The following is a 72,089-nucleotide window of genomic DNA, read 5'->3' as shown; positions in this document are numbered from 1 at the left end:
AAATCTATATGTAGACACCTATCTGTACACATCACACACACACACACACACACACACACACACACACACACACACACACACACACACTCTTAAGTGGGGGGGGCTCAGATGTGAAAAGTTTGGCCTTTATGTACAATATAATTAGAATATACACCCAAATAACTGCAATGAACAGGGGAATTTAACTCTAACAAATATTATCGCAATCTCAAAAATGCTTTCTTATAGTGTAACTAAACAAAAGTGGAAATTCGTATTTCCCTATAAATGATGGTTTAAATTTCAGTTTCTTGCTACTTGCAGAGTTTATGCACACCCATCATTATCCAAAGTACAAATCACTTAAAACTGGAAAAATGATTTATGAAATGCAGCAAGTTTTGATTAATTTGTACTTGGTTTCAACATAGTATCTGGCTTCCCCAAAATTTTGATCGGCAACAAGTGATCAGGCCACATTGGGACCTTCCTTCACTCCCATACATTCCATATAAGTGAGGTGTCATGAGAATTTGATACACAGCATGCACGTGCATTGCTCGACTGACTTTTCAGATGAAGGGTTAATTTGTAGACCCCTTAGTACAGTGCATTAAGATTTCAGCACAATAAGGTGTTACTGTTTATCTAAAATCCAGACATCTTTTGTCCAGGAATTAAGCTAAAACAATGGAATTAATAAATTTATTCAGATTACCTATATATAAACTTTAATTCCGCTAATCCTTTGGTACTGGATGGTTTAGAGGCTTTTACAGAAATGCAAATTGCATTTCTGCATTTGGAAGCACATCGAAAGTTTTTAAATAGACCTCATTCCTGGGGAAAGGGCAGTCTTTTCAAAATTCCTAGTTATCTGAAATGACGTAGAAAACTCTGCAGTGGTTACAACTAAACACAATGGAGAAAATTAAGGCAGGATTCTAAACTGTCCGTTTTGTTGGTTTAAGAAAAAAACTACCTAATTCCATGTAGGCTCCCATCCACCCTACCCCACCCCACCAATGCTTGTCTTCTGAGCCCCCAGAGATCCCTAACATCATTACATCATTGGGTTGCTGTGCTGTGAGACGTCCAGAGGCAAAGTTCAACAAAAAAAGAGTAGAACACTACTCCATAGGGATATTTTGAATGTGTCTACTCTTCAGCCAGAGAAGGTTACTCAAGAGTGATGCTAGCTGCTTTATCCCTCCCAAAACCTGTGTGTTGCTCCTGTCTCCTGCTGGCTTATGGGCTAGGGATAATTCTTCTGATAGAAACATATAATGCAGCCACTAGGCTATCTGGTACCTTATTTACATCCCCAAACCCTTAATATCCCAAATGCCCTTTAGGAAGAGAGCACAATATGACCCAGTTGCATTCACCATGTTTACAGGAAATCCTCTGTAGGACAACTGGAATTGATTTCTTCATAGTAAGAGCTATTCAGGAGCTTTGACTGGTAACAAGTGATAAAAGACTTCTCTTTTTTTCCTTCTTTCTTTTTGTCTGTGTATGTCCATGCATGTGTGTTTTCTGTGAAGTCTTTAAGAATTGTTATGAAAATATAATCTCCCCTGAAAGTGAGAGAATCTGGACAGAACTGAAGAAGTGCAAATACCTTTTCAAATGAAGTGATTGACTTTAACTACTCTATTAATTCTATGAAGTCTTATTTAAGTCAGTTATTACAACTGACCTTGTAATCCATACGTAATACACATTTCCCCTAACAGTAGCTCAAGATTTATGATGTATCATGTAAATACATCATAAAACTCTATTGCAAAGCATGTAATATTAACCAAATAGACCATGACACTTTTAGATCCACCACAGTCAACCAAATAAAATCAATATTCAGTGACACTGAGGAGCAGATTTTTGATCTGAGACACAATAATGGCTGGCTGCTTATTTGTGTTTAAATCACTAAATAGCACTAGTGAGAAGTTGCTTTTTTAATATGAAATAACATTGCTTCCTGCAGCCCCCACTGGCCTGGAGAGGCGAACGGCAGCCACTGGAAGCTGTGATTGGCCAAACCTATGGACGCAGGAGGTAACAAACTGCCCAGCCTGCCAGGGGCTCTCCCTGAAAAAGCGGCGGCCCTAGTTTGAGAACCACTGCTGTAGTGCACTCTCTTTACTGTGAAAGTGCAACTTACAAATGTATTTTTTTTGTTACATAACTGCACTCAAAAACAAAACAATGCAACACTTTAGAGCCTACAAGTCCACTCAGTCCTACCTCTTTTTCAGCTAAGACAAACAAGTCTGTTTACACCTACGGGAGATACTACTACCCATTTCTTATTTACAATGTCACCAGAAAGTGAGAACAGGCATTCACATAGTCCTTTTGTAGCTGGCATTGCAAGGTATTTACGTGCCAGATATGCTAAACCTGTCATCAGCATGGACCCATGTCCCCTGGAATGGTGGTTGAAGCATGAAGGGACTTACGAAACTTTAGCACATCTGGCACATAAATATCTTGTGACGCTGGCTACAACAGTGCCATGCAAACACCTGTTCTCACATTCTGGTGACATTGTAAGCAAGAAAAGGGCAGCATTATCTCCTGCAAATGTAAACAAACTTATTTGTCTGAGCAATTGGCTGAACAATAAGTAGGACTGAGTGGACTTGCAGGCTCTAAAGTTTTACATTGTTTTGTTTTTGAATACAGTAATTGTTTGTACCTAATTCTACATTTGTAAGTTCTGTTTATCATGAACATTGACTGCACTACTGTACTTGTATTCAGTGAATTGAAAAATACTATTTCTTTTGTTTTTTTACAAAGTAAATGTTTGTAATAAATATAAAGTGAGCACTATATACTATGAATTTGTTATAACTCAAATCAATATATTTGAAAATGTAGAAAATATCCAATATATTTAAATAAATGGTATTCTATTATTGTTTAACAGTGCGATTAAGCATGTGATTAATCTTTTTTTAATCATGCAATTAATTGTGATTACCTTTTTTAATTGTTTGAAAGCCCTAATTGGAATCCATGGGAGTTTATCTTCAGAGGGAGAAGAGTTAGGCAAATGTGGAGAGTTTTTGAAAATCTGCCCAAAGAATTTAACTTATCATAAATATTGATCTGATTATGAGAATCTGGGATATTCACCCATTCCTAATGTGGGATATTATGGTGAGGCAACATTAATGCCGATGGATAAATGTTATCTTTCTAGTATCAGCTGATTTAAGGGACTAATCCTGTCATCCATACTCAAGCAAGAACTCCCTAGGGACCGTAATGGGAGATACATTTGATCCAGGAGAGAAAGCACATGGACTTCAATGTGAATTGTGCTTGAGTAGCAATGATGGCTGGAACTGACCTTATTTATGTACAAACATAACAACCAAAACATTATTTTCTGCAGTCTCATTCCTGGAAAGCATACATGTTGGTGCTGTTTGGCTGTTGGATAGACTGAAGATCCAATTGTCCTCCATTCCTATTGCAATGTCAGAGGCAGCAAATCTTGAAACCACTTCTCTGTACTCTGTATTGTGTTGTGATGTCATTAACAAGACAGTAATTTGTTGCAGGATTAACTGGCATTTTTTTGTTTGGTGTGTTAGCTAGATCTAAACTTCACAATCACAATTGGAGATTTTTAAAAAGAAAAAGAAAAGAAAAAAATCTGGATTTAACAAGGTGTGTGTCATGAAACAACATTACCGCTGACTCTCTAAACCAGATTTCTATAATGCTTTGGAGAGGTAGACCTCATGAGCAGGAGCTTTAACACCTGATCTGCCCCAAATTAGAGTGTCAGCTGAATTTCCTTTTCCAGCTGGAGGTCTAATGAACCCAGATTCATGGGACTAGTTCTATATCAGCTGTGTCAATCATTTCCAAAGAATTAGCTTTCCACATTTAAGAATGCTTTAGAGCCAGAGGCAGATTATGGGTGTGTGGGGCCCTGGGCCAAAGCAAGTGGAGGCCCCTCCCCACCCCTTCCACCTACAGTCCTTCCCCCCACCCCCGGCACTCCTGATGAGGAATGAGATTGGGGCATGTGGCTTCCCCCGCTCACCGGCAGGAGCACTGGGTGGGAGGAACAGGTCAGGGCATGGGAGTGCCCATTTTTATGGAGATTCCTCAATCGGCTGGGACCACTGGGCATGAGTAGCTAATCTGCCACTCTTCAGAGCAGAGACAAACTAAAGATTCCAAGATATCTGGAGATAACTCCAACAGGAATCAGTCTTTAAGTAAATGTTTGCAGAGTCTTAGACTATGTATTCAGTCCTGTCATACATAACAAAGCGCTGATATTCTAGAATAATTTAGCTAAATCTAGGCTACACCTTTGATGGACATTTGAGAAATCTACAAAGCTACTGCAAGACATTTCACACCCTTACTCTTATATCTCACCACCCTCAGTGTAAGAGGCAGGTCGGATAGTTGTGCTTCAATATTTACTGCAGTACTCCCTTCAGTCCAACCACAAAAGTTTGTTACTGCAAGATGGTCTCCTGAGTGGGAGGGGGAGGATCTGCAATGGTGTTCTCACTGAATGAAAGAAAAGTATTGACCTCTAACTAGAATTCTCAACATATAGTGCCTTGCTGACTGGTAGGACCCACAGGGCCAACGCACACATCCCTGAGACCATGCCTCTGTAAAGGCAGAATCTTAGCAAGATTTAAAATACATTTGAATACCCCTTTTATTTCAAATTTTATTTTTTAATTTAAAATTACTTATGAGCCAAGATTTCATAATCCAAGTTTTAGTTGGGAGCAAATATGTACTGAAGAGTTGTGAACCCCTGAATAGGAAGCACAGACATATACTTAATTTGAGTTTTACAGTAGCTTTAATAATATCACAGAATGAGTTTTCATAGCACAATTCTGTTTTGTAATACCTAGACAATTGCCAAAGTACCGAATTATTTGAATTTTCCAGACAAGAACTCTGTTTACTTCTTAAAACAAGCTATCACAGAAAGTTAATTGAGTGTAATACAGAGAGTTTGGGAAGGTGTTTAAATATAATATATAAAATAAGGTTAGAAGGATAAACTGACTTTTTTGAAACTAGCAGATTTTTTCCATATTTTAGTATTTCAACATGTGCTTACTTCAAAATTAAAGATCAGCTTTAAAAGTCTACCCCATCCTAATATATGAATCCTTCCCACCCACATACCTGTACTGCAACTCAGGAAAATGTACTGTGAAAGTATGATATAGTGATAATGGCTAAGAAATGAGCCAAAAATCTTTCATATGCCAAATCTGGGCCCTATTTCTGCAAACACTTATGCTCATGCTTAACTCTACTATTTCTAGGGCTTCTTACAATAGGAAAGTTACACCCATGTTTAAGAGTTTGCAGAATCAGGCCCTACTTGGCAGACACCCTGTCTTAAAAAAAAGTAAGGCTACCACTTATAACTCATGGTTATTTATTGTATGTATTGTGGTATCACCTGTAGGCTCATTTAAGGATTAGGGATCCATTGTGGTAGGCACTGTAAAAACATAAAAAGATGGCCTCAGAGAACTCACTCAGCAGCACTATACCCTTAAAGAATTCCTAACTGTTCTTTTTTGCCACACAAAACAATGGCTTCTGCGCCAACACTTTTCTTGTGATAAAGGCCTGATTATGCAGCTTGACTGATAATTTTTAAATGATTAATGTTTTTGAATATTACCTTAAAGTGTTTTATTAACTAGATAGGGCCAAATTCATTTTGGTGTAAACAGGTGCCATTTAAAGTCACATATACTCTGGGCTGAATTTACCAATTTAGGACCACGCTGCGCAGCACAGAAAGGAAGTTCCTTGACAGATTAACAATTTTTAAGTACTGTAGATACATCTTGGGTCCTAAACAGGTTGACAATGTCACTCTGTGATAAAGCAAAATTATGAATTCACCGTTCAAGTGTTTAACCTGGTATATTTCATTTTAAACAACATCCTTCTTTTTTGTCACCAGCTGTAGATGTTAATAGACTATGAATCATAAAGTCCCAGTGCAATAACTCAATCAAAACCATAAGAAGAAAACATCAAACTATATCCCACCTTCTTCCCAGTTGTTCTTTACTACGTATTTAAAGTTGGATCCCTAAGGACTTCTGTCCCATCTTTTCATTCTCTCCCCAGATATCGCTTGCCTTTTGAATTAAGCAATTGCATTTGCTGTTCTCATAGGTTTAAGTATTTGGAGCATATCCAGAGACCCTCTGGATTCCCTTGTCTTTATTACAATTCGTGTAGTGAATGTTTCTTCAGAAGATTACAAGTTCATAGACTGAGTTATTTTAAAAGAGCTGATTAGTATGGGATTTGGATGGCTTGGTGGCCGATAAGAACTGGAAACGCTTTTGCATCTGAGCCTCCAATTACACTATCTTAAGGTAGTGAGACCCACAAATTTGGTGGTTACAGTTTAGTCTCAAGATGACTATGTACAAGTCAATACAACTTAGCAAAAATGTCACTTTTTTCCACATGAGTGTCCAGGAGGAATCAGGCACTTATTAATCACCAAAAACCAGCAGATCTTTCAGGTAATCATCAGTGTATTAGTGTAGTATATCTTCTCCTCTTTACATGTTTCACCTATAACTAAATTAATAAATGTTTCTCCTTCATTTTCATTTGCACTGTTATCCCTTATTACACAGACAAAAGAATGAAATCCTTGGGGCAGCCAGGGGAGCAGTGTGGACTGGTGAACAAGGCCCTGGACTATGATTCAATAGACCTTGGTTTTTAGTCCCAGCTTTTTCACTGATTTGTTGCATGAGCTTTGACATTTCACCTCACTGTACTTCAGTTCCTCCATCTTTAACATGTTGGTAAAGATACTACCTATTGTTTGTAAAGTCCGTTGAGATCTGAGGATAAAAGTTATTATAAGAGCTATATTATTTTTATATTATTGATAAATTGTATCTTTGCTACAGTTCATTTTACAGAATCAATGCTTACTTGATCTTTAGTTGTGCTATGGAAACACATTTGCTGGCAATTAAGCAAGTAGATTAGATGGGAGAAAGAAGAATTTATCTAGGGAGATATTTAATCAAGACTTATTGTAGGCTAACCTATAGCAGTAAAACTAGTCTAAATCAGCTCCTTTTTCATAAGGATTTTCTATAAGATATAACACTCATTAAAACAAATTGCTAGATATACTTATAGTGTAAAACCATATCTTAATGAAAAGTTAATTGATAGTTGTCATTAATTTCAGTAGCGGACAAATTTGATCAGAGTGAATTCCCACACAGAAACATGAGCACCTCAGGTGATGTAAATTGGCCTGGGTTAATTAAATTGATTTAACTGGAGCTACACAAATTTACACCACCTGTGAATTAGATTTCTACATTTTCACAGTAATTGGTATTTACATTTTCACAAACTATCAAAGTGTAACAACGGATAATGTTACACATTTTCATTAAAAATTCTCTGCATTTATCACTACTTTGTGGTGGAACTTTGTTCTAAAATGGACACAGAATTATTCTATAAACCAAAACAACAATATCTCAAAAAGAAATATATATATTTTTAAGATTTCAGACTTGCCAAAGAATGAAGTTTTCCATGAAGACAAGTCTTTTTCAACTATTTGAAGAAATATGGTTTAAATACAAGCTTTAAATACAGCAGCAAGCTTTTCTCAATTGGAATGGCAAGGGGAACAATACAAGAGTCAGCCAATGGGCCAGCCATTTCCTGTGAACTCTGAATCACACCATATGGCCCTGAGAAGAAATCCTTGGTTAGCTTGCTGACTTGAGGATAGTCTGTTTGAATAGAGGGAGCTAAATAAGAATTGGTCATTATCCATGCTTCCTCAACCTGCTAGGAAGATTTTCTGCTCAGACAGTAAAGGGATTGTTACTTAGAAATACTGGACCAAATTGTCAATCAACATAACTCCATGGAAGTCAACAGACATATGAGCAGAGAACTTAGCCCAATGTTTTTGAAATGTCACTGTTTTGTTTCCACAATGGGTAGGATTTTCAAAACTACTCAGTGATGGCCTAACAATGATTCCATTGCAGTTGAGGGGAATTTTACCATTGATGTTAATGGAAACTAAATTGGACTAATGTACACTTTTGAAAATCCTACCTTGTATGTTTATTACTAACAACCAAGCTTCCCCGCTCATCCTCTGCCCCCAATCAAGAATAGAGAACTATCACCTAGTTCCAAGTATTAATTTTTTCAAGTTGTTATAGGTATGAACTGGCTATCACATTTATTTACTGAGTGAAGAGAGGAAAGTAGATAGTCATTACTGGTGGGCCAAATTATTATACACATTTAGGCTACAATTGTGGAATGGTGGCATGTGTTGACTTGTCTGATGGGGAGATGAAAAAATTATTTCAAGTATCAGTTTACTTGCAGAACTCACCAGTAGAAACTGCCAGGATGTAAGTGTACTTCTCTCACCAGGAAGAGAATGCTATCTCACTCATGGAATGTATCAGGCATCCAGAATCAGGAAACGGATGTCCTAACAGTCTTTGGGTGTACAGAGAAGGGTCATCATATTTCCAGTTAATTAGGTTTAAAAGATTTTTCCTGGTTGATGGAATGACCTTGCTTTCTTCTCAGTTCATGGACTCCTCTCACTTACGGTGGGCAACAAGATGTGCTTAAGACATCTGCAGCTTTAGGTACGCACATGGTAATTACGTTTACAGCATATGAACTCACTCAACACCTACTGCTTGCATGGTGTTCTTAGTCCTTACAAGCAAACTGGAATTATTCAAATTTGCCCCTCCCCCAAAAAAAAGAAAGAAAGAAAAAGAAAAAGAGGGTCATGGTTTGGATAATGCCTCATTTACTAAATCAGTCACTCTGCCTGGAATTGCCAGTCTCCATGGATGTGAAAACACCCTTTGGTGAAAGTGATGATCTTTTTTCCTGTTCAGCCTGCTCCAAAGAGACAGTGTAGGAAAAAAACAAACATACTATTCAAAGTGCAATACAATATTGTATTTATATCCATTCCTTTGTTGCTGATTTCCAAATCAGATTACACCACTGGAATAATGCATGACAAATTCTTAACATTTTAAAGCTACATTTCCCTTAATATGATTTTAGTTTTTCATTAACAATGGTCAGTTCATATTATGTCTTTTTGAATAATAAAATAATCTAACTCACAGAGTCATTCTCACCCTTAAGCAAAATTTTATCAGCTTAATCTCTTCAACCCTTACCGTCCTCCGACTTAATTGGAAGTTACTCTCTTTTCTGCTCACGGATACTCTATAAAAACTGAAATAAAATGACTGGCCTTTGTGCAGATTTCTCCTGCCCTTTTCTCAACTGAATGTTTTAGGGACCATCCACAAATTTCAGACACCCTATCAAGAGGTTCATTCATCTCTGGGATGCTGTCATAAACAGATAGTTAAGTGTTAATAGAACAGGAGTACTTCATATCTCTTTTGCCTGTAAAGGGTTAACAAATTCAGGGAGCCTGGCTGTCACCTGACCAGAGGACCAATCAGGGGACAGGATACTTTCAAATCTTGAGGGAGGGAAGTTTTTGTGTGTGCTGTTAGTGTTTGGTGGTTGTTTTCTCTGGGTTCTGAGAGTGACCAGACATGCAACCAGGTTTCTCTCCAATCTCTCTGATACAGCCTCTTATATGTCCAGAATAGTAAGTACTAGGTAGTTAAGGCGAGTTAGGCTTATGTTTGTTTTATTTGCAAATGTGTATTTGGCTGGAAGGAGTTCAAATTTGCATTTTGCTGAAAGGATTTTAATTTGTACTTGTATACTTAGGCTGGGAGGGTATTCCCAGTGTCTATAGCTGAAAGACCCTGTAATATATTCCATCTTAAATTTACAAAGATAATTTTTACTGTTTTTCTTTCTTTAATTAAAAGCCTTTCTTGTTTAAGAACCTGATTGTTTTTTTATTCTGGTGAGACCCCGGGACTGGGTCTGGATCCACCAGGGAATTGGTGGGGAGAAAGGAGGGAAGGGGGAGAGAAAGGTTATTTTCTCTCTGTGTTAGGATTACTTTCTCAGGGAGAGTCTGGGAGGGGGAGAGAGAGGAGGAGGGAAGGTGGATTTTCCTCTCTGTTTCAAGATTCAAGGAGTTTGAATCACAGTGATCTTCCAGGGTAACCCAGGGAGTGGAAGCCTGGGAGAGGCAACGGTGAGGGAAAGGGTTTACTTTCCTTGTGTTAAGATCCAGAGTGTCTGGGTCTTGGGGGTCCTTGGTTTTGGGGGGGACCAGAGTGTACCAGGCACTGGAATTCCTGGTTGGTGGCAGCGCTACAAGTACTAAGCTGGTAATTAAGCTTAGAGGAATTCATGCTGGTACCCCATCTTTTGGACGCTAAGGTTCAGAGTGGGGAATTATACCATGACAGATGCCTCCTCCTGGCTGCTCTGGCGAGCCCCCTTTTGTCACTCACTCACATGCCCTGACCCCTCTCTCTCTCTCTGTACATCAGGGTGCTCTGTCTTCAGAGACTGGCAGCTCCCTCTTCATGACTTGGTCCTCCAGCCAGGTCACTATGTTTTCCCTCTTCTGTGATATCAAAGTGTCTCCATGGAACTGTCTCCAGCAGTCTTCCCATTCACTGTGCCTCTTCCCCAGTGGCTGGTAAGGGAAACTGGCCCCAACTCTACTCCAGGTTTCAGGTCAGCGACAACACTAATCAGCAGCCAAGATCACAACATCCCACCTTTCTGCCATTTCTCTGAGTCTTCTTCTACTCAGCCTGTCTCAAGCCTTTGCTCTTCACTCCAGGGCAGGATCCCTTGGGGTTTCTACTCTCCTCCTAGGTTCCCTTCCTTCCTTCCCTCATGGACACCCACACAGTAGCTGCAGGCCCCTCTTTTCTGCTGTCAACTTCCTGGCTTCATACTAGCTCCACCTATTCCTTCTCAAGTGATCTCGATCCATCCATGATAGGTTTCAGAGTAGCAGCCGTGTTAGTCTGTATCCGCAAAAAGAACAGGAGTACTTGTGGCACCTTAGAGACTAACAAATTTATTTCAGCATAAGCTTTCGTGGGCTACAACTCATCCGAAGAAGTGAGCTGTAGCCCATGAAAGCTTATGCTGAAATAAATTTTCTTAGTCACTAAGGTGCCACAAGTACTCCAGTTCTTTCTTCGATCCATCCATGTTTACTTAGGACACCTAATTCCCCTCAGGTGTGCCTATCCACTTAATTGGCACCTTCTCAGCCTTATTAACCCTTCTTAGGCTAGTGTGGGGTGAATACCCCATCACTAACCCCACTTAGGAATCATCTTAAAGTGGGAAATTCTTTCAGGGTTTGCATACAGTACTATTTATTATACAAGGAGCAAACTAATTACTATGCTCATGAAATAATGCAGACCAGAGGACAATTTACTCACATTCTAGCTAAACATCCTTGAATATCGCAGGAAGCCATGTTTTGTTTTTAGTGGCTTGTGTCATTATGTGGAATTCTCTCCTGCATGGTATTTGACAGCAATTCACTAATCATTGTCTCTATTTGCTTTCTCAGTGAGGTATGAATATCTCAGTTACTTTCGCCTGTGTTCCTTCTTGTCTTTATGCGGAGAAGTTAACTTCTGAACATTTCTGAATTTCTGGTGTGAGGAAAATGAGTACATTTTCCTGTCATTTAAAGAGAGACATATGGGCATCAGGTTAACTTACACAGAAGATGTCAAGTGAATTTCTGACAGTCTAGAATGATATAACATCTGAGATTCAGTCATGTTCATCTTGGTATTCCCAACTTTTAATATTTTGCTTTGCTCTGTTCATGTTTGCAATCTGTGTATGTAGAGAGGCACATAATTTAACTGCCTATGGTTCCTGCAGATGTGAAAATAGTTGAACAGCTACTTGATCAAATGGACAACAGCTCATTTCTGTGTAATTCACTATTTAGTTTCACAAATGTTGAAATAATAAAATCTGTGTTATGCAGATAAAAAAATTAACATCATTTTATAATTAGACTGTGTCTCCTTTTGAATATCCACTTGTGCTAACATGGAAACAATGTCACCAGAAAAATCCCTATTTAGATCTTGAGAAGCTACATTTTAGTTTAGCTCATATCTGCTGTGTGGCTTCCATGGGAGATTGTGACCCTAAATGCTCTGTGTATCTCCTATACCTTCATGTCAAGGGAAGCTGTTCTATTGGTAGCTTCACCTTTCACTGCTGGATTTAAGAAATGAGATTCCCTCACCAGAGGCAAAGCATATTGTCCCAGCATATTCTTAAGAGCAATTTACAATACTGAAGCTTTAGGTAACCCTTCCATGAGGCTTTCAAAACACATTGCAAATAATATATTTGTAACATCCTTGTGAGGTAAGAAATTATTCTTATATTCCCATTTTACCCATGAGAAACTGAGGCATAGGGAGGCTAAGATTGCAGTCCAGGTTCTGTTGAAATCATTGGGAGCACTCACTTTGTCCTTGAAGGCAAGACTGGACAAATAGATCTGAGGCAGCTCTAGGCACCAGCACGCCAAGTGTGTGCCTGGCGTGGCAAGCCACAGGGGTGAGGCGCTCTGCCGGTCGCCATGAGGGCGGCAGGCAGGTTGCCTTCAGCGGCATGCCTGCGGAGGGTCCGCTGGTCCCGCGGCTTCAGCGGGCCTCGCGCAGGCGTGCCACCGAATCCACGGGACCTGGGACCTCCCGCAGGCAAGCCACCGAAGGCATCCTGCCTGCCGTGCTTGGAGCGGCAAAATACCTAGAGCCGTCCCTGAAATAGACTCAATGTATCACAGGCAGTTCTTAACAGAGTTGGGACACGAAGCTTGAGCAGCAATCACGTGTTTAGTCCCTCCATTTTGTCTCTTGTACTGTCACATATAATGATAGTTTGAGGAGTTGTTTCCTCCATGGACTTGACCATTCTGATTTTGAAGTTGCTTTTAAAAACATTTAAAAAAAAATATATAGGGTGATATTTTCAAAAGTGCTCAGTATCAATTTAAATCTTTTAAATCAGTGGTAGAAGTTCCATTGGCTTCAATGGGACCAGAGTTAGGCTACTACTGAACCTACAATGTGTTTATTGCCTAATTTTACTCTCCATTGTATTTTAAGAGGCATCAAGTGAGTGGGAGCCACAAAGTGAGAATGGAAACATTAAAATCTACCATGTGACTTAGCCTTATTGTTGTCTATTTTATTTCACTAATACATTAGGTTTCAAAAGAACACTAGAAAGAAAATATTGCATTTACACCTTAGTTTCAATCAGCTAGATCAGGTTGTTCATTGGTGCCCTTACCGCTAACCAACCTATTTGGCTTGAATGAAAAATGATGTGCTGAAAAGAAAAATTAAAAGCACTATTCAATTGACAGGTCTGGAAAATAATACAAATCTAAAAGACTGACTAATGCAGTTAGAACATTCTTATCACTTTAGCTCAGGCATTCAGGTATATTTTCAAAGGATGTCCATTCATTTGGAGAATAAATTGGCCTTTATAGTGAGACAGTTCATTTTGTTTATGAGAGTAGCTTCTCCCCCCCCCCCCGACAACCTCCACTTCCTGCAGTCAGACTTATGTTTTCATTGGTATGTAACTTGAAGCAAAACAGAAATTAATACAAATAAATAAATCTAGCAGCAGCTTTTTTCCCCCCTACATAAAACTACAGGTGCCTTCCTTTCCACATTTCCTTCTTTACAGATTTATTTCATCCCCATTACAGTGATAACCTTAATAGCTGTCTACACATGTAACTACATAGAAATATGGAGCCAAATGAATGGAATCCATAGAAATATGGAGCCAAATGCTGCACTGTAAATTGACAGAGCATAGCTTTTATCTCAAAAGCCTAGCATCCCTATTTTTTTAATTAGACTGTTTGGACTCATTTAACATGCATGTGATATCCTGTGATATTTGAGCTGGCATGGCCACCAAAAAAGGCCATTGTAGTGCACTTCACTTAGATATTCTTTCTGGGCAGCCCTACCCAGCACAAGCAGTGCTTGTTGAGGAAGCAGCCCCCTTGAAGAAATTTCATCCTCTGACACAGATTATGCCACACTTATTCATGGTTGCTAGTACCTTACTCTGACAGTAGCCACATTCTTACTCCGAAAGTAAGAGTTAAGGTTCTTCTCAGTATGAATAATGGTGGCAGATCACGTCCCAATGAAAGCAAATCTCAGGCTTTTTTCAAATAAGGTCTCAGGCTTTACTTACAGAGAAGAGTTGTTTTGCCCCTCCAAAGGGACTACCTATGTGCTCTTCTCCAGGCTCCTGACCTCCTTTAATCCACCCACTTGGCATATAGCTCTCAAGCCATCCCCCATGTCTATTCACCAGGCATCTTGTCTTTTCCAATACCTCACTTTTTCCACATATTTTTAATTGTTGCTCATCTGGATAGCTGGAAAGCCACTCTAAGATGCTAGAGTTATAAGACCAACTCATGCTATGATCAATAGTTTTTTTTCTTGGTAATGTCTGACCCTGCCTATAAAATTCATTACATGGTTCTCTTTGGTTATGTACCATTGCAGCAGCTAGGACATGCATGTGAATGGACACAGGTTCTCAGGATGTCACGAGGTTATTACTGGGGCAAAGCTCAAACCCTGCTTTGCCTCCAGCATTTATAATAGTGTTAAATATATAAAAAATGTGTTTTCTACTTATAAGGGGGGGGGTGTCATTGCACTCAGAGGTTTGCTATGTGAAAGGACTCACTAGGACAAAAGTTTAAGAACCACTGAATTAACCCCTCTGAATCCTCAGGGAATGCAGGGGAGGGGGGGGTCTCCCTTGGTAGGGATGGGAAGGAGGTAGGTGGTATAGGATATTGCTCTTCTCATGTGATCCCTCCCCCAGTGGCTAATTTTTAATGATGCTACCCTTCCCTGACATGAAGAACAGGAGTACTTGTGGCATCTTAGAGACTAACAAATTTATTTCAGCATGAGCTTTCATGAGCTACAGCTCACTTCTTCAGATGCATAGAATGGAACACACAGACAGGAGATATTTATACATACAGAGAACATGAAAAAGGTGGAAGTATGCATACCAACAGGAAGAGTCTAATCAATTGAGATGAGCTATCATCAGCAGGAGAAAAAAAACTTTTGAAATGATAATTAAGATGACCATAGAAGGTGTGAGAAGAACTTAACATAGGGAAATAGATTCAATTAGTGTAATGACCCAGCCATTCCCAGTCTCTGTTTAGGCCTGAGTTAACTGTATCTAATTTGCATATTAATTTGAGTTCAGCAGTCTCTCTTTAGAGTTTGTTTTTGAAGTTTTTTTGTTGCAAAATTGCCACCTTCAAGTCTGTCACTGAGTGGTTAGAGAGGTTGAAGTGTTCTCACACTGGTTTTTGAATGTTATGATTCCTGATGTCAGATTTGTGTCCATTTATTCTTTTGCGTAGAGACTGTCTGGTTTGGCCAATGTACGTGGCAGAGGGGCATGCTGGCAGATGATGGCATATATCACATTGGTAGATGTGCAGGTGAACGAACCCCTGATGGCGTGGCTGATGTGATTAGGTCCTATGATGGTGTCACTTGAATCGATGTGTGGACAGAGCTGGCATCGGGCTTTGTTGCAAGGATAGGTTCCTGGGTTAGTGTTTATGTTGTATGGTGTGCGGTTGCTGGGGAGTATTTGCTTCAGGTTGGGAGGTTGTCTATTAGTGAGGACTGGCCGGTCTCCCAAGATCTGTGAGAATGAGGGATCATCTTTAAGAATGGGTTGTAGATCTTTGATGATGCGCTGGAGAGGTTTAAGTTGGGGGCTGTAGGTGACGGCTAGTGGCGTTCTGTTATTTTCTTGGTTGGGCCTGTCCTGTAGTAGGTGGCTTCTGGGTACTCTTCTGGCTCTGTCAATCTGTTTTTTCATTTCAGCAGGTGGGTATTGTAGTTTTAAGAATGCTTGATAGAGATCTTGTAGGTGTTTATCTCTGTCTGAGGGATTGGAGGAAATACGGTTGTATCTTAGAGCTTGGCTGTAGACAATGGATCGTGTGGTGTGTCCTGGATGGAAGCTGGAGACATGTAGGTAAGTATAGCGGTCAGTGGGTTTCCGGTATAGAGTGGTGTTTATGTGACCATCACTTATTAGCACAGTAGTGTCGAGGAAATATGAAGGTTCCTTCCCCACTCTGAACTTTAGGGTACAGATGTGGGGACCTGCATGGACACTTCTAAGCTTAATTACCAGCTTAGATCTGGTATCGCTGCCACCATCCCCCAAGCACTACTTTTTTCCCTGGGTAGTTTTGAGGGACTTCATCAATTCCCTGGTGAACACAGATCCAAACCCCTTGGATCTTAAAACAAGGAAAAATCAATCAGGTATTAAGAAAAAGGCTTTTAATTAAAGAAAAGAAATGTAAAAGAAAACCCTCTGGGAGAGATTAGCATACCAGCTACTCTCAGAGACAACAGATTCAAAACACAGAGGATGTTCCCCTGGGCACAAATTTAGTCACACAAAAAAATACCCAAATCCCCAATTTGATTCTACCTCTAATTGCATAAGACAGGTTACAAAGAAATAAACATAAACCTGTTTATACCTTTGTAAAACTTACTACTCTGATTAGAGGCTGGTTCCTTGATCTTTTTCACTCCGGCTGAAACAGAAACTCTCAACAAAGGAAAAACTTCCCTCCTTCCTTTTGAAACATCTTGTTCCCCCATTGGTTCCTCTGGTCAGATGTTAGCTAGGCTAGGTGAACTTTTTAACCCTTTACAAGTAAGAGAGGCATTAACCCTTAACCATCTGTTTATGACACGCCCCCCCAAATCTCAGACATTGTGGAACCAAACTAGCAGTGATTTCTTCCAAGAACTTTAGAATAAACAGATTAATAAAACACATGCACCTTTACATATACTACTACTTATGTAAAACTACAAGATTTTTCACATTTTAAGGACAATTTAACCTGTTAACTCTGGGAAACTTTCACGGGAGAGTGCATCAGCTACTTTGTAAGAAGCTCCTGAAATGTGTTGAATTTCAAAATTAAAATCTTGGAGAGCTAAACTCCATCAAGAAGTTTTTTGTTGTTTCCCTTGGCAGTATGAAGCCACTTTAGAACAGCATTGTCAGTTTGTAGCTGGGAACGCTGTCCCCAAACGTATGGGCATAGCTTTTCCAGGGCATACACAATGGCATAGCATTCTTTTTCACTGATTGACCAGTGGCTTTCCCTCTCAGACAGTTTCTTGCTGAGAAACACGACAGGATGGAATTCTTGATCCGGTCCTTCCTGCATTAAAACTGCTCCTACGCCACGCTCAGATGCATCTGTGGTTACTAGGAATGGTTTGTCAAAGTCTGGGGCCCTTAGCACAGGGTCAGACATGAGTGTCGCCTTAAGCTGGTTAAAGGCCTTCTGACACTCATCAATCCACTTAACTGCATTTGGCTCTGTCTTTTGGGTCAGGTCTGTTAGTGGGGCAGCGATTTCACTGTAGTGTGGTACAAATCGCCTGTAATATCCAGCCAAGTCTAAGAAGGATTGGACCTGTTTCTTTGACTTCGGGACAGGCCACTTTTGTATAGCATCCACCTTGGCCTGTAGAGGATTTATCATTCCTTGACTCACCTGGTGTCCAATGTAAGTCACTCTGTTTTGGTCTATTTGACACTTTTTAGCCTTAACAGTTAGTCCTGCCTGCCTGATGTGCTCGAAGACTTTTTCCAGGTGCTCCAGGTGTTCTGCCCATGAATCAGAAAAAATGGCCACATCATCGAGGTAGGCAACTGCAGATTTTCCCAGTCCTGCTGGGAGACCATCTACAAGTCTTTGGAAGGTGGCGGGTGCATTTCGCAACCTGAAAGCACATTAAATCCATACATCCCTGCATGGGTGACGAAGGCTGACCTTTCCTTGGCAGGTTCATCTAGTGGTACTTGCCAGTACCCCTTGGTTAAGTCTAATGTAGAGATGAACTGGGCACATCCCAGTTTCTCCAATAGCTCATCCGTGAGTGGCATTGGATAGTTGTCGGGATGAGTTACAGCATTTAGCTTACGGTAGTCCACGCAAAAGCGTATTTCCCCATCTGGTTTAGGAACTAGAACCACTGGAGATGCCCATGCACTGTTAGAGGGGCGGATTATACCCATCTGTAGCATGCTTTGGATCTCCCTTTCTATAGCAGCATGGGCATGAGGAGACACCCGGTAGGGTGGGGTTCTAACTGGGTGAGCATTACCTGCGTCAATGGAATGGTATGCCCGTTCAGTCCATCCTGGGGTGGCTGAGAACATTGGGGCGAAGCTAGTGCACAGCTCCTTGATCTGCTGTCGCTGCAGACGTCCAAAGGTCGCGGAGAGGTTCACCTCTTCCACGTCACCGTCACTTTTTCCTTCGTAGTAGACACCTTCAGGCCACTCAGTGTCATCTCCTCCCTGGGCTGTAAACTGACAAACCTTTACGTCTCTGGAATAAAAGGGCTTTAGAGAATTAACATGGGACACTTTAGGCTTTAGGGTTGAGGTGGGGAATGCTATGAGATAGTTAACAGTTCCCAGGCTCTTGGACCGTGAATGGCCCATCCCATGATGCTTCCATCTTATGGGCCTGTAGCGCCTTTAAGACTATAACCTGGTCCCCTACTTTGAAGGAATGCTCTATGGTATGTTTATCATACCAGGCCTTTTGCTCTTCCTGAGCATCCTTTAGGTTTTCTTTAGCAAGTGCTAAAGCGTGTCAGAGTGTGCTTTGTAGATTGCTTATGAAGTCTAGAATGTTAGTTCCTGGAGAAGGCGTAAACACCTCCCATTGCTGCTTCACCAACTGTAATGGCCCCTTAACCTCGTGGCCATACACAAGTTCGAATGGTGAAAACCCTAAACTGGGATGTGGTACAGTCCTGTAGGCAAAAAGCAACTGCTGCAACACTAGGTCCCAATCACTGGAGTGTTCATTTACGAATTTACGTATCATGGCCCCCAAAGTTCCATTAAACCTCTCCACCAGGCCATTGGTTTGATGGTGGTAAGGGGTGGCAACCAAGTGATTCACCCAATGAGCTTCCCACAGATTTTTCATGGTCTCTGCCAGGAAATTAGTTGCCGAATCTGTAAGGATGTCGGAGGGCCATCCTACCTTGGCAAAAATGTCTGCTAAGGCCTGGCACACAGTTTTAGCCCTGATGTTGCTTACAGCTACTGCTTCATGTCCCCTGACATGAATCTCTCTATGGCACTGAAATAAAATATAGACTATAATTTGGCATTTGAGAAGTGAAAGGGATGGTAGCCCTAATGGAAAAGCTAACATCTTGGCTCTTCTGCAAGCCTCAAACTGCTGAATGAGCTTTAGGGTAGGGAAGGCTGTGCCTCCCAAACAGCCTGGCCCTGCCCCCTCTCCAACCCCCACCCACGTCCTGCCCCCTGACTGCCCGCCCCCCTCAGAATCACTGACCTACCCTGCTCCTTGTTCCCTCACCATCCCCCAGAGCCCCCCTCCAACCACCACCTGGGACCCCACCCCTGCTCCCTGTCCTCTGACTGCCTGACCCCTATCCACCCCCCGCTGAGTCCTGACAGACCCCCGGAAAGCCCATGATCCACCTCTCCCCCATTCCCTGTGCCCTGATCACTCCCCCAACCTCTGCCCCCTCCTGTCCCTGGGACTTCCTGTCCCTTATCCAAACCCCCCAGGCACCGGCCCAGCCCCTTACCCCTGGCTCCCCGCTCACACGGAGCCTCAGTGCACCGCATCCAGGAGCGTCCCTGAAGAGCGGTGGAACGTGAGTGCCTCCCCGCTCAGAGCCGCATGGTAAGGGGGCTGGAGCTCGCAGACCCACCCTCTTACCACGTGGCTCTGAGTGGGGAGGAGCTCAGGCTCCGCCGGAGCCACACTGCAGCTGTTCAGGGATGCTCCTAGATGCACTGATGCTCCGGGAGAGGGGCGGAGGCGGGGTCAGGCCGGGGCCGGGGAGGGAGCTTCAGCCATTCTCATGGGGGCCCCTGCGGAGCACGGGGAAAATTGCTCCACTTGCTCCCCCTCTCCCCCACTCTGGCGGCCCTGGGTATGTGGGCAGAGGGGCAGGTTCCTCCCATTTGATAGCCAGACAGTCAAAAAACACTCCCAAACACACACTGTCAGCACAGTCAGATCCCATCAGAATGCTTCCCCGACCAAAACATAATGGATAGGGAGAAAAAGTCCCCACAAGCCTGCAAGCCCCATCCATAAGAAAAGATTTCTTAACTAAATGCACTCCATTCCAGTCCTTCCTTCCTTCTCCCAGTAAGGTTATGTAGCCCCATAGTCGCTGTGAGGAGAGTGAAGAGATCTTGGATAGAAGGGAGACTACTTGGCGCAGGAAGCAGTGACTTAATTTACTTTACACCTCTATGAGTCCTGGCTACTCAGAGTGTATTTCCTCCTTTTGCATCCAGCCTGACTAGGATGGGAGCCCTGAAGCATCTCCTGCTCCAGCAAACATCAAGTACAATTCCATTTGTTTTCTTTTACTTTCAAGCTTTATTATTTTCCGGATGGGGAGAGGGCAGGCTGGATAGACGGGGCACAGCCTGCCTGCCTATCCTGAGCAGCTCCATTTATCCCCTTTATTTCATCTAGCTTTTTCCTTTAGTCCCCCCTCCATTTTTGTAAATTATCCACACTAAATGACAGCCTGTTTATACCTGAATTCAGAGTAGAGCAAAGACTAGAAGGCTCATCCTTAGCAACTGGCAAATTAGATCTGTCCAAGTATGGGTCATACTGTAACGTCAATTTTAAGCAACACTCCCCCACTGAAATCAGTGGGAGCCTAAGTAAATTTACCTCAGTACTTTAAATATTCCCTCAATATTCTGTATTGTAAATATTTCAGTATTTGAAATATACCTTCTATCTATTATAGGGAATTTCTATGCTTTCATATGGAAGTCAATTTTGTGAAATATTCCCTAGACTACACAGAGTATTTAGGACTAGAAAGAGACACCACACTGTAAATAAAAAAAAGTGCATAAATAATGCAGAAAAAATAACATTTGTGGCAGACAGATTATGGAACAAAACATATATTGAATTGACATAAGAACAGGGGATGTCCATGAAATAGATGAGTTCTCTTAATTTAGTTATTTTATCCTAAAAGAATTGTAATGCTAAGTAAAACAAGGATACATTAGTCTATTACAATATACAAATCACATCATTCATGCAATCTAATGCATTTCTAAATTGCAATAGTACCAAGATCTATACAGCTGTTTCAAACATTCAGTGTTTGATTGTGATATTACACTTTTGCCTAAAGGGATTTGAAGACAGACAGTATGGGGTAACTTCACTATAAAGCTTTTTTTCAGCAGCCAAACACTGCAGTTTTGTTATGGAGATAAAGAACAGACATTACAGAGTTGGAAATTTATGGGCATTCAACTATCCAGCTGAGGGAAAGGGGTGGGGGGAAGTTTTGCATTTATCAAAGAGAACTCTGTAGTGAAGACCTTTCTTCTAAATGCATCTTTTAAGGGATTTCCAAAAAGTCTCCATAGTTACTGGTAGGCGGACTCTTAAATTCTTTTTACAATATACCCCAAATCCTGTTCACAGGTCCCAGCATGAGAAAATGTGCTGACACTGGGATCTTCAGTGGTAGCAGGGAAGAATCCAGACAGAATGTTGCCATGGGCTATAATCAAAACCCGACTGAAGTCAATAGAAATCATTCCATTGACTTCAGTGGGCTTTGGATTGGCACCCCAAGTGCATCTACTTCTACCTCCACATGCACGGTATAGAAAGGGTGACTCATTAGCTAGGAACTAGGAATCTCTAGCCCACAAGGTAGCAAGCAATTGTGTTCCATCAGCACCAAAGGCTATGTGCCAGCAGTTCAATATTGCACATTAACCTTCTGCAAGACAGCACTAAATAGTGTCCAGAGTGCATGTTATGTTGGCCTTATGAAGGCAGGATGTTTTTCAAGCCAGACGTGTGATCACTGGTGCATAAATGGCATGTGTATTTACTTGCAGTGGCGCACTTGATCCTGTATTTGCACTATATTTAGATAGATATCAAATATATATGTTCACCACACACCTCCAAATTTTTTATTTGTCTCTTTATTTGCCAGTATTATGCTAAGGGGCAGGGGATTCAGTGCATTTCAGTTTATACATTCTACCTTTCTCTTTCTGACAAAAAAAACTATGTCAGTGTCATTAGTTGTCATAACATTGTCTTTGTGAGACAATACCCTCAGTTCTCTGACCATAATTAAGAAGGCAAATACATGTAAAACTAGCGTTCTTGATAGGATACATTTTCATTCTTAGCAATTACTAATTCATTCACTCACATTTTTTAAATCAAAATTTTAATAAAAATAGAACCCTTTTTTGTTTGGTTGGTCAAAATAGTCATTTCAATACATGGTGTAATTATACAATTAGCCTAGCTTAACAACATCAACAACAAAAAGTCTATCTTCTTTAGATTTCCTCAATCTAGGGCTGAATGTAATTCCAGCAGACTCACTCTCCCTAAGAAAATGTGATAACAAAAAATTGGCTATTCATAATTATGATTAACATGCTTCAGTTTGAAATTAATGGTCAGTAAACGTAGAACAAACATGAGGGAAGTTACTTTTACAAACAGAAAATCAAAAGGTTGATTCACTATTGTGTTACACCATCTTTATGCCAATGTAATGGTACTGATTTCCATGGAGTTGTGTTGGCATAAAATTTGACTAATGCAGTATTGAATCAAGTCCAAATTAGGGAATTTGTTGCTGGGTTGATCAGAGTCAAATACTGTGGCAGGACAGTGTCATGACCCGTAACATTTATAGCAATGCATGATAATATTGGGGTAATCAACTGTCATGCTTCAAGATTGATGAAAGCTTCATTCTCTGTCTGGGCACTTTATCATTGCACAATTAGCTAGGTGCATTGCGATGGTCAACACACTTGGGATTGAAATGGGGATCCACAGACCTAAAAGTTTGAACAGGTTGATGTAAAGTTCTCTGTCTGAAACTATAATACATACATATCCTCTGCTTCAGGCACAAAAAGGGACCACACAGTGTGTTACATATTTATTTACAGATCGATATTTCTATAGTATGTGTATGGAGAAGGTTGTTTTCTTCTAAAGCATCAAGGCAGAGGCAGTAATTCCTTCTATTGAAATTGCTAATTCAACCTCAACCATGGCAAAAATTCTATCAATGAACAAATTTTGGTTGTTTACAGATTTTCTTAGTTTTCCTCAAATTAGTCAAGGGCATGGCTGGTAAACTCCCAAAAGATGGATTGTTCCCTTTTGTCAAAAATAAGGTTCAAGTAGAGGCTCAACCTGTAGATCATATGAACTCTTCAGTGCTTTCCTACGTAGAGTCTTTAAAAGTTCTTATCTAAATAATTGTTCTATTTTCAGTACAAATGAAACACTAAATAAATGTCCTGTTCAACTGTCACCTAAACCAAATGACTGAGTGAGAGAGGAGGGAAAAATAAGGAAAAAAGAGAAAGAAACTAATGAATTGTATGGACTAGCCTGAGAACAAATAATAGAGGATAAGAAAGTGGGTGGCCATATTTCATCTCTTGACAAGGCTGTTACCTAGGAAACAAAAGACCGAATGATTGCATGAATGACCCTATGCCTGTGGATTTAAACTGATGAAATTATATAGGACTGCAATCTATGCAGAACAAGGAAGTAGATTGTCAGGGCCACTGTTTATTAGGTGAAATAGAAAAGTTTAAAAAGGCTATTTTCATTTTGATGAGTTTTTAAAGCATTTATTATCCAAGTTTTCTGTCTTTATTATCTTAGTCTCTGACCTAACAAAGCTGAGGAATAAAAACCCAACCAGTCAACCCATCCTGCTGATTAATCACCATTTTAAAGACTCCTGTATAAGATGCAAATTACCAACTGAACTCCAGCTCCCATCAGCAGGACTCAATTTGATTCCAACAGACATCCAGATGGTATCAGTAGGACATCATTTTGACTAGTAGCAAGGAGTTCATTAATCCTCCTGTGTGTGCTGGACTTCCAGCAAAGGTAATCCTGTATAAGAAACCACAGTATGCCCTCACAGACTATGACAAACAGATAGCACTCATTAATTTTACAATGTAAGACCCTGGTGATGCATTGCCTATGATCAGTATAAGGAAAAAAGAGAAAAACTAATGAAATATGTTATATTTCTGTAAATATACGAAAGAATCATTAAAAGGATGAAAGTGTTTGCTTCCTCTTGATAAAATAACCTTGAGATGCTTAGAGAAATACTTGTAAATGTAAAAGGCTTATCCTTTTGTACAATAAGATTAGTTTTCTTAGACAGGCTTGTAGCAAACAACTTTCCTAAGCAATAGAAAAGTTTTAAAATTTCTAACGCTTTTCTATCATGTTATTTCTCCCCTTGCTGTGCAAACAGTACACTTTTAAGCACCCTCAGTATATTTATCCATGGGGGAAAAAAAGTGGTTATATATGGGAAATAAATCATATGAAGATGTTTTTTTGAAAACAAACAACAAATCTGCTTTGCAGTGGGGATTTGAGCATAGTAGTAATAAAATACTGATTATGCTGTGCATTTATATGTGTCTCTTAGACTAAAACCCAAAGATGGTCAGGTCTCCAAGTATTCAAATCAGACTACCCTATGAAAAACAAGTTCTAGAAACTGTGATGGGGCAAGGCCAGATGGCTATAGAAAAGTAGTGGGAGATAGCTTTATTAGCCCCAGGTTAAACAAATCCCTAGTACCAGGATAAGTAAGTGGCAGCTGCTCCAGGTCAACTAAGACACCTGGGGCCAATTAAGAGCTTTCCAGAAGGCAGGGAGGATGCTAGGTTGATTGGGACACCTGAAGCCAGTCGGGCTGGCTGAAACTAGTTAAAAGCCTCCCAGTTAGTCCGTTGGGTGCACATGCCAGGAGCTGTGAGAAGTTATGCTGCTGGAGAGAATGAGCTGTACACACTGTATTAGGCACAAGAAGAAGGCCCTGAGATAAGGGTGAAGTGGAGCTTGAGGAAGTGGGGGCTGTGGTGGGGAAGTAGTCCAGGGAATTGTACATGTCCTGTTCCTAAAAGGTCAGCTACCATAGCTGATACTATTAGGGTTCCTGGGATGAGCCTGGAGTAGAGGATGGGCCCAGGCTCCCTCTCCTTTACCCCCCCGGTTAATCACCAGACTGGGAGACAACAGACACTGTGCAAGGGAGGATAGTTCTCCTCACCTCCCTCACTGGCTTATGATGAAAATGGCTCAGTAGACTATGACCCTTATCTCTAGAGAGAGAAGGGTTGAGTGAAGGGTCCCAGTGAGCCTCTGAGGCTAGCAAAATCCACCAGGAAATGCAGGACCCACAGAGACAAGGACAGAGCTTTGTCACAAAACATGTAAATGGAGATCGTGGTTCAAAACTATGACAAAGTGTGGCATGATGTTACACACTTTTTCTTTACTTACAATGGGGTAAATTTATTTCTGGTATAAGCAGCTGCAACTCCATCAACTTCAATTTCAGCTGAATTTGGTCCATTATATTTTTGGAGAAAAATTCTTATTTCATCTCTGTTATGCTGTTTGTGGATAATGTTCATCACATGGAACATATAAAATAAATGGATGATACCAAAGCCAAACTAAAGTGTTTGAAAAATACAGAAACTATGTAGTGTGAATAGATTCACTTGCTACAGACATTATTCCCTACAGTTCTTCAAGTAAAAAAAATTACAACTACTACATTAAAACATTAAGTGAATGACTGAAGCTATTTCTAGATCTTACTCCAGAGTTTAAAAGTTCCATACTATTAATTTCAGACTTTCAAATAAAGTTGTATTTGGAACTGTACTATGAATGACCACTGTGACCAATGCACCTGGGCATGTAGGGCCAAATTCTGCTTTATTTATCTATGTGCAACCTTAGTGAAATTGGTCTGGCAATAAACTATTTCAGTAACATTTTTGATGGGAATATATATTATTCAGTATGATTGGCTGAAATCCTGCTCCCATGTTCAGACCATTGGCATGAAGTTACTGCATGACATGTGTCATTCTAATGATGAAGCACTGTTTTCAGTGGAAATGGGTCCAAACCAAAGCCTCAGACACAACTTTCTAAAAGTTCAGATCCAGATTTAAATTCCACACCAGAATGAATCTAAACCCTGAAATGTCTGTCTCTCTCTCACACACACACATGCTCCTGCACTTTAAGAAAATATGGATCCAAATCTTTACAGCTCAGGCCCATCTCTAATGTAATGGTTTTAAAACAGAAGGTGTCTCTACTTTTTTACAGGAATACATGCATGCTGTTTAAGGGGAAATCTGGAGTCCTAAGTCAATAGGTTTTCTTCCTGAGTCAGGACTGCACGATTAGGCACTAGAAGTAACAATTTTAGAGTAAACTTTATTATGTAATCTTGGTCTTTAAAAGTTTATTTAATTGCTATAGCTTTCACTATCACAAAATTTGTACGATAGGTGACATCACAACTTTTGTTTCCAGATGCTCAAGTTTTTTCTCCAAAATAAGTGTCCTTTAATAATTCTTACTATTTATATAATCGTTTACATATGCAAAGCGCTAAATAGACTCACTACTTAATCCTTATCTTCTTCTGCCAGTTAGGTGGGTAAGTGTTGTTATCCACAGTTTACAGCTGTGGATACACAACACAAACACAAGGCCACACAACAAGTCAGTGGATGAGTCAGGGTGAAAACTCAGGACCCTCTTTACTCCCAAATAAAAAGGATCTGGGGGTTATAGTGGATCACAAGTTGAATTTGAGTCAACAATCTGATGCAGTTGCAAAACAGCTATCATCATTCTGGGTTGTAATAAAAGGAATATCACATGTAAGACATGAAAGATAATTGTCCCACTTGACACTGGTGAGTACTCAGCTGAACTACTTTGTCCAGTTCTGCATGCCACATTTTAGGAAAGATTGCAGAAATTGGAGAGAATCCAAAAGAGAGCAATAACAAGATAATAGGTTTAGAAAACCTGATCTATGAAAAATGGTTACAAAACTGGGCATATTTAGTCTTGAGGGAAAAAAAACAAACAACAACTGAAGGGGTAGACCTAAAGATTTCCAGATATGTTAAGGGCTGTTATAAAGTTGACAGTGATCAATTGTTCTCCATGTCCACCGAATGTAGGACAAGTAGTATTTGGCTTACTCTGCAGCATGGCAGATTTAGGTTAGGTATTAGGGAACACTTTCTAACTATAAATATAGTTAACATGGGAATAGACTTCCAAAGAGGTTGTGGAATCCCCATCACTGGAGATTTTTAAGGACAGGTGGGACAAACACCCTGCCAGGTATGGTCTACGTTTACTTGGTCCTGTCTCAGTGCAGGAGGTTGGACCAGATGATCTCTCAAAGTCCCCTCCAGACTTACATTTCTATGGAGTAGATATGGACATTCACATACACAGCTTTTGATCTCTCTCTTTTTCATCTTAGCTGGCAATCAACAGTTTCAAATCACTTTTTTGTTCGTATCCCGTCAGGTTACATATAATGCAGATTCTCTTCTATATTCCTTGTTGCTTTTGTTACTTATTGGATCACTTTTTTCCTTGACTGAGAGTCCTGGTTTTCCTTTTCAGTAATGACTTAGGGAAGTAAAAAGGTTAAACTGGATTTCACTAATTGAGTCTCATCACCCTTTTTTCCCCACTCACTGTTCTTTTGGTCTTTGACAGTTCACTTTGTTCAGTCTGTATTTATACCTCCAACTCTTAGTTCTACAGGTTTAGAATTAAAAATATGTTCATTTCTGTGTATATTTATGAAGCTATTTGCAATGTAATTATTGATCAGTATGCATCAGCTTTTTAAATATGTATTTCCAATTAATCTTACTAGGTTTAAATTACATAATTTCATGTTTGGGGAAATATTTTAGCTGCCAAAAAGTTGCCTTACTTATTCCATTAATGAGTTTTCCTTGAGGGGACTAATGGCAAAAAAGGAAGAAAAGGGAACTGCCTAATTCGGCTGGCAGACAAGAGAGGATCAGAACTCAGAGGGGGAGATGATTAAGCAGGCATTTACTTGTAAAATTAAATAGTGGTTCAAAGTGGAGAGAGATTGGACCAAAACAAATGAAGAGCGAAGGTGACCTAGTACCTCCACTGGAGTATTAGCTTAAAGAGTTCTCTCATGGAAGAGAGCAGAATGCTGGATCTGAGAGTACAACCACCACACCTGCTCTGAGTCACTCCTCAAAATCCAGTAGATGCTTTTGTTGACTCATGTGAATTCACTGAATTGCAGTTACATTTGTTTGTTGAGCAGGATAGGAAATAGTCTTGGAAGTGGGTGGAGGAGTAAAGCTGGCTGGTGGTGGGCTATTCGATTAGCTCCAGTGATTCTGCATGAGGAAAGGAACAGCAGGAAGACAACTGCCAATAAAAAGAGCCTGGGGTAGCCCTATCATTATTGTGCTGTTTGGCCATCCTCCACAGCTCAGCCTGCCTTCCCTGCACCACTGGCCTTGGCTGTTCCAGCATGGTAGTCACTGAGCACTACAGCTGGTCTTAGTGGTTAATTATTTAACAGATTTTCATCTCTCACTAACACTTCCATCATGCCATTTAAAGCAGTAGCTACAGCCGCATTCTTGTAGCTGTCAGAGGAGTCTGTCTCTGCACAAACATCAGCTAGAAAAACAGGAGAAAACAAATCTGCTGGTGTCTTTAGCCATTTACCTACTTCTATTGAGTCCCCTTTCATCCCTAAGGTGCAAGAGACCAGAGAGAATCAAATGAATTGTGACAAAGCTTTGGAGTCAACTTTTAACCTCAACTGTATTTGCTCAGCAGCATCCCCTTTGTCAATTCTGCATGATCAACAAAGTGGTAGCCAGAAAGTAACTGACTTGTTAATGAAGACTTTCTGCAAGGCAGGTGAAGTGGAAGATAAGATAGCCAAGAAAGAAGAACTAAGATGTGAAAACTAAGTCTGTCTGTTGTAAGCTGACATGTAGACAATCAGATACTATTGTGAGGTACCTGGTATAAATGTCTAGACAGAGATAGATGTGCAGTACAGTGTGTATAAGAGGGAGATACAGTAGGATAGCTGTTTCTTCCTTTTCATACAGTCCCAGGCGAAGTCTGAGTATTTGATGTTTAAAAAGTCTCCAGTATTGATTCCTATTTCTTTCTTATCTCCTGTTAATTGTTTATGTTCCTTTCTATGGAAAAGTTACTGATATACCTATAAGAAACACCCAAAAAGACAATCTGTTGTATTTTTTCGTAATTTTTGTCCTATGGAAATTTTTTTAGTTTCTTTCTTCCACTTGGGGCATAACCTTAATTTCATACCATACATTTATTTAGGTAGGTAGCCTACGTTTTCTTACAAAAATCACTAGATCACTCTGTACAAATTATTCTACTGTTAATATTAACTATAGACAAATTGAGTATCTCAAGACTGGCCAATATCTGACCTAACAGTTACTTTTGTATGTACCTGTTCTATGTCAAACTTGTTCTGCCAGTCTCTAGCTATCGCTATTGAGTGAGAACACTGGTGAAGTTTGCTCTAAAAATAACGACAGCAATACTCTGACCTATGCTCAAATTGTTCTTACTCCATGGATTCAGTCAGTAAACTGGAACAGTTTGAGAGTTGGAAGTCCTGATTCTTCTGACAAGCTTTTCAGCTCGATATTCCAAAGACTCAGTATTTACCAAGTTTATCATTTTATAGATGACTGCCCTGCTGGAAAAAAAATATTTAACTCTTCTAATAAAAGTGTGAAACTTTTACAAGTAGTAAATGGTACATCTGAGTGAAATTTACAATAGGACAGATAAGTAAATGGTTCATTCATGAATACTTTATTTCATTTTGAAGTCAGATTAATAAAATCCCTGTATTCTTCTTAGTTTAAAGTCCTGTAGCAATACAGTCACATTAAAGTTAAAAAATAATCAAGAATTTAACTTGTATTCATGAGGGATATTTCCAAATCATAATATAACCATTTTCTTCTCTTTATGATACATTTTCAGGTCTACCACAAGGATTTTATATGCAAAAATATGTACTATTAGAAACACTGCAGAAAATGCACAGGCTTAATGAAGATTCTAGCAGTTTGCCCCCTGCAGCAAGCCGTGGTGACAAGCTATTGCCTGAATTATTCCATTGCAGAGTGAGAATTTTTTTGTTAGAATTCAGTAAGCCTCATAGTATGTAGTTCATTAAGGTTGGTCATTGACTGTGTGGTGTTTTGTTTCAACTATTAACATATGTCCATTTTCACATACTGTAGTTCCCAGAAAGAATGGGAATTATTTACACAATAAGATGTTGTACAGCCATTTATCCCAGTCAAAGGGAAAAACACAAGTAAACTTAAGAGTTAATATAAACCTGACATTACTGCCTGCATGAGTTAGCAGGGTATGAACCTGGGACCTTCAGCATCACACCTCTGATCTCTACTGTTTTAACTAATGGAGTAACTCTGTTAGCTGGTGCAGTAGAAGACTAATCTATTGGACCCTGATGTGGCTCACCCTCGATTTTGAGGAAAACATTGACAATCCTTTTGTACTAGTGGGTCTTTGTGTGATTCCATAGACCAATCTGAGAAGAATGTTTAACACGCTGGCCACAGAGCCATTTGCCTAGTTGTGTCGATTGAGCTGCACATTTTTTTTCCATGACTGAAACTGTGCTTCCAGCTGCTCCACACAATTCTTCTCAAAGTTGTGGACACCAACCCTATAAGGTGTGGCATCATGCAATACAATCAATTGCCAGTTGCTCAAAGGTTTAATCAAATATTCGTTTTGCACAGATTTTGTTTCAGAGTGTCTTTGAAGCATTTCATGTGCTTTCCACACAAATTTGCTGGATCTTAATTCAAAATATAAAGCCTGCTTTGATAGATGGATCTCAGGCATTCAAATTACATGACCAGAAAAAAATAAAACATACACTTTACTTGAGAGATTCATCTTAGAACTGGATCATTTGCATGATCTTTGGTATTTCAACAGCAGCCACAAATACAACATAGTTAGCTTGGAAACAATTGGCTACCTACAGCATCAACAGAATACAGCATCAACAGAATAAAGCTATCATCTGAAACATGAACCTCTGACTTAAAACATAGAAGTCTCAAAGCAACGTTAAAATCTATTCCAAAAGAAAATTAAATCTAGAATCTTATCACAGAAGACAGCATACTCAAAGAAATCAAACTAAAACAGATCTAAAAAGTAAATCACTTTGCAGTGGTTATTAAGACGATGGAACCTAAAGTAATCTTTAATTGCAGTAAGTGCAAGGAAGAAGATCAAAATAAGTCACCTTAATGGTTCTGGATTACATTTATTAAAATGAACTTGTCTGAGGTTCATTTTATCCTTATGACTACATCTGCCATAGGAAAAAATTGTATTTCCTTTTAAACACATGAAGCATATCCTGCCAGCAAGAGTTTGTCTGGGTAAATATTTGTCCTATTTCAAGTAGAATGTTCACCTTGAAGGAGATTTTCAAAGGTATGAACAGTTGTTAGGCGACTAAGTCATCCACAAATCCCAGAATAGAATTAAATTAGGAACCACTGTAGTGTATTTCTTTATACTTCTGTGAATTAACTGACTTCTTTGCTCGGTTGCTGCTGGAGGATCCAGATTTAATTGCCTTAGCCAAATATTTCAAGCTTAGTGGCAGAAGTTAAGCTCCCAGATCCACACAGACAGGGCTGATATCAAGATCATCCATACTTCCATTTGTCGCTCTCTTTCCTTATACATAAGTGTAGAAACTGAGCTCAGGAGGGTACTTCACTGAACAGTCCCTAGATTGAACTCAACAGCAATGGCAGTGGGGTGGGATTCTGAATGGTGGGATTCTGGTTACGGTACTTACCCTCACTGCTGATCCAGTAAAACACATTATGTATTGACCTTCAGAGTCAAGCGTAAGACTCACTTACAAAGATTTGTTCTTTCAAGAAGGTAACAATGTTTTGTTTGGTGGCTGTTTGAACTGATATTAGTCAATATATTTAGTGGATGTTTCTTCACTCTGCCCAGAAATGTAATTGGGGTAATTTTAAAAAGGCTTTAAAAATAATCAGTTTGAAAAGAGATGATTTATGAAGAGAGCCATAGCAAAATGTAAATTATAATAAATGTATGCTCATATATATGTAGTTTATGTACACACAGGTAAGTGTGTTTTACTAATTTTTATGCAGATGAAGGTCCACTGTGCTTCAGTTGCAACAGTGGGGCTATAGATTACGAACTGCTGCATGTTGGGAGAACTTCCTTGTGCCTGCCACGTAGTATCCTCTACCCTCCTAGCAGAAAGCATGGACAGCATGAGGCAAGCAGAAAAGAGGCTGTTGGACTGTAACCTTGCTATGTGTTTTCTTACAGAATACATCTTTGTTCCTAGTGTCTTGTCTGACTAGGTCTGGTGTGAGGTGACCACACTGAGAAACCTCAGTCCCAGTCCCCAAAGTTGAGTAAAAAGCCACAAGACAGACTTACTCTACCTTGAATAAACCTCATCTGGGGATAAACAGGGAATGGGTGGTGGCGGTGGTGGGTAAATTTAGAAAAAATTTTCAACTGTTCCATAAATATACAATTAAATGTATAGAAAAGTAGTGTCTAAAAATCAATACTCCTCTGTACTGCAGCATTTTTATGCCATGTCTATGATATTATCAATACACTGTTGCCATTGGGTGTATATAGGCTTTGATACATTCTCATTCAAGTGCAATATCCACTCAGCTTTACCTTACTACAACTAGTCCTATGCTATAAGGTAGTACATCATATTACTGTCCACGTGGTAGGATTTAAGAGACAACCTTGAGATCCTTTGGACAAGGCTGGGTGGATCCTGGCCATTTTGTGGTTGCCTGCTATGGAAAATGATGTATGGAATTTTTGTGATACATATTTAAAGTAAAGACCAGTTTCTTCTCTAGTACTTTTGAGTACTACCTGCTGAGTTCAATCACAGCTCTCTCATGTGATTGCACCCTAACCCACACTTTTCAGGCAACCACGGTCATGAGCTTATGCACTACATAAAGCAGTAGCCACACTGCTTTTCAGTCAAGAAAAAAAAGTATTTTGCAATGGAGGATGAATGTCAGAGTTCAATTTCATTTTGCAAAATCTTAATCTTCCCCACATGATTAGTATTTGCTATCACAATGAAGAGACATTGCAAAGGAGAGCTTACAGAAGTCTCATACAAGCACTAACCTAAACAAAGTCATCTTCAAAATTCCCTAAAATTATATTTATTTTATTACATTTCTGTATTCCTGATTGGTGTAAGGAGGACATCAGGTAAAGTTGGAAGAATGGGAAGGGGAATTATATTTTAAAAAAGCAAAAAGAAAAAACGCTCCAAGGTTCCAAAGGTTTCATTCCCCCTTTGTTCCCATCAGAGGAGAAACAGCTTTGTAGCAGATTCTCTCCACTCTCAAAATACATTGTATTCATTCATCTCCTAACATGGAGGATTTAACACCCTTATTTTGTTGAGAACTGCCTCTTACCCATCAATCTGTGGGCAAAACTCCAATTGAGAGAATGTTAGCAAGGCTCAGAGATCCACGGCTAGATATTGTACTATAAATCATCAAAGAAACAAACAAATGTAAAAGTGCAACATCACAGTGCATTCTCTCACTCCTCAAACTCCTCCCATTGTAGGAGCCTAAGTTTGCTTATCATATAAGTATGATTAGCCTTCAACCATCAAGAACTGGTATGATGTGATTTTTATTGTTTTCTCTGTGTACAAAGCAGTGCTATTGGTGAAAACAGCTGTTACAATACGGAAAATATTGGTATAAAGCAAAGCTACTCCTTCAGCTACTACTTTGTGTGGGAAACTTTTCATTAAATTTTGCATGGTATGTTAGGCTCCTTTAATATGAATGTTATGTTTGTATGTGGATTTGCTTTTTATTTATTTATTTGAGGAGTTGGGGAGACAGCCAAAGGAGGGCAATTAGTTGTGTGACTTTGGTGGAGTGAAGGACAGAAGCTACCTCATGGTTCAAGGAAGCTCAGAAGACCCTCTTCTATTGATTAGCAATACAAAACTTTGGGGATGTAGTTGGATTGAGATGTAGTGCCATTTACAACCCGAGATTCTGGAACAATTTCGATAGTGGGGATGATGAAGGTGGAAACCATGTATTTGAGTTATTACTACTTCAAGCCAGAAGGTGTTTTGGCACCCCCAGTTCCAGCACCTATGTTTATAACTGAGACACAGATCCACATTAGTGGACGTTTGCCCTGTGTGCATCCTTAATGACTTTAGTTGAACTCCTTGCAATCTGACTGCAGCACCAAGACCCAAATGAGTAATTAATGTTTCCATTAGCCAAGTATGGACCTGAAATTTTGTCATGAGGAGAAAAAAGTTTGTAGAAGAACTGGCAACCTAACTGGGAGTTATGTAGGAAATACTGATAGAAAAGTAGAAATCTAGGTTTAGCTGCATTTATAGTATGCAGTTTCAAGTATATTTCTACCCTTGGAATCTTCATAACCTTTCATATTTCCTTTAGGAAACTCCTTTAATATTTGAGAGAGAGAAGATCAATAATCACTCTATAGTAATGCAGTAGGATTTTATAGAACATTACTTCAGGCCACCCTTACTGAAAGATTCTGCAGAACACCATAGAAAATGGAAACTTATTTACCTATTATATTATTTATCTATAATTTTAGAGTAATCTTGCTGTGACTGTGTTCTTAAAAAAATGAAGTCAACTGGGAGATATCATAGGAGTGCTCTCCAGAGTCGTGCCAAAAATTTCAGGTACAATCCTGAACCCACTCAAAAGGTAGGGTAAGTTTGAAATCTAGTCAAATTACAAACATCAGCCCAGGTTCATGACGTTTCAGAAAACCTGGGTTTATTCTAATCATATTTCTCACCTATTCACACCTGCCATTCTTTTGAACTAGGTTCTGTGCATCTCTGGCTTATCATTACTGCCTTCTGGCAGACCTATAAGTTTACCATTCCAGCTATCTGCCAGGTCCCAATTTCTGTTTTACATTTACAGAAGCTTAAACATTATATTTAATAAAACAAGATACTTCTAATACAAAGTTAACAAGTGGCAGAAACTCTCTCTTACACAATACCCCAGAGAGTGAAGTGTGAAAGATTAATAATGAGAATTTCTACCAGTAGATATTTACTCAATTATTTTAGTTCCCTTATGTGGATACAAAGAAAGTTCTTCAGACACCTGAAGGAAGTTAATAAAGTAGCATTTGACTTGCAAAGAGACCTAGAACTTGACAATAACAGTAGAGAGCGTACACACTTTTTGAGCAATGTAATGACATCTCCAAGCCTGCATTCTCCTTCATCAGGATTTCTATGACAAAGTGAGAAACAAGTATTCTTTATAGGTAATTCTTCACTTATGAGCTTACAGTAGAGTACCCCCTATTTTCCTGGAACCAGAGTAGTGTCATTATTGCACACCCCTGAGCTATTTTGCTTGGAAATAACAAAAAAGAAAGATTTGCTCTTTCTCTGTGGTTCATAGGATTTGGAAACAATTGACTGAAGCCCACATTTTCTGTATTCTTTATGCTTAGTGAATTACCTCAAAACAATACTTAGCCTGTAAATGTGGGCTGGCATTTTCAAAGCACTGGACAATTGTTAATCAATCAATTCTTACAATTACAAATGGGAAATAGATGTTTAAGTTCTTTGCCAAAAGTCACACAATAAATCAGTGGTAGATGCCCACATTTTCAGAAGTGGCCACCAAATTTTGGTGCCTACTTGAGAGATCTAGGAATTTATTTTCAGAAATATCAAGCAGCCATATCTCCAGTTCAAGGTTGTAAGAGTTGTGAGCAGAGCTGCCTGGGAAAAAAAGTTTTTTCTCCTGCAGACGATGGTGACTTTTTAGGTGAAATATCAAAAATTAAAGTATTTTGGCCAAAGCCCAAAATATTTAGATTCAAAATAGCACCACTGTGCCTCATGAGAGGTATAGTTCAGGTGCCTGATACACCTATTCCCTATGGGCTAAACTCTCTGTCTTGGCTATATCTCCCCTGATGCACCACTTTCCCTCATCATGGTGAGATGAATGGTGAATCACAGGAGTCCCTGACCATGCATCATGGGAGATGTTGCCTGGCAAGATAGACAAAGAATAAGAGCATGAGATACTTGAACTACAACTCATCCCATGAGGCACGGTGGTACCATTTTGAATTGAAATATTTTGCTCTGGCCAAAATCATTGAGTGATTTTTCAGTTAAATATTGACATTTTCTACAGAAACACATTTCTCAAAGTGTTGTTTTGTTGAAAACCCATATTTCTGTCAAACACCAGTTTTGACTCGTCCTAGTTACAATTGCTCAGGACCTTTGAAAATCAATCAACCTTCACATTCCCCGATACTGAGCCTGCTTTGCACCTGCCAAGCTGGTCCTTGTATGTTAGTTTACAGCATCTTTCAGGCTCACCTATGTCAGCTGCCAGTGACTCCAATGCATTCTTATGGCAGTGGGTGATTACTAGAACACAGGAAAGCCTTGATCAGGTTCTGTTTCCGATGCCCCCTACACAAACTGCAAGGAGGGTGCTGGAACAGGAACTGTTACATTAGTTCTATGTCATGAAAGGATGTATTATAGTCTATATCAATTTGCAAAACACTGACATCCTAAAATTAACTGTCTAATATTGTGAAAACAAAAAGAAGCCCCAAAACACCTTTGAAATCCTATGTTAATTTATATAACAATTTAGTTCTCCCCATTTGCTCACATCTATGTTTAAATGACTATTTATAACACATGTATTTTTAAAAATGTGACAGCAATGTTATGACAGGAACTGTGCTAGGGAGAAAATTTCATTTAATTTTGTAAAAATGCCAAAACTGTTCAACACAAACTCGGAAGATGAATCTCTAGTTGGGCTAATTTTGTAGTTGGGTTTCCAACAGACTCTTGGGTGGAACTGGAAAGCATTCAAACCAAACCCTACTGATTCTGGAAATTCATATACTCTCTTGGAATAGTAGATACCATTGACTGCAGTGTTAATTACTGGTGAACTAAGGCTGATAGTAACTAGTTCGTTTGCTTAACATAACCAACATGCCCTTTGAGATTCCAGTTAATGTTTCTATTTCTTCGCCAAATGATCAATTCATCGTTGATCTTTCCTTTCATTTCCAGCAGTTCGAGTGTCTTAATCTGGGCTGAGGAAGGAATTGAACTAAAACCGGCAACAACTTTAATGAAGAGGTTCTGTTCTACCAATAACATTGGTTTAAATGCTGTGTGCATTATCATGCCTTCATAACAATTGAATTTTAGGATCAAACATCCATACTTCATACATCTTCGAGTGATTGCTCATATCCATTCCAGTTAGGTGTGCGCGCCGCGCGTGCACGTTCGTCGGAAACTTTTTACCCTAGCAACTCCAGTGGGCCGGCAGGTCGCCCCCTAGAGTGGCGCCGCCATGGCGCCTGATATATACCCCTGCCGGCCCCCACACTCCTCAGTTCCTTCTTACCGCCGTGTCAGTCGTTGGAACTGTGGAGCGCGGCATAGCTGTCCTCCACGTCCCTACCTCTCCTTGTTCTACTGTTTATAGTTGTAGTTAGTTGTTAAGTGTAGTTAGTTAAGTAGTAATATAGTAAATAGTGTAAATAATATTTGTAAATATTTGTTAGCCGGTTTGGGCCGTAGCCCTTCCCAGCACCCGGCACCGGGCCCATGCCTGGTTCGCCGGGCTTCAAGCAATGTGCGGCCTGTAAGAAGCCGATGCCGACCAGCGACCCCCACGACGCGTGCCTAAAGTGCCTGGGGGAATCGCACATATCGGACAAGTGCCGCATTTGTAAGGCTTTTAAGCCTAGAACAAAGAAGGAGAGAGACCAGAGACTTAGGACTCTCCTCATGGAAGCGGCACTCGACCTGGCAGCTTCGCAGACCGTCACCTCGACACCGGCACCGGATCGCGCCGGCACCGGAAAGACTCCCCAGCACCGACCTTCCCCAGCACCAGGTACAGAAGCAAGGCCCTCGAAGTCTGCAACTCCATCCAGGCAGACTCGAGTGGAGCGCCCGGCACCTACATCTGCCGCAGCGCTACCGACAGGGATCCTGTCGACTCCGGGCCCGGAGGGTCCGTCGAGTCCGGTCCCGCCGAGCTCCCCCATAAGATCTGGGGTTGAGCTATTGGTCCCATCGACGCCGGAGACCTTCGCCTCGGCACGGGACCTCATTGCCCTGGCTGAGCCAACTCAGCCTCCACCCCCGGTACCTCCAGTGCGGGTGGCGTCCAGAGGCAAACCAATGATGAGAGCGCCATCTCGGGACTCACGCTCGCTGTCGAGGTCCCGGCACCGTGGTCGCTCAAGATTCCGCTGCCGCTCGCAGTCCCAGCACCGCTCCCCTCGGCGGTACCGGTCGTACTCGTGGCACCGATCAGCCTCCAGACGGTCCCGGTCTGGTTCCAGCCACTGATACCGGCACCGGGACTCTAGGAGTCATTCCCGCCGTCGATCAGCGCCCCGGTCGACCTCCCGGCACCGAGCTGGTGGCAGGTCCCGGTCCCGGTCGACCTCCCGGCACCGCGTCGGTGGAAAGTCCCGGTCCCGATCCCAGCACCGAGTCAGCGGCTGGTACCGGTCCCGATCCCAGCACCGAGTCAGCGGCTGGTACCGGTCCCGATCCCGGCACCGAGTCCAAGACAGACCCCGGTCCCGATCCCGGCACCGGTATGACTCCCGGTACCGGTCCCCGGCACCGAGAACATCTTCAGCGCCAGGACGCGGAGACTCTTACCAGCCACGGTCAGCCCCTCCATGGCCTTCCAGAGAGCAGTCGGTGTCGTCACAGGCTGACAGTGTATATGCGCTGGGCACTGACAGACAAGCGACCCTTTTCCACGACCCTCCGCAACAGGACCAGGGACCGCAGCAGTGGGGGTTCTGGACACCCTGGGCGTATCACCAAGCCCAGGGCCCCCAACAGCTTCCTCCTAGGCCTACGACGACAGAGCACAGGGCGCCGGAGGCGTCGTTGTCTCGCCCCCCCCCTCCCCGGACAGGGAGGACGGGTCAAAACAGCAAGACCCTGAGCTTCCTCCGGAGTCAGAAGTGAGGGCTGAGGCAGACCCCCCGCTGGACACACTCTTGCCGGGGGTCTCCTCGTCCTCTTCTCCCGATGAGGCGGTGGCAGGCACTTCTTCCAATAGCCCTCCTCCGCTAGATCTCAGGGCACATCAGGACCTCCTCAGGCGCGTAGCACAGAACTTGAGCCTGCAAGCTGAAGAGGTCTCTGAGATCGAGGATCCCATTGTCAGCATCCTCTCCTCCGATGCTCCCACTAGGGTCGCCCTGCCCTTTATTCGGACGATCCAGGCCAACGCCAATACGATCTGGCAATCACCGGCCTCTATCCCCCCTACTGCACGGGGCGTTGAAAGGAAGTACATGGCCCCCTCCAAGGGCTATGAGTACCTCCATGTTCACCCGACACCATGCTCCCTCGTGGTACAGTCGGTGAACGAGAGGGAGCGTCATGGGCAAGAAGCCCCAGCCCCCAAATCCAAGGAAGCCAGGCGTATGGACCTCCTCGGCCACAAGGTCTATTCGGCGGGGGCCCTTCAGCTCAGGGTTTCCAACCAGCAACCCCTTCTTAGCCGCTACGCCTTTAACTCGTGGGTGGCAGCAGATAAGTTCAAAGAGCTGTTACCACAGGAGGCGCGTCAAGAATTTGCGGCGATTCTTGACGAGGGCAGGAAGGTCGCAAGAACCGCGTTGCAGGCCTCCTTTGACGCTGCGGACTCGGCTGCCCGTACCCTCGCCTCGGAGGTGACGATGCGCCGCATCTCCTGGCTTCAGGTTTCTGGCCTTCCACCGGAGCTCCAATACACCATTCAGGACCTCCCGTTCGAAGGCCAGGGCCTGTTCTCAGAGAAAACAGACCCCAGACTGAAAAGTCTCAAGGACAATCGGGTCATTATGCGCTCCCTTGGGATGCACACGCCTGGGACGCAACGCAGACCCTTCCGGCCGCAACAACAGCAGCAGTGCCGGCCGTACCCCCAGTTCCGCCAGCGGCAGGACCTTAATAGGCGCCGCGGCAGAAATGGCAGGCGCAGGCAGTCGGGGAATCAAAGGGGGCAAAACCAAAGCTCCTCTAAAGCCCCACCTGGACCCAAACCTTCGTTTTGAAGGTGCACCCGAGGGCGTAGTACCAGTGTCCCCCATGGATCCTTCCCCCCTGTTTTCCAACCGCCTTTCGTTTTTCCTCCAGGCGTGGACCCAAATAACATCCGACCGCTGGGTCTTACGCACGGTGCAGATGGGATACCGTCTGCAGTTTACATCTTTTCCTCCCTCCCGCCCCCCACCCTCGTCCCTCTTCAGGGACCCCTCTCACGAGCAATTCCTCCGCCAGGAGGTGCAGACGCTCCTCGACAAAGGAGCTATAGAGGCGGTTCCGGAGAATGAGAGGGGCAAGGGGTTTTATTCCCGCTCCTTTCTGATCCCCAAGGCCAAGGGAGGCCTCAGATCTATCCTCGACCTGCGAGAGCTCAACAAATATCTAGTGAAGTTGAAGTTCCGCATGGTATCCTTGGGGATCATTATCCCATCCCTGGATCCTGGAGACTGGTATGCCGCCCTCGACATGCAGGACGCTTATTTTCATATTGCCATATGGCCACACCACAGACGTTTCCTTCGGTTCGTGGTCGACCGCCATCACTACCAATTCGCGGTCCTCCCGTTTGGCCTCTCTACGGCTCCGAGGGTATTCACAAAATGCATGGCTGTCGTTGTGGAACATCTTCGGTGCAGTCGCATTCACGTGTTCCCTTACCTCGACGATTGGCTAATTCGAGACACGTCAGAGCTGCAGGTCCACAGCCACGTCCGCAGGATCACTGGCCTGTTTGCTACCTTCGGCCTCATGATCAACATGGACAAGTCCACTCTGCTCCCCTTGCAGAGGGTGGAGTTCATTGGGGCCGTCCTGGACTCCACCTTGGCCAGGGCCCTTCTACCGTTGCCCAGGTTCCAGTCGTTGTCGGCGATCGTTCAGCGCTTGCTGGCAGCCCCCCTGACATCGATACGGACATGCCTAACCCTGTTAGGCCATATGGCGGCCTGCACATTTGACAGGGTATGCACGGCTCCACATAAGGCCCCTCCAGTCTTGGCTCATCGCACATTACCGGCCGGCAAGGCAGTGACTAGACACGCTTATCACAATCCCCCAGGGGGTGTTGGATTCCCTCAGTTGGTGGCTAGGCCAGTCCGTCGTGTGTGCGGGGCTCCCATTCCACCCACCCCAGCCCTCGGTGTCCCTAACGACGGACCCCTCAGATCTCGGCTGGGGGGCCCACCTGGGAACCCTGAGGACACAAGGCCTGTGGTCCCCGCAGGAGGTGGAGCTACACATCAACATGCGGGAGTTGAGAGCGGTCCGCCTTGCTTGTCAAACGTTCTGTCACCAGCTTCGAGGTTGTTGTGTCGCGGTATTCACCGACAACACGAAGACCATGTGCTATATCAACAAGCAGGGCAGCACCAGATCCTCTCCCCTATGTCACGAGGCGATGCGACTCTGGGACTTTTGTATAGCCCACTCCATTCACCTCACGGCTTCCTTCCTCCCTGGAGTACGGAACACGCTGGCGGACCGCCTAAGCAGATCCTTCCTCGCGCACGAGTGGTCCCTCCGCCCGGACGTCGCCCTCTCGATCTTCCAGAGGTGGGGGTGTCCCCGCGTGGACCTCTTCACGTCCAGGGGGAACAGGAAATGCCAGGTGTTCTGCTCCTTTCAGGGCCGGGAACCCGGGTCTATAGCGGATGCCTTCCTTATTCCGTGGACGACCCACTTGTTCTACGCGTTCCACCCGTTCCCGCTGGTCCACAAAGTCCTTCTGAAGGTGCGCAGGGACAGGGCCCGCGTGATCATGGTAGCCCCAGCGTGGCCCAGGCAACATTGGTACCCCATGTTGCTGGACCTGGCCATAGCCAGCCCAGTTCCCCTGCCCCTTCACCCAGAAGTGATCACCCAGGACCACGGTACTCTCTGTCACCCGGACCTCCAGTCGCTGCACCTAGCAGCGTGGCTCCTGCGTGGCTGACCAGATCCGAGCTACGCTGCTCCACCCCGGTACGTGAGGTACTCTTGGGCAGCAGGAAGCCTTCCACTAGAGCGACGTACTCGGCCAAGTGGAAGCGGTTCTCCTGTTGGTGCACGGAGAGGGGTTTCCTCCCAATGGAAGTTTCGGTGGTCAATATTTTGGACTATATTTGGTCCCTCAAGCAACAGGGCCTGGCGATATCGTCCCTTCGGGGCCACCTGGCAGCTATCTCCACCTTTCACCCGGGTGGGGATGGCCGCTCCGTTTTCTCTCACCCGACGGTGACTAGATTCCTTAAGGGGCTGGAACATCTATACCCTAACGTCCGACCCCCTGCCCCTACCTGGGATCTTAACCTGGTTTTGACTCGGCTTATGGGGCCCCCCTTTGAGCCATTAGCGACTTGCTCCCTGCTCTATCTTTCTTGGAAGACTGCCTTTTTAGTAGCTATTACCTCAGCTAGATGGGTGTCGGAACTCCGGGCTCTCACGGTAGATCCCCCGTATACGGTCTTCCATAAAGATAAGGTGCAGCTGAGACCGCACCCTGCCTTTCCCCCCAAGGTGGTCTCAGCCTTTCACGTCAACCAGGAGATCTTCCTCCCAGTTTTTTTCCCGAAGCCTCATTCTTCATGCAGGGAGCAACAACTCCACTCGCTTGATGTCCGTCGGGCTCTCACGTTTTATGTGGAGAGGACCAAACCGTTCCGCAAATCCCCCCAGCTTTTCATGGCAGTAGCGGACCGCATTAAGGGGCTCCCCATTTCCTCGCAGAGGTTATCCTCGTGGGTAACATCCTGTATCAGGACCTGCTATGACTTGGCTCACGTTCCTACAGGCCGTGTGACTGCGCACTCTACCAGGGCGCAGGCGTCGTCGCTGGCTTTCCTCGCCCGTGTGCCCATCCAGGAAATCTGTCGGGCAGCGACCTGGTCATCGGTCCACACCTTTGCTTCCCACTACGCCCTGGTCCAGCAGTCCAGAGAGGACGCGGCCTTCGGATCTGCAGTGCTCCATGCCGCTACTTCTCACTCCGACCCCACCGCCTAGGTATGGCTTGGGATTCACCTAACTGGAATGGATATGAGCAATCACTCGAAGAAGAAAAGACGATTACTCACCTTTGTAACTGTTGTTCTTCGAGATGTGTTGCTCATATCCATTCCACACCCGCCCTCCTTCCCCACTGTTGGAGTAGCCAGCAAGAAGGAACTGAGGAGTGGGGGGGCCGGCAGGGGTATATATCAGGCGCCATGGCGGCACCACTCTAGGGGGCGACCTGCCGGCCCACTGGAGTTGCTAGGGTAAAAAGTTTCCGACAAACGTGCACGCACGGCGCGCACACCTAACTGGAATGGATATGAGCAACACATCTCGAAGAACAACAGTTACAAAGGTGAGTAACCGTCTTTTATGTACCTCTGTTTGCTTAAAAAGTTAATGAGCACTCAGACCCTAATAAGATTTAAATAAAGAGATTAAAAATACACTACCTAACTGAAATATCAAGTTGTTACTAGCCATCCTATTATTCAAGTATATTCTTTACTAGCAGAAGTCTTAGGACCACATTTGATAGTATACATTAAAGGAAAAAGGAAAAGAAGCTATACATCTGGCAACAATTGCAGTCTCTTTTGGAACCTATATACATTAAGACAATGAGTAAAATAATCTTGAGAGTGGTTGTGTTTAGGTTTCAGTCTTAGCAGCCTGTTTCTAAATTGAAGACTTCTAATTTCCCTTTCACATTTTCTGGAATAACCATTTTATCTTGCTTGCTCTCTCCTCTTTTTAGTTATTTCAGATGAAGAACACACAACAGATTCCCAGCAATCCTAGGTAATTTGTGGTTAATAAAGGTTATTTATACAGAAAAGAAGGGAAAGAGTATGTTTCATTTCATTCTTCCCATTACACACTACGTCTCAAAAGGGGCAAATTAAGAATTAAAGACGATACATAGGATGCTTACTTCAGTGAAATCATTCAGAGAAATGATGCAAATAACTTTCTGTTACCCTAATTCCTAGCAGATATCTGTTGATAAGGAATCTCCACAGGAGAAGTGTAAACTTTCTTCACCATAAATATTGAGGTAACATCATAATCCCAACATAACCCACGTATAAGTTTTCTGGGATCAATGTGCTGCTTTGAACAAGGTGAATCATGGCATTTCCCATTTTCTGCAGTTAGAATAGTCACCTGTGTAGTGTTTATACATCAAAGATTCTCAGCCTTTTCAGTCTGAACCACTTTGAAACATTTTATCTCCAATCCTAGCATCCTTCACACAGTTCTCAAAATATTTCTTTTGAACCCTTAAAGAGAACTTCATGGACCACAGATTAATAACTACTGAGACAGAAGACTGGACGATGAAAGTCAGGGTGCTCTAGTGGAGTAGTCATGGAAGACAGTGAGTCCTCACATCTAATCCACTTTGACTCACTGTGTGGCCTTTGATAAATCTCAAATTCTGATTTCTTTTTCCCATATGTAAAATGGTACTCATACATATTTCACGTAAACTTCTAGCAACACTCAAACTCCAAACTTTTTATGTTTAAAAATATTTAACTTTTAAGTGCTAAAACAAAACACTAAGCCACAAAACAGAATATTTCACAGCTCTCTGCACTTCTTGTTTTAGCAGAGACCAGAAGAGAAAACATCAAAATGGCTCACCAGGCTAATTTTACAATATTTCTGGTTTGGTCAATCCAGCAAGTATTTATTATTTACTTAATATTGTTATGGTGCTGATCATCTTAGTATTCAAGAGCCTAGAATGGAAAACTCAACAGAATGCCCTACATAATGAAATTAAATTACCCAGTTGATTTCCACAGAAAGGCTTTTGGTATCATCTGAACACATGGATTATTGTCCAAACCAAATCACTTGAAGTCCTAAGGTTACCTCATTATGTATGTCTATTTTGTTACTGTAATATTGTCATAACCTTAGTCCCAGATTTGGACCTTAGCGTCCAAAATATGGGGGTTAGCATGAAAACCTCCAAGCTTAGTTACCAGCTTGGATCTGGTACTTGCTGCCACCACCCAAAAAATTAGAGTGTTTTGGGGCACTCTGGTCCCCCTGAAAAAACCTTCCCTGGGGACCCCAAGACCCAAATCCCTTGAGTCTCACAACCAAGGGAAATAATCCTTTTTCCCTTCCCCCCTCCAGGTGCTCCTGGAGAGATACACAGACACAAGCTCTGTGAATCCAAACAGAGTGACTCCCCCTCTCCGTTCCCAGTCCTGGAAACAAAAAGCACTTTCCTCTTCACCCACAGGAAATGCAAAATCAGGCTAGCAAATTCAACACACACAGATCTCCCCTGATTTCTTCCTCCCGCCAATTCCCTGGTGAGTACAGACTCAATTTCCCTGAAGTAAAGAAAAACTCCAACAGGTCTTAAAAGAAAGCTTTATATAAAAAAGAAAGAAAAAATACATACAAATGGTCTCTCTGTATTAAGGTGACAAAATACAGGGTCAATTGCTTAAAAGAATATTGAATAAACAGCCTTATTCAAAAAGAATACAAATCAAAGCACTCCAGCACTTATATTCATGCAAATACCAAAGAAAAGAAACCATATAACTTACTATCTGATCTCTTTGTCCTTACACTTAGAAACAGAAGATTAAAAGTAGAAACTACTTCTCCAAAGCTCAGAGAAAGCAGGCAGACAGACAACAAAGACTCAGACACAAACTTCCCTCCACCCAGAGTTGAAAAAATCCGGTTTCCTGATTGGTCCTCTGGTCAGGTGCTTCAGGTGAAAGAGACATTAACCCTTAGCTATCTGTTTATGACAAATATAGAGGTGGGTGAAGTTTTTCAGATGAGATTATTTTTGCCAAAAAGAAAATGTAGATTCAGGTTGATCAAAACATTTGAGAGAATGTGTGTTCAATCTGTCAATTTATTTTGGTCTGAAAAACAAAATCTGGAAAAAAAATCCCCAAAATGTTTGTTTTGACAATATCAGCAGGAAGACTTGTGATTTTTTTTCTTTTATTCTAAAGAACTTCTCTTTTTGAATTTTACTTCTATTTTATTTTTTAAAAGTGGTTTTAGTTTTAGACAAAACATTGCATTTCAGGTTAAATTAAGTGTTTTGTTTGATCTGAACTGAAATATTTTTCACTTGTTCAGTTCACTGAAAAATTTTCATTCCAAGTTGACCTGAGACGCTTTTTTATTGTTTGATTCAGCCAGTGAACCAAAAAAAAAAAAGTTATTCAGTTCTAATAATCTTCTCTTTAAAAAAATAATAATGTTTGTAGAAGCCACTGAATATGTATGTTACAGTGACTGAAGATTGCTTGCAGCAAAACATTCCCCAATCACCCTAGATTGACTCCCCAGGGCTGGGAGACACTGTCTAAGTACAGTCTGCTCAGATCTCAGTTCCTTCTCTCAAAGTCCGCTGTAAATTCAGTGACACTGTTTTCATGTTGGCCAAGGGAGGGCAGTATATCATTAAAAATTAATGGTCCAGTTGTTGTCTTCCATTATATCTCCAGGGTAGCTCCATTCACATGTTTATAATTCTTCATACTACATTTATGCCAACCTAGACATGTCTACGTGACTCACATCCAGACATATCACTGCTTATTCCATCCCAGTAAAAAATAATCCCTTCATATCTAGTGGGTTACAAGGAAAAGTGAGTGGGGAAACTGAATCACACATGCTCTAGATTTTTATGAAAAGTAATTTCCTCATTCTCCACAAAGACCTTTATTAATTTAACAGTTCAATAGTGACCAGAGATGTCAGGACTGGACTTGACACTCATCTATACAGATGGTCTAAAGATAATGAAATCATTCCTGTCATGATGAAGGCGGCTAGACTGGAATATCTACCTTGTATCCTCTCCAGTAAAAGGACTATAAATTCCTAAAACTTTCCAACACACATCTTCTCAGTGAAGAGCTGTGCATTCCTTCTTCCTTTTAAACTGATAGTGTTATGGTATTTTACATCTGTCCCTGAGTTACACAGTACTGCAGGCCCTCTCCCTTCTACGTGCTTGTCAATATATGTGGGACTGAGTATGTTTAAAGTTTTCAATAATTATTTATATGTAACCCTACAAAAAATTCTGGAAAACAATTTAAAATGGGTGGTTAATAAAAAGCAAGAAAAAGTGAAAAGCACAGAGTGAAATCTTTGTTAGAAGAACAATTAGGGTAAAGGAAATGGAAGTGAAAAATTAAATCAGAGTAAAAATCAAAATAAAATTAGAGGAAAAGTAAATAATTGATTGTATTAAAAGCAAATAAAATAAAACCAGATAAAACGAGGGTGGTTTTTTGTTTTTTTTTGGTAAGTTGTACTTATGAGGACAAATCAGAAGACCCGGTCAATCTGTATAATGTACTAAAATATACATCTGTACCAATTTATATTTCTAACAAGCGCAAATTCCGCATATTAAAAAAAGTTTTCTAAGATGTATGGTATAACATTTTGCACATATTCTTAAACTTATGAATTTTACAGTAGCATTTCAAACCTGAAAAACTTCCCTTCCTGTATTCTGTGTCATGCATTGCTTAAATTCCACACAGCTCTGTGTACCATACATTGATGTTAACTGTTCATTTTTTATTAGAAAAATTATTTTTTCATAGGACACAATGTACACCCAATGGACATGATTTTCCATTGCCCTGCACCTTGTATAGTTATTTACTCCAAGGCAAACTGAGTATAATTAGAATGGTAATGTTACAGCCTCTTTGTACTGAAGTAAATTACTACACAAGACAGTGCAGAATCAGGCCCAGTGCTAGGTTTCATTATTTTTCTTTGCTTTAGCAGAATGTCATGTATCTGCAGCTAGCTAATGGTTGGTAGAAACACATACTGAAGCAGGACATCCTTGCAATTTGAAACAAGAATAAACTATAAATAAGAAAGGCTTTTAAAAAAACCAAGGGTGAAAGACTCCCACTGATTTCACTAGAGCAAGGATTTCACCCAAGAAATGTAAAGCCTCATGCTTTGCCACTGAAGCCTATCACAAATTTCCCATTGACTTCAGTGGTGCAAGGATCAGGGCCTTAATGAGACAAATTCTCATTTTTGTAAAGGTCCTGGAGGACTCTAGCAGATGTATAAACCCTGGGCAGTGAGACTGGCAGAGTAAGATAGCATTCCTTCTATGGAGGTAAGGAAGTTCACTTTTTACCATCGTAAGACATTGCTCTCTCCCAAGAATGGAGGTAAATTCTTCCTAGGGAGAAAGTAGATTATTTGAGGAGAGTCAAGGCTAATCAGGGCCCAAATCTAGCAACATTTTGGGCCCTCTCACCAAGGCTTTTTGTTTTGGTATTTGACAAGTTGAAAATCCTAAACTTTTACATACCGAGATGGCAAAGTTTTGCCTTCCCTTGATGGAGGGTGTCATAAACAGATAGTTAAGAGTTAATGGAACAGAAGTACTTCATATCTCTTTTACCTGTAAAGGGTTAACAAGATCAGTGAGCCACGCTGTCACCTGACCAGAGGACCAATCAGGGGACAGGATACTTTCAAATCTTGAGGGAGGGAAGTTTGTGTGTGTGCTGTTAGTTTTTGGTTGTTGTTCACTCTGGGGGCTCAGAGGGACCAGATGTGCAACCAGGTTTCTCTCCAATCTCTCCAATACAGGCTCTTATAAGTTCAGAATAGTGAGTACTAGGTAGATAAGGCGAGTTAGGTTATGTTTATTTTCTTTATTTGCAAATGTGTATTTGGCTGGGAGGAGTTCAAATGTGTATTGGCTGGAAGGATTTTAATTTGTACTTGTATACTTAGGCTAGGAGGGTATTCCCAGTGTCTATAGCTGAAAGACCCTGTAACATATTCCATCTTAAATTTACAAAGATAATTTTTACTGTTTTTCTCTCTTTAATTAAAAGTTTCTTGTTTAAGAACCGGATTGTTTTTTAATTCTGGTGTGAGACCCCAGGGGACAGGGTCTGGATTCACCAGGGAATTGGAGGGGAGAAAGGAGGGAAGGGGGAGGGAGAAGTTAGTTTCTCTCTGTGTTAGGATTACTGTCTCTCTCAGGGAAAGTCTGGGGGGGGAGAGAGAAGGGCGGGGGAAGGTGCATTTTCCTCTCTGTTTAAGATTCAAGGAGTTTGAATCACAGGGACCTTTCAGGGTAACCCAGGGAGGGGAAGCCTGGGAGAGGCAACAATGGGGGAAAGGGTTTACTTTCCTTGTGTTAAGATCTAGAGGGTCTGGGTCTTGGGGGTCCCCGGGCAAGGTTTTGGGAGGACCAGAGTGTACCAGGCACTGTAATTCCTGGTTGTTGGCAGCGCTACAGGTTCTAAGCTGGTAATTAAGCTTAGAGGAATTCATGCTGGTACCCCATCTTTTGGACGATAAGGTTCAGAGTGGGGAATTATACCATGACAGAGGGCTCCTCAGCTGCTCACACAACCATTTTTTTGATTACAAAGTACTCACATTAGATGCTATAGTATAACGGCATCAGATTTGCAACATGTTAACAGCAAATACCAGCTTCTTTCATTTTTTGTTTAAAATGGTGAAGCAGCACATACCAAAGGCACAAGAAATACAAAAAGTGAATGTTACTCCAGTTATCTGAATGTCACTGAGCAGATCTAACAGTTTGGTTGCCCCTTTTCAATCTAATTGGGAAGATTGAAAAAGTAATAAGTAATCTTTAAAACAGTTACCAGAATATAGCAGATTACTTGTTGTTATAATTATATAATAATTCTGAACTTAATTTTAATCACAGTTGTATTGGGCTGATTATGAACAAACCTTTGGATCTCGTAAAAATATTGTATGTCATTTCAAAGACGAAAAATTTTTCTAAGCTACTGATCTACATTCTTGTAGTGCAGTCAACTGTTCCCTTCAACTCCACGCTCTGACAAGAGGCCTAATTCTGCCATTTGCTGCATAAGGACACTAGTCTAAAGTAGACATGGAAATATGAATTTTGGCTGCAGATAGATGCACTGGGCCCTGAGCAAGGAGCAGAAATAAGGGCTGGGATTCTTAGGCTGCATAGGGCAGTGGTTCTCAAGCTTTTGTACTGGTGACCTCTTTCACATAGTAAGCCCCTGAGTGCAACCCCCCTTATAAATTAAAAAACACTTAAAACACTTTTAAAATATATATTTAACACCATTATAAATGCTAGAGGCAGTGGGGTTTGGGGTGAAGGCTGACAGCTCAAGACCCCCTATGTAATAACCTCATGACCCCCTGAGGGGTCTCGACCCCCAGTTTGAGAACACCTGGCATAGGGGATTTCAGTGGGAAATGGATGTTTAGATCTGATAGACCTCTTTGAAAGTTTCAGCCTAATTTCTTCTGAGGCTACTTCTGGAGCCAAGTCCCTCCATTCAGGGCCGGCTTTAGGTCAATTCGCCTGATTCCTGGGAATTGGACCCTGTACCTAAGAGGGCCCCGCGCCTTTTAAATTTTTTTACTTACCGGGGCTGCGGTCTGCTCCAGGGTCTTCCATGGCCCCGCTCCCCTGACCAAAGCACCGGCAGGAGCGAGGCTGCCCCACAGCCCCGCTCTCTCAGCTGGAGCTCTGACCGGAGTGCCGCAAGCCCCGCGGCCCCGCTCTCCTGGCTGGAGCTCTGGCCGGAGCGCGACAAGCCCCGCGGCCCCGGCTGGAGCTCCGGCTGGAGCGCAACAAGCCCCGCGGCCACGGCTGGAGCTCCGGCCGGAGCGCGACAAGCCCCGCGGCCCCGCTCTCCTGGCTGGAGCTCCGGCTGGAGCGCAGCAAGCCCCGTGCCCCCGGCTGGAGCTCCAGGCCCTTTAAATAGCCCCCAGAGCCTTAGGGAAGCAGGGGGTTCTGGGGGCTATTTAAAGGACCAGGGCTCCAGCTGCCTCTGCCACCCCGGTCCTTTAAATAGCAGCCGGAGCCCCGCCGCCTCCATGCATTCCCCACAGCTCCCACAGCTATTTAAAAGGGCCAGGGTAGGGTAGAAGCAAGGGAGCCCCGGGCCCTTTAAATAGCCCCCAGAGCCCTGGGATAGCGGGGGGTTCTGGGGGCTTTTTAAAGGGCTGGGGCTCCAGCTGCCTCTGCTGCACCCCCTGCCCTACTCGCACCAGCCCCGCCCCCCACTGCCTGCAGCCAGCTCTGCACTCCCTGCCCATAGCCAGCCCCTACCAAACCCCCTGCCCTGTCTCCAGCCAACTCCTGCCACACACCCCTGCCCGCACCAGCCCTGCACTATCCGCCCTGCCCTGTCTCCAGCCAACCCCTGCTGCACCCCCCTGCCTGAAGCCAGCCAGTCCATACTCCTGTCTCCAGCCCTGCTAACCCCTGCTGCACCCCCCTGTGGCCCTGCCTGAAGCCAGCCCGCTCCACACTCCCCTGTCTCCAGCCAGCCCCGCACCCCTTGTCCTGCCTGCAGCCAGAGCCTACCTCCAGTCAGCCCCTGCCCTGCCTCGAACCAGCCCCATGTCCACTGCTGCCCTGCAGTTCCCAAGCCAGTAACCTGCACACCTGCTTCAATGAGGGGGGCACGAAGCAGTGGGGACTCACACATGTGCACACCCCCAGGGAGTGGTGGGGACCCACACATGTGAAACGGCAGTCATTAATAACCAAACAGCAGCATATATGATGCAATGTACATAATATACAATTTTATTATTTATATAGTTATGGAAAGTAAATAATACATGGAAAAAATGGAAGGCTTTTTTTTACACTTTTTTTCTTTTTAAGTCATCCCTGCCAGGCCCCCGCCGAAAGTGTTCGAATTGGGCCCCGCACTTCCTAAAGCCGGCCCTGCCTCCATTTTCCTCCAAGAGGGCTCATTTTACCTCCCACACCTTGGGGCTTTTCTTCTTTCCCTTCTCTGTTCCCCACTTTTGTTTCTGCCCCTACTGACTATTTGATTTCCCTCATTTGCTCCCCCCCCCTGCATATTTCTCACTTTTTCTTTCATGAACACATCTCTTCTCAGTTCCTTCCCAGATGTGTCTGTACTGCACTTAGAGTTCTTTGTGCTAGTGGAGGCTCTGTGTAATGAATTCAAATTGCAATGTCTCCAGCATTAACCCAAGCACTGGCTGCCCTCAGGAGAAAAGCACAAACCTGAGCTACTTTCTGAAAGGAGAGATTTTGCCTCTTATTCATAGCAACACAGCACAGACCAGAACCTGGGAGAACTACCTATGCTGTTTCCCAGACAGCCCTGTTTTGGACAGGTGATAAATGCAAAGTTTTGCTCCTGTGGAATCACATAATGTTGTCAAAATGAAGCATCTGCTGCTGAATGCGATCCTGCATCATAACATTATCTTGAACATGTTTCTATGGGAGGACACAGATAAGATAAAGAATATTGACAGAGAGAATAGAATGGAGAAGAGAAGCAAAGATTTTTGTGAGAAGTAAACTGCTATTTTTAGTTGCTCTCTCCTCTGACTAAATCTCTCTGGCATACATGTATGAAGCTCCCAATGAAGTCAATGAAAGCACTGTATATGTATTACAAGACTAAATTTGGCCAGAATATGTAAAAAAAAATAGAGTTGATGGATATAAAGAGTACATGGATTTGATTTAAGACCCCAAGAAAGCACCATTTCCCCTCCTCCAAATGAAGTGGAACATGCCAAGGAAAAAAGAGAACGAGAAAATAATGAAATAATGATTTTCTTTGCATTAAATGATCAATACAAAAATCAAGATCTGACTGAATATGGGAATAACTGTTCGCTCATACACATTTTAATTTTAAAATGAATGTTCACATTCCTTTTTTGGGTCATTGTTTTGGAACATGTTATTGAGCCAGATTAATCAGGGATATTTGCAAATAATGAATTGTAAAATAAGTTTTAATTTTATCAAGGAATATTACTCAAAAGTATTAACTTTGATTATCAGCTCTTTGGGGCCAGAACCATCTTTTTTGTCTGTGTTTTTACAGTGCCTAGCACTGTAGCACTAGTGCCTACTGGTCCATTACAGGTGCTCCTACAGACTACCATTTTGCACGTTTATGAATTCAAAATCCACCCATTTCCACTTTAGAACCCCAATTCTGAAAGTCACATCACCTCCCGGGACAAAAATGTAACAAATGACCAATGCTTCCAATAGAAATAATGCAAATTTTGAATGAACAGTAGCAAATACTTACTGTAAACCTATCCAAACCAAGTTGCAAGTAAAAAACAAAACAAAACAAAAAAACCCTTTGCACCATCCACTAAAGCAGTTGGCATTCACCACTGGCAGACATGATACCAAACTAGATGAACCACTGACCAATGCTGCTATCACAATTATAATATATTTATAAATTACTGCTTTGTCCACTGAAAGGTACCACTTCACTAGTCTCATCTACACATTTAATTTTATAGTTCTGACAATTTTACATAAGAATTAACTTCATCAGCATCTAATGATTATTTCCACTCTTTTCCTCAGTTCCATATTAGATCACATTGATCTGAATTGTTTCCTTCAGTTGTAATAATACCATTCAATGAAGTTCCCTTGAACATAATAAGTACTAACTTTCCCAAGAAGTTGCAAGACTGAGGTTAAGATGAGTTCCATGGAGGGTGAACACCTCGAAGGTCATTCCATTTGTCACAATATAGAGAGAGTACTCATCCTGGCTACAACATTAGCTTTCTGGTGCTATCGTTCACCAGAACTAAGAACAGGAAGAAATAGAGCAAATGTGAAAAAGAGTATTAGGGTTACTCTGAAAGCGTCTCAGTTAAGCCACTGTGACTCTTTAATCCACATGAAAGATTAGGTTGCTGTAACTGCTGGAATATAAAACATAACGTGCAGTGTGTCTTTTCATGGGGTCTAAAGGGAAAAAATATTAAAACTCCACAGGTAGCAAAGAGAGGTGAGACATATAGAGTCCCAGAGCTTTGAAATAAATCTTTTCAGAGGTTCAATTATTACTTTTGGAAGGACCTAAATCAGAGGTATTATCCAAGTCAATAATGGAAGACATACAAGACTAAGGTTTTGCCAAGCTGATGAGTTGAGAGACTGACTTACTTTTCAGCTTTATTACTGTTATCTTGCATGGAGTACAGAGCCCATAGTCAGTCAGTAATTAACCTCAGGGTACTGGCAGGCTCAGAGTAGAGAGTGAAGTCTGCCCCTTTAAGCCTTCAGATATAATCATCAAATTCCAGGAGTGTTAACTCTTAAAAGTAACATAGCTTCAACTGTCTGGATTCTAAGTCAGGTACATTGAAACATATGGGAGCATCTATGTGAATCTCACCCTCAGTCATTACATTGGGAAGAGTCCATTTTACATCCTGAGAAAGATTTAGATTTAAAAGAAAATATAGGAATTGATGCATACCCCGTTGGCAGATGTGGAAAATTTCTACAGGGCTCTTATATGGAGGCATAAACTGGCCTGAGAAGTTACTTTCTGTTTTGTTTTCATTTGTTATATTTTATTAGTGAAAACTCTTCTTTAAATTTGCAGTGAGCAAGATGATGTTGCTAAATGGTATCAGATACTTAAGACTACATCTTCAGCTAGTATAAATCAGAATATCTCCACTGAAATCGATGGAGCTATGTTGATTTTATACCAGCTGATGATCTTTTCCTTAGGATGAGTTTTTCCTCTACTTTTTTAGCATTTTAACAACATAAAACATAAGTTCTGGTAATCTATATTTCCATTGAAATATCCATGTATTTAATATAAACATACTACTATGATGTGTGTTTAATACAAGTTTTTAAATCATAATACAGACCTATATTGCTAACTTTGGTAGGAAAACCTGCAGATGACGACTCTGGAGAAGGAAGTAAGGCCATGTCTACACTTACAGTTTTGCAGCGCTGGTAGTTACAGCTGTGTTCGTACAGCTGTGTAGGGCCAGCCCTGCAGTGTGGCCACACTGACAGCTACCAGCGCTGCAGTGTGGCCACATTTGCAGCACTTGCAGCGCTGTTGGGAGTGGTGCATTGTGGGCAGCTATCCCAGCATTCAAGTGGCTGCAACGTGCTTTTCAAAAAAGGGGGGTGGGGTGGAATGTGACAGGGAGCATGCAGGAGACAGACAGAATGGATTTTTGGAGTTGACACTGTTCTCAGCTCCTTGCCTTGCAAGTTCTAAGGACTGGAAGACACACAGTGCCTACCTTCAATCATTTTAAAAGTTCTAACTCCCTTCCCCCACTGCTCTCTCATTCACTAAATGCAAATCATGTACTTTTAAATACCCGTCAGACCAGATAAGCAACTGCTCAACACGGACTTCCCCCTCCCCCTCTGCCGTGTGAGAGTGCTGTTTCTCTCTTCAAGCAAACAGCTGTGAACATTCCAAAGTAATTCCCCTGCCTGCCTCCGCTCACTCAGCAAACAGGAGCTGTGTTTGTTTTTTAAATAACCAGTTTGGCTGAACTCCGAGCTCTCCCTTTCTTCCGGTTTGTTGTGGACAGGAATTCTGGGATACCTCCTAATACCCCAGAGGTCAATAAAAGCGCTGGTGGGCGTCCACACTTGCTGACCAGCGCTGGATCACCAGCGCTGGAATCCCTACACCCGAGGCTCTACTGGGTGTACAGCCAGCGCTGCAACCAGGGAGTTGCAAGTGTGGCCACATCCTAAGTTGCAGCGCTGTAACCCCCTCACCAGCGCTGCAACTCTCTAGTGTAGCCATGGCCTAAGTCTCTAAATAGAGAAGCATTTGCTTCTCACAGCCCTTGCCTTCTGAGGACTGGTCTTCACAGGGAAATTTAACCATTTTTTAAACAACTGAGTTAAGTGGTACAATGTTGATCACAACAGTCAGCGTAGACGAAGAGAAGTCACATGCAGTATTATGTCAGTTCTCCATGGGTAAACACCAGGTTTATACATGACTGGCTGACATACTGTACACAGGTCCTTATCTATACGGCCAGTTACCTCTGTGTTAGCCAACTTGACCATTAAAGGAGAGTTTAAAATCACAATAAAATTTCCTAGTGAAGATAAGGCCAGCAAGTGAAATTTAAAATACCAGTGATAGTTCAAGAAGACAGGTAAGTAAGTTATAAATTAAAAGGTTCTAATGTAAGAGATGTATGGGATTGTTAGCCAGTATTGTTTAAGTATAAATATTTATTATATATTGATAGCTATTTAGTTTTGCCTTGGAGTGAAAGATGAATAGAGCGTACCTAGAAGAGGGGAGAAGTTTACTGTAGGAGCTTCCCTGTTTGAGGCTGTTCCCATTTGTTAGATTGAGAATACAATAAATATTGTGTACACAGCACATTCTTACAGGAATTGCTGTTAGCATCATAACTGCAGTCTAATAAAAAGGAGAGAAGAGTACAACATTAAACCTAATGGCTATTTGTATCGCCAAGTTTGTTTGGTACCTGAACTAAATATCGTAGAACATTTTACTATAAAGGAAATTTACCTTTCCTGGTTGATAATTTGCAGGCATATTCTTCAACCCTGACACTTCCGTCCCACAAGGCAAAAATATCTTGAAACTTTCTGTACTTTCATCTTTCTGGTATTTATTTTAAGCAGCAATTTTTCTATTCCGTACAACATTAACACTCGGTCACCACAGTAGGGGCATGCCTAAATACATTCCCAAGTAAAAAGGCCACACATACTAATCCACTAAGGCCAAAATTTTCAACAGTGGCCTTAGATTTTGGCTGTCTATCTTGAATCCTGTTGGGGCCGATTTTCAAGAAGTCTGAGAATCAACAGATCTAATTGGTAGTCAGCAAGTTTGAGAATCAGGCCCCTTTAAAGGGTTTAATTTTGGGGACCCAAAATGCATGCCACTTTTGCAAAATTTGGCCAAAAATTGTTGCTCCATCTACCACTTGTTCAACTATTATTGCCATACAACAGTTTAAATGTGTCAATTTAGCAGAATATGAAAAGCAGTTTACCAAAACTCCCAAGATTTAAAAAGCCCATCAACATTTCAAGACTGTCCTTCCTACAGTAGTTGAAGTTACAGATAAATTATTTCCTTAAAAATTATATGCTTGGTTATACAAAGTTCTCTTTTGGAGAGGAAAAGGGAAAATGGTAAAAAATAAGCAACCTTAAAGATGAAACTTGGAACATTATAACATTTGCCTTTGAAGTTTCAGTCTTGTTCTGTGGTTACTGTGTAAATGAAGATAAACTCAGTTTAGGAAAGAAAAGAAACAAATTGAGCCATTTAATCTTCTTATACTGATAATTGCAAGCTGTGATAATTCTTTACACTTTGTGCTTTTAGTACTTTCACATGACAAGGCTTAGGCAGCTCTTAGTATTTAGTTTAAATAACTTGTTAAATTTAGCGCTTGCTTTTTGACTCACACTGCTTTTTGAAGTTTACTTCCCATACAATTTTTGTATTTTTATCGTAGATCAACATGCAGGTATTTTTCTTCAGTATAAATTTTAAATTCAGGGTCTCAGCAGAGAGGGATCTGAAATTGCCTCTTATTTAACTCTCACTTCCGAAACTTATTGCTTCTGTTTTGTCACGTTCACAATACATTTTTATCCTCAATTGAACAGTAAAGATTGTTGCAATTGAAGATTTCATATCCAATGTTTATCCAAACACTAAACTAAAGCCTACTGAAGACAATGGAAAGTCTCCTCAGTGGGATTTGTATCAGGCCTCTAATGAGAGGATCAAAATGTAATGTTACCAATTTGTAAGTAAACAAAAGATTTTTTTTAAATTTTAATTTAAAAACTGCTTTCTGAGAAATAATTGTAGATCTCAATTTTAAATGAAGTATCTAACAAATGTAGAAAGGGCCAGCATCCTGATTAAACAGAAATTTATGTCTGCGGAGCTTGCCCTGTGTTCTAAAAGTAGTTTGTCATGCACTGCTGCAGGAGTTGTAGGAATAACACGGATAATTTACCAAGAAGGGTTGCTGTTACAAAAGAATACTTCAACCAAGGCTGGTTCATGCACTGAGATCTGCCTGCAGGCAGTCCAACTGCATACGGGCATTTCCCTTCCTGAATTAACACATGGGAACAAGGCTGTCAAAGGGGATGGGTACACTACATGTAGTTCAAATCTACCATCCCCATAGGGAATCCACTTAAAAGTTAATATAACTGAAGTTGCACTAGTCGCTTTATGCTGTAGAACTTGCATTCAATGGGATTCCAGGGCAATGATGGGTGAAAGAGTCCTTAGAAGTAAAGCTTAATTGGGAGGTGGAAGGGATTTAGAACAGAGGACATTCAGCAGATCATGAGATTTGAGGGGTATGGGCCCTGCTCACACTTGCTGAGATGCTCATGTCCATGATTTTTATAATGGGAGAAGGGAGTAGAAGCTCAGATGATTAAATGCTGCTGCCTCTACTGCTATTATACCAGGTGTATTTTATTGTGGGAATTCAACATGCCTCAGCTGAAGATATCACTTTTACATTAATCTTTAAAGACAGCAGCAAATGTCTCAATGAAAACAGCATTCCACTCTTTGTATGCTCTAAACTTAAAACTTTATTCCTATGGAGCACCCTTTCAAATGAAAGGAACATCAAGACATAAAAGATACACTCAGACTCACTACATAACCATATACAATACATGTGTCTTTCATGATTGCCATGGAAAATATTAACTCAAGTGATAATAATTAGGCTTACATTTAAAAGCCCACTAAGATGCATGGAAAAGTTCCACCTATTTTAGTGGTGCTGTTTCATTATCTTGGCAGAATCAGAACTTGGATGCAGGTCATATTCTGAATGCTTAGTCTGAAGTTTGCATATACTATATGGTGACTAACGGCACTTCAGATTGTGAGGAATCCCACTTTGCATCAAATGATAAATATTTTGTAGCAATATAAAGGCACCTTATTTTAAAGTCAAAAGCACAAGGTGCAAGGATTAAAAATTGCTCAAATTTGATAGAAGTCTGTTAGTATCCACCAATAGGAAAGATTTTTAATAAAGAATTCAGAAGTCTTGAATTCATTAAACTCTCAAATTGAAGAACTCTGGTAGGAAAAAAAAAAGGAGATAAAAGTATCACTGTTATAGACTCACTATCCTGGAGGCACATCCTCCTGTTAAGACCAGCATTACAATGACTCTACCTCATCTCCTTCTTACAGTTTCGGTGGTCTAGTCTGGCAACTTGGCCCTCCTGCCAGTTCACATACAGTTCTGTACCTTTCTACCCCCATTCCAAGATAACTAACATCCAAAAGAAATAATATTTCACAAATCAAAAAGAAATAAACACAAGCTCTTCCACCCCACCTGGCTCATCTTCAGTTCCACTCTCCAAAGTCTAAAGTGGATGTAATGGGACATGACTATCAGCCTTCTTGGGCTCCCTTCCAGGCAGGGGCAGCTCTAGGCACCAGCAAAGCAAGCATCTGCTTGGGCAGCAGATTTGCTGGGGTGGCATGGGAGCTGAGAACCAACAGGAGGCTCTGGGAGCTGTAGTTCCTTGGTTAGCTCCCTGCCTATAGAGCCAGCCCTGGAGCAGGGAAAGAACTACATTTCCCAGCATTCCCTTGGTCATTACCACCTGGAAAGGAAGGAGGGGGACCTCATGCGGCAGCGTGCTGTGAGTGCTGTGAATGGTAGGGAAACCATATTTTAACATTCAAAAAACAGGACACTCCAAGGGGAGGGAAGCCCCACCATGCCACCATCCACTCCCTCCTACTGCCCCCCACTGAAACCCCAACTCATCCAACCCCCCCTACCCCCCCTCCTGGGACCCCTGCCTCTAACTGCCCCCTAGGACCTCACCCCCTATCTAAGCGCCGCTGGTCCTTGTCCCCTGATTGTCCCCTCCTGGGACCCCTTCCCCTTGGGATCCCACCCCTATCTAAGCCTCCCTTCTCCTTGTCCCCAACTGCCTCGGCCTGAAATGCCCCCCAACTTCCCCCCAGGACCCCATCCCCTACCTGTCCCCTGACAACCACTAGGACTCCCATGCCTATCCAACCACTGCCTGTCCCCTGACTGCCCCGCCCCGAACCTCTGCCCCATCCAACCCCCCCTGCTCCCTGTCCCTTGACTGCCCCCCGGAACCTCCTACCCCTTCTCCAACTCCCTAGCCCCCTTACCGTGCCACTCAGACCAGCATGTCTGGCTCCGTGCAGCTCCAGACACGCTGCTGCATACATGCTGCCGTGCTCCTCTGCGGAGCCCACAGCCCCAACTCCACATATGCACCCAGCACCTGTCTTCCAGATTTGAACACCTCAAAATTCAGGAGTGCTCAAGCTCCATTTGGGCAGCTGTTACTTCATTTCTCTCAAATCAAATATACTGATCCACTGTAACTTGCTGTAGAAAAAGTAGGATAAAATTGAGCAAGAAATGCTTCCCAGTGGACTGGACTGGAATTGCTATTTTCAACAGCCATTGCCTTTTGTTTGTTTGTTTGTTTGTTGTTTAAAAGGAAGACAGTGATATTGCATTGGCAAATTCCCCATCGAAAGAAAGAGTGGAACAAAAGAATAATAAAGGCACCTCAACTTTTCCTCATTTATGGAGGACAGTCTTATAATATGCATCCAGATATCCTCCAATCACACAAGCTGAAAATTGTTCCACTTTACTGCAGCGCTGTAACAATATGAGAACCAATCCTGTCTGTTTTGTGCACATCCAAAATTCCTGCTGAATGACCCACCCTGGGAGTGAGTTACCAGTGACCCAGGACTGCAGCAGAAGGAGGGTGCAGGTGGGGGCGAGGAGAGCCCAGGGCTGGGGTGATAGGAGGTGTACGCGGGGAGTCCAGGGCTGGGATTGGGGGCAACCAAATTTTTTTTTGCTTGGGGTGGCAAAAAACCTAAAGCTGGCCTTGCTTCCAGGCTCTGAATTGTTCTTCTCCATTCTTTTTACAGAGCACTATTTCCAAGGACTTTCTCCCTGGACACCCATATCCCCTGAGCAGCTAATCACTAGAGCCCTCATCCCTGAAATCCTTCCCCTTGGCTGCCTCTTCCCAGAGTAGGTCCTTCCCCGCACCTCTCTGACGGGGATTGGCCATTTCCAGGGTTTGCTCCTCTCCATTTGCTCTCTTCCTTCAGAGAGAGCCACAAAAGATACCCTCCCTCTGATAGCTGCCCTGTCAACTGCCCTGCAGCTCTCCCTCAGCTGAGTTCTCTTCAGCCTTTTAGGGAAATGATCCAGCTTCTTCCCATCTGAGCCTAGTGATTGCCCCAAATCATCTAATCCCCAGCTGATCAGGATCTCCTGGCGGGAGAGGGAAGTAGCTAATCCATCACCAGCACAGCTCATCTTGACTATCTTAAAGGGCTAGTCAGCCTATGACAATCATAGTTAGTAAAATAAATATATAAATAAATAAACAAACAAACAAACCACACGAAATAAATAATAAATGCAAGCTAAACAGAAAAATAATAGTTTAGAAAAAGAAACAAAAATCCAAGGCTGGAATTAGGAAAGGGATTAGGGAAGAAACAAGCATTTTCTAAGTACTACAGATTGGCCACCCAACAGAAGACAAGCATTATTTAATAGACTAAAATAAACAGAAATATGAGAAAACCAAACAAAAAAGGAAAAAAAGTATTACTATTTTTTTTCCAAAAACATTTGTAACTTGTTTCACCTCCCCACCAAGACCCTACTCAGCTACTCCGAAACATGGTGACTAGTACTTTAGGCCTTGTCTACACTAGCAAATTAGGTCAGAATAACATTGTGACTCGGAGGTGTGTGAGAAAAATCCACGCCCCCAAGTGACATAGTTAAGCCAACTTAAGTACCACTTTAGACAGTGCTAGACTGACAGAAGAATTTTTCATTGACCTAGCTACCACTTTTCGGGAAGGTGGATTACCTATACGGAGGGTGAGGCGGAGAAGAGAACACCTCCCATCGGCATACGTAGTGCCCACACTGAAACTCTTCTGCGGGGCCGCTGTAGTGTTTCAAATGTAGAAAAGACCCTCCTCCTCTGGTAGCACCTTTGAAAACAGGGGGACTAATCATGGAATAAGTTACTAGTCAACTAGTAAATATGGCAAAAACAACATCACTGACCTTTAGTCTGTTTGTTATCCACATAAGGCTTGATTATGTCATTTAGGCTTAGCCAGAGGTATACTGGGGCGGGGGGGAGGCTGGGAACGGGGAGAGTAGACTTGGAGTGGAAGCTAGAATAAACCCACTCGTGAATAAAGCTCTCTTTGCTTAGTATATAAAAGCGGGTTGCTCACTTTACTGCTTCAGTAGATTGAACTCTTTGCACACACACACTAGAAGTTCCTTGAATCCCTCCGTTCTCACCCACAAGCTTGCTGAGTACCATTCTCCTCTCCCCTTCTATTTCAGGGACTCTCTGCAATCCCCCACACTGCCCTCTTCCACCATGCCAGGGGCTGTGTGTTCCCATTTCCCTTCCCCCATGTCAGTGTACCCCATCCCTCAAGCCAGGGACCCTGTGTGTACTCCCATTCCCTCCTTCCCCTGTGCTATGGTTTTCATTTTCCCCCTCCAAACCAAGGGCTCTGTGTGACTCCTGCCTTCCCATGCCAGATTTCCACCCACATTCCTACTAGGGGCTTTGTGTGCCTCCTTTCTCTATAATTCCTCCATCCTCCACCATTATTATCTTCTTTCTGTTGGTGAGATAAGTCATTCAGATTGTCAATATATTCTACGCTACTGGGAGGACGTGAGAGAGACAAGGTGGGTGAGGTAATATCTTTTATTGGACCTACTTCTGTTGGTGAAAGAGACAAGCTTTTGAGCTACACTGAGCTCTTCCTCAGAAGAGGATCTTTGGAGGATGGAGAGAGATGAGATCAGGTATTATTATGTAAAGATGTTCAAGAACTAGCTGATGGCACCAATTAATTTATAGACAATTGCAAAGGTGCTTAAAATGGTGACTTTACAATACAAATGGCAGGGGTTCATTGTTTCCCCATTTCTCTACTTCTGGTTGTCTGATTTTTCTCCAAATCAATAGGGTTCTATCCAATGTCTACAACATTCCCTGAAATTTTGAAACTGATCAGATGCAGCATTCAGAAGAATCTCATTACATTCACAGATATGGTGGGCAAAGTAATATCTTTTATTGGACCAACTTTTGTTGGTGAAAGAGACAAGTATTCAAGCTGTGCTGAGCTATTCTCCAGGTCTGGGAAAGGTACAATTTGTTCCACCTTTTATTTAGCTGTGATACTGAGCATCTTTCCCAAACCTGAAGAAGAGCTATGTGCTGCTCAAAAGTTTCTCTTTCACCAACAGAAGCTGGTCCAATAAAAGATATTGCCTCACCCACCTTGTTGCTCTAATATACTGGAACCGATCTGGCTTCAACAACACAGCAAAACGTTATATTTAAACAGAGAAATAAATAATATCAAATTGAGCATAAGGCCTCAAGTTCAGCTAATATATTTTGAATACATTCTGTACAGATCATAGGAACTATTCACTACACCAAAAGCTGTGTGCATAGCTTCCAAAAAAAACAGGAAATGTGCAGAAAAACTATTGTAGGAAACTGAATGGTCAGAATATCCACCACAGAGACAGGATGCACAGCATCTTTTCCATAATTGTGACTGAATACCACAATAGCCACCATAGTCTGCAATGAAAAGCCTATATACATAGTAAGTCCAGTGGATCTTCAAACGCAGATCTATTAGGCTGTCCTTATCTATCTTTCGCTCACTCATTCATGTCCAAAACTTCTCTCTCAGGACCTAATGCAGAGGTAACCACAGAACTGTGCCCTCCAGTACACAAGGGATGAGGCGGTCACTGGACTGGGCTCTTGGCATTCAGTTCCTCCCTCGGAGGGCCATGGACTATAAATGCACTAGTTTCCCTTGCATTCAGGGCTTTTCCAGACCCTTCTTGGGCTTCAAATTTTTACATTTTATTGTAACCAATACCCTATATTTCAAGTCCTTCTACCATTCTCCAGCACTCCTCTGGATTTCCATAGTACATTATTAATGCATCTGTCATAAGCTCATAAATTAAATGGCAAAACTGTAGTCTACAGTTCATCAAGGGATCAGCTATCTTAAACTACTGTTTTGAGATTTTAACAATGTTTTGCAACCATCTCTTTTTCCTATTTGCTGAACTTGTTAAACACACTTCTTGGTGAATGGTAGTGATGGGCAGCTTGACGTGCAAATAATTGAATGAATAGCACTAAGAAGTGGATTCTATTTATTATGCATGGATGATTACTTCCTGCAGATATTAGTTTACTAGTCGACATGTTTAAATAAGACTTTAATATAAGATATCAAAATATCATAGTTAAAGAGGTTAGCTGGTGTCTTTTAGGAAAATAGATGAAGACAGTAAAGAAAAATATTAGTAGATATGATGCAAAAAAAAGTTGTCCAGACGTTGAGCTATTTTCTTTCCAGAAATTACACTGAATACCCAACTTTCTAAACAGGCTTTTCATTAATTTCAGTTTCTTTCAAGGTTTTGTGATGGCTCATTAGAGCATCATGCAAATTAAGATTTACAGCATGAAAGGTAGTGGTTCAGGAACAAATTACATTTTGTCAGGTTTGTTGTTTCTCAAGTGTCCGCATGTGTGGATGTTTTATTTATAAGGGTGTTGTAGAGTATGTGTCGCTTCCCTCAGACATCAACTGAGCTGAATATCCTGCACCTTTTGAGGCTCACTATTTCCAAATCAAATAATAATTTGCCTTGGCATTATCTGGCTTAAACATCTTGGAAATTAATTGTACTTTTGGCAATTTATGACTATATTTGATAATTTGCAAGCTCTCTGAAAAATAAGTAGGCTTATACCAAAAAAAGTGAGATAGGGGATATCAAGTGAAGCTTCAAAAAGTGCTTCATATTTTACAGAAACATGCATTATATTTTCTAGTGGTTTAGGAAGATTTTTTTTTAAAGGCTAAAAAAGTTAACAGAAATATCCCTGAACTTTTTTTAATTTATTTTTTTACTAAAGGAAGTCTGAAACAGCAAAATGTCCTGTTCAACAACATCTATGAGATAAGTAAGTGCCACCAATATGTTTTTAGGCATTAGATCAGAGACAGTTGGGGAATATGTAATAGAAAAATGAAACTAACATTATTTAATGTATATTACAGGTCAGCAATGAACTATTAGCTTGAAGGGATAAAATTAAGCACAGATGTGATTTTTGCAGCTCAGAATCCTCTCTAGTTTGATCGATACATAAACATATGCTTGTATTTGTGGTTATATATATATATATGCACACAGTATACACACACACACACACATATATATATATAAAATGTGTCACACACTGACCTAGTATGCCTTTGTTCCTCATCTAGTAGATGGGCCACAGAGGTTTGGGAGTCTGCCATTGCTTTTGGTACTTTAGCCTCAAGCAGAAGAGGCTTGTGTGCTTTTAAATCCAGAGGTCTAGGGTTCATTCAGTCTTCCTAGCCAGGATCGTCAATTCACATATACATGCTGTATAGCACAGGGCAATATTCTCCTCTACATTGGTGGTATTCACACAGGGGAAGAAACCTAAGGGAGTTGGAATGTATAGAGCTTCTTGCTCACTGTTCAGCTGGGACATCAGGGTTTGTCCCTCTCACAGAACAGATGGGGTACATCTTAGTGCAGCAAATGTCCTTCAGTCTATGCAGTACTCTGGATACCCATAGAAATCTTGTGCCTCCACTAGAGCTAGTCAGAACATTTCACATTTTGAAATGTTCCAGTGAAAACCAGGAAACATTTATTGTGATTTATTTATTTATTTTTGCCCAAAAGATCCAATTTTTCAACCAGTTCTAGCCTCATTACTAAGAATCCTGCTGGCATCTCTTCCTTTTGGCAGCACAGTGCTTTCCACAAAGAAATTGATGGTCTCCCCTTACAGCTACACAGTAGCACTTGGTGGAAGTTAATACTGTCTGCTGCATTATTATTTGTGAGTGTATTTCGAGTAACAAATCTTTGGGGTCAGTAGAGGTTCATGCCACAAAGTGTGGCCGCTCCCCTATCCAACCCCACAGAAACCAGAGGCTTGATGCAAATGAGCAGCAGCAGAAAGGCTTCTGTAAGGATTTTTAAGGTGATAGAGCACACGGGGGAACTGTTTCTGTGTCCCTTTGCCACATTCCAACTCTTCTGGCTCCTTTCCTCAATGAAGCAAAGGGAAGGGTCGGACCGCTAGATTATATACCTTTTCTGGTAGGGAAAATGTCACATATGATGTTTGTATAGTGCTATATAGATGATTTTACTATAATATATATTCAGACTCAGACATACACCAGGACCAATCCTGTAGCCTTTTCTAACTCCCGTTAAAATCAATGGGAGATTGAATGGAATGGCTATGCAATAAGCCAGGAAACTTAAAAACTTAATTATGTCTCAACAATCCTCCACTCTTACATATCCTTCCCTGCCCCATTTTCATATGCCTGGGGAAAAAAAACATGAGCTTTGCAACATGCCCTGAAGGTCACCGGTTTCAGGCTATACTTGAAGCAAAGTGGGGAAGATAATTCCAAAGTTGGGGCCCTCAAACAGTACACCCTCTCAGAAGCTCCTTCTCATTTATACTAACTTGGCTACAACTCAAGCAGCCCTGCTACTTTCACTTGCTATGCATTCAATTGTCATATATTCCATATTATAATGCTATGTATTAGCAATTGATAGGATAAAATATGCATGGTATGATAAACATTTCCCTTCTGTGTTTGGGGATGAGAGAGACCATGTATTTATATTTATCATATGATGGCAATGATGAAAAAATACTTTCCACTGCAATAGTAACTAAGGATAATGTTAAATAACAGCTACTAAAGTTAGACATATAATTTGCATCCAAAAGCTTTGAAAGAGCTGGCCAACATCATCTCTGAATCATTAAATGTTGATAATCAGTAAGACTCTGAACACCAGGGAAGTTCCAGAGGACTGTCAGCCTAACATTGATCCCAAGAAAAAAAAATTGAATGGCTGATACAGGACTCAATAAAGAATTAAAGATGGTAGTATCATTAATACCAATCAACACAAATTTATAAAAAATAAGTCTCAGCAAGCTAATCAATTGCCTTTTTGATGATTACAAATTTGGTTGATAAAGGTAATAGCGTTGGTATCATTTCCTTAGATTTCTGCAAGGCATTTGACTTGGTACTGCACAATATCTTGATTAATAAACTTTAATGATATAAAATCAACATGGCACACATTAAATGGATTAAAAACTGGTTAAGTGAAAGGTCTCAAAATGTAATTATAGATGGGCATTGATTGAGTGACTGTTTCTAGTGTGATCCCACAGGGCTCTATTCTCGGTCCCTTAGTATTTACCATTTTTTATCAAGAACTTGGGAAAAAAAGAGTATAAATGAATAATGAGGAGGACTGGTCAGTGATAGAGTGATCTGAATTGCTTGGTAAGTTGGGCACAGGCAAACAATATGCATTTCAACATAGCCAAATTTAAGTTCATATATCTAGGAACAAAGAATGCAAGCCAAACTTACAGGATGGAAATGGGGCTTTATCCTGAGAACTAATACCTCAGATAAAGACCTGGGTTTCATAGTGGATAATCAGCTGAACATGAGCACCATTGCAATGGTGTGGCCAAAAAGGCTAATGAGATCCTTATATATATTGTGGCAGAGCTCCGACCTTGTCCCTGTGGGTCCCACGCTTCTAGGCGGTTTATGCTAGCCTTAGTGGCTCACTGCAACCCTCTACATAGCCCTTCTCTCTCTAGGGCCAGGGTTACAGTCTACTGAGCCCTTTTTATCATAAGCCAGCAAGGAAGTTGGTGAGAGAACTCCCACAGTCTCTGTTGTCCCTAGAGCTTATTTCAGAACAGTTTAGCCTCCTGTCCTGACAGGAGCCTGTCTTCCCTTCCCAGGAGGTGTTTCTGTAGTGGCAGGTTGGGGGAGGAGGAGGGAACCTGGGCCCACCCTCTACTCCAGGTTCTGGCCCAGGAACCATAATGGTAGCAGCCGTTGACAGCTAACCTTTCACTGCGAGAGTTGCTACATTTCCCTGAGCCACTTCTCCACAGCTCTGCTGCTTCTCCCTTCTTCACCCTTATTTTAGGGCTCCCTTACCCATGGCTTGAGGGTGTCTTCATTAACCAGCCCTTCAACCGCACTTCCTCTCCTCTGGCTTCCTGGCTCTTCTCAGCCTGACTGGAGTAAGTCCTTTTATAGTATAAAAAGAGCCTTAATTAGAGTCAGGTGTTCACATTACCTTAATGGACTCACTTGACTCTTTGCAGGTTAATTGAAGTCAGGTGTTATCATTAGTCTGGAGCAGCCCCTGCTCTGGTCAGTCAGGGAACAGAAAACTGCTAATCCAGTGGCCGGTATATGTGCCTCGACTACTTTGTTGTACCCAACTGGCCTGGGTCTATCACAATATATAAACAGGAATACTTAGTAGAATTAGGGAGGTTATAGACTCATAGACTCTAGGACTGGAAGGGACCTCGAGAGGTCATCGAGTCAAGTCCCCTGTCCTCATGGCAGGACCAAATACTGTCTAGACCATCCCTAATAGACATTCTAACCTACTCTTAAATATCTCCAGAGATGGAGATTCCACAACTTCCCTAGGCAATCTATTCCAGTGTTTAACTACCCTGACAGTTAGGAACTTTTTCCTAATGTCCAACCTAAATCTCCCTTGCTGCAGTTTAAGCCCATTGCTTCTTGTTCTATCATTGGAGGCTAAGGTGAACAAGTTTTCTCCCTCCTCCTGATGACACCCTTTTAGATACCTGAAAACTGCTATCATGTCCCCTCTCAGTCTTCTCTTTTCCAGACTAAACAAACCCAATTCCTTCAGCCTTCCTTCATAGGTCATGTTCTCAAGACCTTTAATCATTCTCGTTGCTCTTCTCTGGACCCTCTCAAATTTCAACACATCTTTCTTGAAACGCGGTGCCCAGAACTGGACACGATACTCCAGTTGAGGCCTAACCAGCGCAGAGTAAAGCAGAAGAATGACTTCTCATGTCTTGTTTACAACACACCTGTTAATGCATCCGAGAATCACGTTTGCTTTTTTTGCAACAGTATCACACTGTTGACTCATATTAAGCTTGTGGTCCACTATGACGCCTAGATCTCTTTCTGCCATACTCCTTCCTAGACAGTCTGTTCCCATTCTGTATGTGTGAAACTGATTGTTCCTTCCTAAGTGGAGCACTTTGCATTTATCTTTATTGAACTTCATCCTGTTTAGCTCACACCATTTCTCCAATTTGTCCAGATCATTTTGAATTTTGACCCTGTCCTCCAAAGCAGTTGCAATCCCTCCAAGTTTGGTATCGTCCTCAAACTTAATAAGCGTACTTTCTATGCCAACATCTAAATCGTTGATGAAGATATTGAACAGAGCCGGTCCCAAAACAGACCCCTGCGGAACCCCACTTGTTATACCTTTCCTCTTATAAGGCATTGGTGGTACTGAGAAACTGTGCCCAGTTCTGGTGTCCTTATTTCAGGAAAGGTTTTGAAAACAGTTGGAGAGAGTTCAGGGATGAGCTATCAGAATGATTAAAGGATTAGAAAACTTGCCGTATAGTGAAGTAAAGCCTTGTTAAGGAGCTATGATAATCAGGATCCAGACACACACTGCGGAGAACAGAAGGTTTAACCCCTCAAAATGAGCAGTTAACCAACTAATTACATACTGTAAAGACTGTGCTAGAAAAGTATATTAAGTAAGGTCTTTTATGAAAGCTTATAATATTCTGAACTTGATGGTCATTATGAGATATGTATATAGACTGGGGTTATGAATTTATGTATTTGTACATATAGAAAATTAATCATCATCTGTACTACAATTCCAACTACACCTCACAGACATGCAGTGAGCAGTAAAAAAAAAAAAAAAAGAAAAAGAAAAAAGAATCCTTAAAAGCCAGAAGTTAAAACCAGATTTAAGTAAAGATCCATTGCCCAGCCCAGGAAAAGAAAATGATGGACAATTAGAGTTAATGGAAAGACATTGAGGGTATGGCTATACTTGAAATTTCAAAGCACTGCCGCGGCAGCGCTTTGAAGTGTGAGTGTGGTCAGAGCACCAGCGCTGGGAGAGAGCTTTCCCAGCGCTGCACGTAAACCACATCCCTTACGAGTGTAGCTTGCAGCGCTGGGAGCCGTGCTTCCTGCGCTGCAGCACTGATTACGAGGCTTTACAGCGCTGTATCTTGCAGTGCTCAGCGGCGTGTTTTTTTCACACCCGACCGCGAAAGTTGCAGCACTGTAAAGTGCCAGTGTAGCCAAGACCTGAGACATTCCAGCTATCAAGTCAAGAGAAAATCTCCATATCCTGAATAAACATAAGTCAGCACCTACTGACAAAGGGGCGGAGGGAGGGAATGGGCAGGGAGAGAGAAGGGAAAAAGCCTGATATAAAGAGACTTAGGACTGAGGATTTTTATCCAGACCTTGAGGGAAAGTCTTGTGGCAGGAGGCTGTCTGTGTTTATTTTTTACCCAAGTAGGTCTCTGATGAGCGGAGTGTGCATGCCAAAGTCAGCTGGTTGTGCAGGGCTGGTTTCATGCCTTCAGGGGTGACTAACCAGAGAGGAACAGTCTGAGTGACTGGTACTGAAGAATTAGAGGATGGTGGATTTGAAGAGACTCTGCATTGTAAGGGCTGTTGGTGTCACCTTACAAGGGATAACTAGCTGGTGAGACCCAGAGTGGGACCTTGTGTTTGCAAGCAAGGTACTGATGTCAGGGAACTGAACCACAACTGCATATCATAAAGATCTTCAAGGTTACAGGGCAGGCAGTGACAGAACCTCTTACCAGTCTACGTCATCCCCAAAATGTCACAGAAGTTCAATCTATATATCAAATAAAAGATTAAAGGGTGACTTGATACACTCTATATATACACAATATCTACACAGAGAACAGATATTCGATGATAATATTAACAGAATCTTTAGCTAATGAAGAAACAAGAACTAATGGCTGAAAGCTGACGCTAGACAAATTCAGTCTAAAAATAAGGAGGACATTTTTAACAGTGAGGGTAACCAATCACTGGAACTGCTTAACAAGAGTTGTGGCGGATTCTCCATCACTGGACATTTTTTAATCAAGTTTGAATAATTTTCTAAAAGCTATGCTCTAGTTCAAGCACAGCTACTGAATCTGAAGTCGGAAACTAATACAGGGAAATCCAGTGGTCTGTGACAGGCAGGAGGTTAATTTAGACGATTACAAGGTTCCCTTCTGACTTTAAATGCTTTTCATTCTACATTACTATAATGAAAAAAACAAAAACTATAAATACAATATCAGAAAATAATTCAAAAGTGAAAATGGCTAATCTTCTAATTACAGAACACAGAGTTGTAGAAAACAAACAAACAACAAACTGCCAAATTATTCTAAAAGAATAGTGAGAATGTATATTTTCTCTTTACACTGAGGGACAATTAAATGTCATATTACTGGTAAAACAAGGACTATGTGCTTCTTAATCAGAAAAAGACTTGATTGATTCTCTATGATTCTTCATTAAAATGTTCCTAGAAAACCATTATTACACACACTTCTCTACAAAGCTCTTAAATGAGTTATCCGGGAATTCACACAACTTGTTACATGGTTCTCATGCAATTACTATAAATCTGATGTTTTATGGATTTATCCATAACACACTCTCCTTGTGCACTAACCTGACAGTCAAGATCAGCTGAGGCACTAGAGAACCCCTCCGGAGATCTGCACATTTTGGAACTGATGAGAGAGCATTTTCA

The sequence above is a fragment of the Gopherus evgoodei genome, chromosome 8 (genome assembly GCF_007399415.2).
Source record: "Gopherus evgoodei ecotype Sinaloan lineage chromosome 8, rGopEvg1_v1.p, whole genome shotgun sequence".
Taxonomy (NCBI): Eukaryota; Metazoa; Chordata; order Testudines; family Testudinidae; genus Gopherus; species Gopherus evgoodei.
This window is presented reverse-complemented; position numbering follows the sequence as displayed.